Source organism: Astatotilapia calliptera, chromosome 17 (genome assembly GCF_964374335.1).
Source record: "Astatotilapia calliptera chromosome 17, fAstCal68.1, whole genome shotgun sequence".
NCBI lineage: Eukaryota > Metazoa > Chordata > Actinopteri > Cichliformes > Cichlidae > Astatotilapia > Astatotilapia calliptera.
The window spans coordinates 6,668,040-6,723,379 of NC_137438.1; the positions used below are offsets into that span (position 1 = coordinate 6,668,040).

The window sequence follows — 55,340 nt, forward strand, 5'->3', positions numbered from 1 at the left end:
TTAAATGTAAATGTTAAATGTTAAATGTAAATATTATATTTAAATGTAAATGTTAAATGTTAAATGTAAATATTATATATAAATCTAAATGTTAAATGTTAAATCTAAATGTTATATATAAATCTAAATGTTAAATCTAAATATTATATATAAATCTAAATGTTAAATGTTAAATCTAAATGTTATATATAAATCTAAATGTTAAATGTTAAATCTAAATGTTATATATAAATCTAAATGTTAAATGTTAAATCTAAATGTTATATATAAATCTAAATGTTAAATGTTAAATCTAAATATTATATATAAATCTAAATGTTAAATGTTAAATCTAAATGTTATATATAAATCTAAATGTTAAATGTTAAATCTAAATGTTATATATAAATCTAAATGTTAAATGTTAAATCTAAATGTTACGGAAAACTAAATATTTAGCTAATATGCAAATTTATTGTACGGGTCAACGGAAATACCAAAATAAAAGCTTCAAGAAAACCTCCCGCGCTAAAGTGTGCCGGTCGCGGTCAGGTTCTGTGTTTGCGCTCCTCTTACGGTCACTTTTGACTGCCATGAGCTGCTTCGACTATTCCCTACCAGCATGTTCAGCGATTTAGCTGAAAACATTGGAAGAGCCGTTTTGTCGGCCATCCAACGATTCAGCGGTAATGCACCCTCGACCTCACAAACGCCGCAGCACTTGGTAAGTTTATTGTATAGCATTTTGGACGGGTTGATAGCAGTGTTAGCAAAACTAGCAAAGCTAAATTACTTAGCTAGTCCTCAATTATTTCTCTCAGTCAGAACATGGTATGAAATGTTTAGGTGGAAACTAGCAAGCTAACTTCCTGTTAAAGCAATGTTAACAGTTTTTGATATTCACGCTGTTGTTATTTTAAATAAATATGTAGGCCAATAAGTACAAAATCCAGAGAGCTACACAACATGGGATGGTTCATTTACAAAGAAGTGGACAATTTTACAGAGCTTCATTAACTCTTCCAGTCACATATCCTGAAAAGGTTGAGTTAAATTGATTGTCCCCGGTGAATGGGAGGTGTCTGTTTACCTCGGAGATTGAGTGGCAGTCCACAGAGAAAAACGTTGGTCAGATCTGTCTTCATCTAATCCCAGCTAACTGAATTTTGTGTTTCTTCAGTGTTTGGCGGCATGATGTCGAGGATGTGCCGCTTCCCAACCACTGATGGGAACCACCTACGAGTGCTGGAGCAGATGGCTGAGAGTGTCCTGTCTCTAAACGTTCCCAGACAGCCTTAGATGTAAACTGGGATGGTTTGCATCAAAGAGTGAAGTTGCAGGAAGGACAGTGAGCACCTTCAAGTCAAGGGCCGTGGTCTTCAGCAAAGAAAGAGCAGAGTCCTGTCTGCAGGTCAGGGATGACTCGCTGCATCAAATGGAGAATTTTGGTACCTCAAGGTCTTATTATTGGCTTCCTGTTAAATCCAGAATTGAATTCAAAATCCTGCTCCTCACATACAAGGTCTTAAATAATCAGGCCCCATCTTATCTTAATGACCTTGTAGTACCATATCACCCTATTAGAGCACTTCGCTCTCGCTCTGCAGGCCTAATTGTTGTTCCTAGAGTATTTAAAAGTAGAATGGGAGGCAGAGCCTTCAGTTTTCAGGCCCCTCTTCTGTGGAACCAGCTTCCAGTTTGGATTCGGGAGACAGACACTATCTCTACTTTCAAGATCAGGCTTAAAACTTTCCTTTTTGCTAAAGCATATAGTTAGGGCTGGACCAGGTGATCCTGAATCCTCCCTTAGTTATGCTGCAATAGACGTAGGCTGCCGGGGGATTCCCATGATGCATTGAGTTTTTCCTTTCCAGTCACCTTTCTCACTCACTATGTATTAATAGACCTCTCTGCATTGAATCATATCTGTTATTAACCTCTGTCTCTCTTCCACAGCATGTCTTTTATCCTGTCTTCCTTCTCTGACCCCAACCGGTCGCAGCAGATGGCCGCCCCTCCCTGAGCCTGGTTCTGCCGGAGGTTTCTTCCTGTTAAAAGGGAGTTTTTCCTTCCCACTGTCGCCAAAGTGCTCATAGGGGGTCATATGATTGTTGGGTTTTTCTCTGTAGCGCCTTGAGGCGACTTTTGTTGTGATTTGGCGCTATATAAATAAAATTGAATTGAATTGAATTATTCACAAATGAAGGGAGAACAGAGCGGGAGGTTGACAGACAGATTGGGGCTCTGTTGTTTTGAAGTAAGAGTTAAGCATAAAAGTGAAGCTGTTGATTTATCTGTCAATCTACCTCCCCACCATCAACTATGGTCGTGAGCTTTAGATAGTGACAGAAAGAATGAGATGGCAGATATAAGTGACAAAATAACCCTTCTCTGAAGGGTAGGCAGCCTTTGCCTTTGTGATAGGATGAAGAGTTCAGTCATTGGGGAGGCATTTGGATTAGAGACACTGCTCCTTCACATCGAAAGGAGGCAGCTGATGTGATTCTGGCATGTGATTTGGATGCCTTCTGGACACCACCTGCATGAGGTGTTTTAGGCATGTCCTGGAGGTAGGAGGCCCCAGGGCAAACTGAGGGCTCGGTGGAGAGATTACATTTCACAGTTGGCTTGGAAATAATTCAGTTTTCCCCCAGATGAGCTGGAAGAGGTGGCTGGCAAAAGGGAGGTCTAAGTTTCTCTCCTTAGATTGACCAAACCCATGACTTTGAACGTGGATATATAGGACAGGGAGGATAAATAAAAGGATGTTACATTAAACCAGTGGTTTCCAAACCTTTTTTTTTTTTTTTTTTTTTGCTAGGCCCCTGTTTGTTTTACAAGAAAATCTTCGCAGCCCCCCGGCACAAACACATTCTCAAACCACACACAGCCATTTATTGTTTTCAAACTCCACTGCAGTTTCTTTCACACCTCAAACCTTTAAAAAACCAAAAGCAAACAAATAAAAGTAAACTACAATAAATTAAAGGTTGGAACAAAATAAACTAATACCATCTTTATTTTAAGCGTAGTTGTTTCATTCCCCGTTTGTAAGAATAATTTTTCAAAACATGCCTCTCTGTGCAAAGTGGGTTTAAAAACATAAAACGTGATTTGGACAGGGGAAATGGGTTTTGGTTTAGACACAAATACATATGATTTTAAAAAAATCTTCTTGTGATCACACATACTTCTTTTTGTGCCTCTAAAACATCCTCGTTTGTCTTTCCAGAACAGACATATGATGTCGTAACTGTCGGAGCACCGGCCTCTCACTGCCAGGGTTTCTAAAAATGGCGTTCTGAGGAAGCTCATCCAGAAGTTTGAGGAAGCAAAGAAACAGTAAGTTGAGAGTAAAGTCGGGCGTCACATTAGGGCTGGGCGATATGGCCTAAAATCCATATCGCTGTATAATTTGAAGCACGTGCGGTAATGATATATATCGGGAAATATTCTTTTCTTCTGTATAACATATTTTCCACACTATATGGCACACTTAATTAATTTTCTCAAAAATCGAAAGAGTGCCTATGTATGAATTCTGTTTGTGCTTACTGACCTCGAACCGATTTTGGCGTGCAGACATCTGTTAAAAAATGTTTTAGTACTACTTTGGTAAGCTGCACTGCTTGATGGATTGTCAGAGCATTACGGCTGCCGTAGTGAGGAGCTTCATGGAGTAATCTGGGTCCAAAACTCCGTGGGCTTCAGCTCCCAAAGTCGGATGAACACTGAGAGTTAAAAACGGTCTAAATTCTTTCATCTTTAATAAAATCATCAACCTTGCTGCTTTACCAGATGTAACAATTAAGTTTAACATCCATGCATCAATGAAAACAGAATTTATTAAATTTAACGGAGTTACAAGTTAACAGGAAGTTAGCTTGCTAGTTTCCACCTAAACATTTCATACCATGTTCTGACTGAGAGATTTTTTAAACTAATTAAAACGTACAGCTCTGCTACCACTTCCAACATAAATGAAGACAGAAAAGTAAACAGCAGTGGCGTTTGCAGGGTTACTGAAGTTGGACTACCTGGTATATAATGTTGTGCTACGTGATTGCTAGCGACACAGGTTTGTTAGCATAACATTAGCACAGTGAAGCTGGAGGATGAACGCCAGCTTCACTTTTTTCCACTTGATAAAAGTTAACGTGAGGGATTCTGGTGGTTAGGGACAAATGCAATGGCATAGCGATGACCTCTGCTCCTGTTTTGGGTTTTTATATTTTGCTTTATTCGTCTTGTGATTTGTATTTAAACAGTCGTTTTTGGTCATCTTGTTTCTTCAATTTCTGCATTAATACTTCAGTTCCCATTTTATGGCTTCCTCTTAATTTTGCTTTTGTTACTTTTCCAATCAGCGTAAATGAGGAGGAATGGTGAGTCCTTGCACTGCTTTGCTTGTTTTCATTTGACTGAACTAACTTCATTAGAGTTATTTGATATTGTATTTTGCACTATCCTACTGTATATTACTGTAATAGTAGTATTCTTATTGTATATATGGTATATCTTATTCCTCTGTTCCTCTGTCTCTCTTGCTGCATTGAGTATGTGTATGACTAAAGAATTTCCCTCGGGATAAATAAAGTTCTTCTTATCTTATCCTTAAGATTTGTACAACAAAGTATTTTCAGTTTTAAGCTGGAAGAATGGGGTTTTGCACAGCTTATCATGTTAATGCAAGGAAAAAAGGGCACGTAGCGCATCGGTGATGTGTTCACTAATATAGAACTAAAATGTGTGTTACCTTAAAATGAGCAAATCCTTTGTCACAAAGTTGTATATGAATACTGCTCATTGTATAAATTCAGTCATTTTAAAGTCTATCAAAAACAAGTCAAATCCTGACAATATTAATGAGACGTTTCTAAAATTCTTCTACACAGATGGTCTGAATTTGTGAAGCGAGTGGTATCGCTCTCCGTCCCCGGCAGTCGGCTCCTCCTTGTTTTTTCTAAGCCACGATTAGGCTCGTTGAGAGCAGGCATGTGCATGCAGACAGTGTTTGTTTTTACATCTGGTGGGTAACGTCCCTCCCTATATTTTTGGAACAGTACCTCTGAAGCTTGATTTAGATTTCTGCAGGAAATTTACGTTCTAACTTCAGATGTAACACCTCTTAACACTAAACCGGTCCATTCCACACTGTTGTTTCCAGTTACAGCGTATATTTCCTGCTGAAGCATATTTCAGGCATAAGACAGAAACATTACAAAAATATACACCTGCAGGCCACTCTATTGTCTTTATTTGACTAAATGCACTAAATTGCTGCCACAAGCTTTTGAACACATGTACCTAATAAAGTGGCTGGTGAGTGTAAGAGTATCCTCAGTCCCAGCTTGGATAAAGACGTGTCTGTGTGTCTTTGTTCCCTGCAGTAGTGCCCTCTCCAGCTCAGTCATCATCCACATACCCCAGGACACTGTCCGAGCCAAAGAGATCATCGCCCACGTCAACACGCAGAAGACTCAGGTCAGCTATTATGCAGAGGCTATCTCAAGCTGCCAAAGACCAATCGCTCGCCAGTCTGGCTGACAAGGTACTAAAAGTGTTTGACGTTACGTGGGGACGCTTCATATTTCATTCATACCCTCTTCCTTTCAGACCCGTCAGCTGGTGACAGTGTGCGGCTGCAAGCTGCTAGCTTCAGCTATTTAGGCCCTGAACGCAGTACGGGGCGAGTACATCGCAACCAAAGCTTCTCCTTCCGCTGAGTCTGAACAAGTAGTGCTCTGCAATGACCAGGATACGCTGAGAGCAAAGTACAGCGGTCACAACAGCCAGTCGTCACTGCACGTGGACTGGCACGAAGAGGAGTGGGTGAGTTGATCAGCAGTTATTGGCTGTTTTCTGATTCCAGATTTTTTATTTCTTTAGCATGAGAACAGACAAGCTTAGTTTCTTGGCACACATTGTGGATACAGCTTAATATCTTAACTAGACTCTGAACTCTGTTTTTCTTTTCTTGTTGCTTCTTCTTCTTCTTGAGTCATCCCTCTCATGTTGATTTCCAGCTCAGGTCACTCCTTACTTTTAAGAAGTTGGAGGATTCGTGAGCAGATTTTTCCTTCACCATATCAGCCGACTTTATTCTAGAGAAAATACTCTTAAATGACTCTTCTTTAAAAAGTGTTCAGTGTTTTATGTCTGGTCCGTGTGTCATCTTTGTCTTTACAATGTTGCAGCAATACTGTAGTAATGATATGATATGATATACCTTTATTAGTCCCACAAGGGGAAATTTAAATGTTGGTTTAGTGTAAGCTCAGCTTTTTAACTAATGTAAGAAGTGTTATGACTGACTCGTTTTTAATACCTAAATCTGGCCTCAGTGCACAAACCTAAATGAATCGGTACATATGAAAACGCCCAAGTCACAAGCTGTGTTCAAGGACATGGATAAAACAAAAAGGTTCAAATTTGTGCACAAAAACCCCACAAATCAGTGTCACTGTTTTAAAATCTGCTGCGAGACCGCTCTAAATGTCAGCTTTTTCTTTACGTAAAGACTGGGGTCTGTAACATATCAGCTCGTTTCTTATTTATTAAAGAACATGCCTGACACCAGGCTTTTGAGTTAACGGCTCCATTAGATCTCTGCAAGTATTTTTAAGTATTTTTAGGTTCTTTCCAGCAGGATTTGTGGCTAGTTCTGGAGCTTGACCCTAAAAGATTTCAGTGTGTCGGTGCTTCTGCTTTCCCTGTTGTCCTTCTGTTCCGTCTTTTTTTCTGTTTCTGTCAAATTTAAAAACAACTGCACTCTGAAATACACACTCTTTGCAAGATGTTGTCTAAACTAGTGGTTGGAAGGCATATTTGTGTTTGGTCTCTGATGGTTTATTTACACTTTTTGCAGGCCACGCCCACGGACTACAGAGCCACGATGAGCAACAAAGCCAAGAAGTCTATGGACTTCCTGCTGATGCAGGACACCGCCCCGACGATAGCCACGGACGTGTCACTGCAGTACCGCCTCGACATCGTCTTCTGCCAAACGGTCACCTACACATATTTTAATTATTGAATGTCTGAGCTGATGCGTTTATCCTGCAGTGACTCAGAGTGAAGGAGAAGGCCAAGAAGAAGTGTAAATATCATAAAAGCAAGGAGTTCAGAGCTCTACGACTTAGTGTCTTTATGGTATTTATGTGTGTAATGGAGACCAGGGGTTCCATTACCCTTACTTGTATTTTTATTAATTGACTGACTGATTTGTATTTAAAAACCATAATGAAGAAAAACACACACTGGTTGATTGTGATCTTTATTAGGTTTTTTGGGTTGTTATTTAAGTGACTCGTGAAAGGTGAAGAGACAGGGGGACTGGCCATCCTACCTGTGTCAGGAAAAGAACCCGTGTTAGAGCTGTTCACATTTAAACATTTGTCTGTAACCTAAATTAGTTGTATATGTAAAAAGAGAAGTGTTAACAGTACTCACTTTGTAAAGAGTAAAAGCAGCTCAATCACCTGCTTATGAGCTCCTGGAGCAAACCAATGTGCCAGGCTAGGGGAGTGTGTGTTGGAGTGATTTTGTTAAAAGTTGTCATTATTGTGCTTGGACCTTGTCTTGAACTGTATGTTCAGATATTTTTCTGTTCCTCCCCCACATGTAGGATGTTGGGGATGTTACTAGCTATAGTTTTCAACTGCAGGCCCAATCTATGTAAGATTCTGGTTTCCTTATTTGGTAAGGAATGTTCACTTCCTGCCCTTTACAGTATGGGCTCACCATGTAAATGGTGGACTGTTAAAGAGGTTAAGCCATATACGAGGTTGAGGGGAGATGCCCTTTTATGACTAGAGATGCGGTTAAAACGTTTGTAACCAGGAAGTCACGTATACACACACACACACACACAGTGCCTTAGCTTTTACCACACAACATATGGGGTTTACAATGGGCGGTTGTGTAACTGTTTTCATTCAATAAAAGGCTGGAGTTGGAGTTGTCTGAGTTTGGGTGTAGAGCTTGCAACTCTGAGAATCTGACCAGGCTTCCCCTGCACAAGTAAAAACCAATCGAACTCTGATTGTCTTACTTTGTTCTGAGTCAGCGAGGGCTGAAACCTAACTGTGTGGTTAAGGTGTTTTAATGCAGCGGTCCCCAACCGCCGGGCCACGGACCGTCGTTTGGTCGAGAGATGAGGCTCGGGTGTGAAATGTATGGTTTTCAGAGTTTTTATCGTTATTTTGTTATCGTTTTTATCGTTAACTCTGTTTTCCTGGGTCTTTCACGTGTGTTATGAATAAATCTTTTTTTCCGGTACCGGTACTAGTTTTATTTTGTTGTATTTATCTGTGACACCTTAAAGGCCGGTCCATAAAAATATTGTCGGGCATAAACCGGTCCGTGGCGCAAAAAAGGTTGGGGACCGCTGTTTTAATGTATATAGAAGAGACTGAAGTTTATATGTTAATGAATTATTTATAGGACTTGTTCCAAATCTTCATATGTCTATGATGTGCTATATCAGCCCATTCTCACTCCCGAGGCGTAACATGTCGACGTTTTGTCACGTCCCGCAGCGTTCCTGAGGAACGCGAAAGGAGACCTTCGGCGTTCTTATTGTACGCGGCGGGCTATGGCTGGAATCCAGTGCAATGACGCTCCCGCGGTAATAGACGTTCCAGCCCTGTATTCCAGCCCTAAACCTAACCTTATCCCTAGCCCTGACCATAACCTTATTCCTGACCTTAACCAGGACTTTAATGATGTTAAATAGCGTGTTTCTAAGCGATTTGAAGAAAAAGAGCAAACATGTGTAGATTCAGTCCAGACGGTTCTCATATTTCCTCTTTTTTCCGAGGTCGTCATTTAGGAACGTGGTGGGTAGCCAAAAACGTAATATGGTGACGATTTGTCACCTAGCGTAAAATGTTACGCTTTGGGAGTGAGAACGTGTTGGTTATATTGTAGTGGTTTTCTTATGGGGAGGGTTTTGTTTTCCTTTGGTTTGCTGACCCCCAGACTTGGTCTATTCCAGATGCTCACCTGAATCAGGTAGAGTATAACAGGAAGCCATTTGCTTTTCAGAAGGGTTGGATTCTTTGCTGTATCACCATGTGTTCTCATTAATAAAGTACATTTTACTCCAGTCTCGTGCTATTTTAGTGGAAGTGACCCATGACCGTCGGCCAAAACTGACAATATGACTATTAAAAGTCTGAGTAATACTGTAATTTTCTGCTGCTCATTCCTGTGCAACATCCCATTTGGCCTCCCGTCATATTTCTTTTCAAGATTTTCTTATTTAATCACTAGTGTACATATATTTATATTTATAGATACATATATATTTAGTCATCTTTTCTCTTTTACCACGTCTCTCTAATATTTTGCTCTTTACTATTTTTCTATTTTTTATTTTATTATATTTTATTATATTTCTACTGTACCATGCTGCTGAGTGACTGCTGCTCGTCAAACACATTTCATTGCAATGTTGACCCTGTGCTAACTTGCATATGACAAATAAAACTGAAAACAGTAAAGGCAAAGGGAACACATCAAGTAAGGATTTCACACTCCCACTCACAACGGCACTTTCAAAGCATAAAGCCAAATATTTCAAAATTTCATTTTGAGGCATTTTAAAAATGAATGTGTTTGAGTTTCATTGCTCCAAAGCAATGTTTTCATATAAGCAAGACAACAACCAGTTTGCAACCATGTAAGTACAGTCCTCTATTGTAAACAGACGTGTTGGCAATCTGTCTGCGTTTATAAATTAGACAACAGTTATTTGCAGATCTTCATCAATCTGCCTGAGAGTGATTGCAGTCGGTCTGAGTTGGACTGCAACTGTTTTGAGTCAGGTTGCCTCCAAGGAGGCAGTTTATTATTTTCCTTTCCTAGTTGGAGAGATGGCTGTTGTTTTGTTTTTACTGTAGTGTGCTGGGCCATTAATGGCTCAGGGGCTGCAGCGTATCCGCGCCAACACCTAAGGCCAACGTGGAATCACCGGTCAGACTAACATAAAGAAAAAATCTGTTAAATTACACATTTGTATTCATTAAGTCACAGACAATGAAAACAAGCAGAAATCAAGATGTAATATTTTTATAATTTTATTGATGTTAAATTAAAGTCCCAGCTTAGTTATGTTGTCAGTGCAAGTCACTTCAATCTGTATAGCACCAAAGGAAACAATGGTGTTTTCAAGGTGCTTCACACTGTAAGGTAACAACTTACAGTATTAAAAAGAAAACCCCAAAAGAACAAACCCCTCTGAGCAAGCACGAGGCGACAGTGGGAAGGAAAAACTCCCTTTTAAGAGGAAGAAACCTTCGACAGAACCAGGCTCAGGGCGGGGTGGCCATCTGCCGCGACCATTCCTGGGGATTTCAAAAATGACTTGATCTGATCTAAATGTAAAACTAGCTAATTTAAAGTGTCCAGTGAGTTTTAGAAAATATCTTGCTGTTGATATCACGATGTCACTATAAAGGGGAAACTTTGTTTCCTCCCTTAAACCTCCCAAAAAATGCACGCACCGATGAGAAGCACTTAGATATGCAACTTGGTTCTGTGAATATCTTTCTTTTGAAAGTTTTAACAATATCTTCATCAAGATCTTGGACGTTTAATTGCCAGAATGTCACAATAACCGCTGCATGCTTCCATCTTTTACAGAGGGATTTGAAAACCCTCTCGCTGAGTTTCTTGAACTTCTCTGGGGGGATTTTGTCGTATTCTTCCCTGATTTCAGTCCAGATTTTCATGGTAAGCCGGTTGGAGATAGCTTCAGCATTTTCAATGCTGAAGACTGTGCCTGATTTTTTTGCAACCTGGGAAATCAGTCCTTCCACAAAGCTTTCCACTGAAAGTCTGCATCTTTCTTTCTTTTCATATGATTCCAGTCTATCGATAATTGTTACTGCCAACAGGTGTTCTTGGAATACTGAAGTAGTTATGATATTAAACATTGGTTGTCCCATTAAATTCATTGAATCCTCCTCCCCACTCCTCCCCAATGATATTAGTGACAATTTATGTAATTTGTCACAAATATCAGTGAAAATGGCATTAGCAATGCAGTCAAAATAATTCTGCACTTTTCGGTCTAAATGCAAATCCATCCACTTGAATTTGTCCAAGAGTAGATCCAACAAACGTTTTTGGTGAGAATGAGGGCACTTTAAAAGTTTACCAAGCTTTGAAAGCACAGCCTGAATTAATGTCTCTAACAAGGTGTTTTCAGGTGGCTCACAGTCTACAGAAGATCTGTGATTCTGTATCTTTTTATATGACTCCGTTTGACTTATGTTTGTTAACGGTGGGATGCTGGCTTCATGTTCAACACAGGATTTCTGCTGCTGGGGATCTGGAATTGGATTGTTTTCTGCTTTTGCAGCACTGTGTTGGTCAGCATTTTGACAGCGTTCTTCTGTGTTAGCTGTTTCTTGGCTGTTAGCATCTATATTCTGTGCTGTATCAAACTCCTGCTCAGCAGAATCGTCCAAAAATTTCACAGGTGACAAAAACGTTTTGCCAGTGGTGGTGTGGACAGAACAGTTTTGATGTACAGGGGAGTTCTGGGAAGACCTCAGTGGTGATACTGCTCCTGACTGTTCACACAGGTCCATTACGTCCTCTACAAAACCTGCAAGCCGCTTAGCGGTGGAGCAATCCGGATAGCCTGAGGTAAGCTCTTCCCACTGCTTGTACGAAAAATCACTGAACAAGTTATTCAAGAGGGATACTAAAGCATGTACTGTAGAATTATCCCGATTGGTCTGAACTGTTTCATCATTTGTCATTGTGTTACAGTTTGAGCTTGCCATTTCACTTTTTTGTTTTTTATGCCTAAAATGTTGTTTTGTGTTAAACTCCGTGTTTGAACGTTTAAAGCGCTGCTGTCCCGCTGTATGAATGCGTTTCAACTGAACAGCCAGGTCTATATATAAGGTCGGTTTCTTTGTAACGTCACCAGTCAAAGGACTGGCCCGGCTCGTCATAACGAAAGGGGGCGGGACAAATCTGTTGCTTAGCAACTGAAAAAAAGGCACACCGCGCTGAATGCTACATCCGTCCTGCGACGGTACACCGCCTCCGCACCACCGATTAAACATGAAGTGTGGATGTTAGAAGATCCCAAATATGGTGAGCTACTGGAAAATTACTCACGTTTTTGTTCTTGAGAGTGAGCGATAATAAGCGACATTTTATTGAGAAATTACAGTAGTCTGTCTGTTTCTCTTCATAGCTCTTTTCAAAACACGGTTACCTTTGGTTTGTTTGGCTCGCAGCTTAAAACGTAGTTTCAGTGTTTTTGCCTTCTGTGATTAATTCTGGTTTGCCTGCTTTATATGGAGCTCAAACCAAGGCAAAATTGAAGTATCAGTATTTAAATGTAAATAGACTCAAACTAGGAGTGGATCAAAGGGGGTCCTTTCAGGTGCCAAATCTCCACTGCTAACATTTTATGCATGTTTAGCTTAATTGTAGAAAAGGTGCTTGTAATAATGTTTGGGTGAATAGGTGAATGAGGCATGTTGTATAAAGCGCTTTTTAATGCACGAGCAAAATACAAAAACCCTATATAAAAAGCAGTCAGTTTACCATTTATGTATTTGTTCCATTGAACGCTTCTGTGAAAATCAATTTGATACTTGTTCAAATAAAAAATTTGAATCGATTAGTTGTTTTCTCAACATTTATTAATCGACTATATGCAGAAAACTGTGACACTGTGGAACCCTTATTTTAAAGACCTCGTAGTTTGATAGTTTGCTCCCTGACCGTGGTTCTGCCAGAGGGTGCTTCCTGTTAAAAGTGAGTTGTTCCTTCCCACTGTATTGAGGTTTTTTCTTTTTAATTGTAGACTTTCTACCTTACAATCTATACCACCTCGAGGAGAATGTTGTTGTGATTCAGCTCTGCATAAATACAATTAAATCGAATTAAGTGGGTTCAGCTAATTTGTGAAATAAATGTGAGTGACACGGTAAGTAATAGCCTGCATGTAACTCATTGTAAGAAGAGCAATATCGCCCCCTCCTGGTTCAACTTTTTTTTCTTTGCAGTAATCTTTCCAATAATAATACATATGCACTAACCTCATGCTTGCTGTTAACAATAGCCTAAAGACATAAAATCAAGTTTAGTTTTTTCTTTAAGTTTATGTTTTTTATATGGTTGGCATTTATTTTGTTTCTTTTTAATAATTATATTGATTCTATTGATTGTTTGCCAAGCACTGAGGTCTCTGCTTAGACTGTGCTACTGGGATCACTGATTTAAAAATGAGGCAAAAGCACCAAAGTTGTGCTCAAAAACAGTACAGTGAGCTACAACCTGTTGCTGTAGTAATTCTAACACACTTATTGTTTTTAAATACATACATGTTTAGTTTTTTTAAACCTAATTATATAATTTTTTTTGCAAAAGTGTCACCTAAACACCCAAATATACGTAATTCAAAACTTACTTTAATTATTACCCATTTGGCTGGTAACATGGACCCAGTCTGATGGATAGTTACTGAACAGATAGTCTTTTCTTTAAAGGCTGCAGTCAAAGCAAATCATTGTAAAAACAAGACAAGTCAATAAAAAACAAGTAATAACTATAATATTAAACTACAATAGAGAGAAAATCCAGTAAATATAATTATATTATGTAAAAAAATATACAAATATTTACCTCTAATTTAAAAAGACATTACAAGGGTACTAGTTTCATTTTAATCTAAACATAATCTAAATTGACACTAAATCAGTTTAAATATTACAGCTGAAGGTGATTTTAATAAATGTACTGCTGCTTGACTTTGTTTTACTACTGCAGTATAATTTATCATGTACAAAAGCTCCAAATGTTGTTTCTCTGACTTAATGTTCTGATGACGTTTGTGTTATTTTGCAGGAAATAGTCAGGACCCAGATGAACCTGTGCTGGAATTCAGTGTGGGTGAGTAATATGAGCATTTATGAAGGCTGCCCATGACCCGTAATTAAATTTAGCGTCATTAGTCTTGTTTTGTCTCTCAGTGCAGGTATGTAATGTGACAAAACCTCTAATGATCTGATATGTTTGGGATGGATGGGCTGTGAATTATATAGTGAATTGTCTTATTTTGTCGCTCTGTGCAGGCTAGGGCCTATTATATGCTGTAGCCTGAAGGCAGCTGAGTTGCAGAGGATGGAGTGATCACTGGCTTTCTACTTACAGGGTGGTGGGTCTCAGAGGACAATTGCTACCCCTGTTGAAGTGAACAACGTGTGGAGTGCAACTGGCTTTGTGGCATAGCTGGCTCTGGCCTTGGACTGTGTGTTTTTACTTTGTACCTAAATGGGACACTGGACTTTTAACTATTATTCATTGTGTTTATAAATAAAATTTTAGAATTTTATTGACTGTCATCTTTTTGCCCACGGCGGAGACGGTTGGTCAGACCTAGAATCTCTTTATGTGTGTGTGTGTGTGTGTGTAACATCAGCAGGGTTTTGCATAAAAGAGTGTGAGCAGGTCAAAAGGTCAATTCATTTATTGTAGTTTTATGGCAGCACCTTCTAGTGGCCTTGAAGCAAACAGTCTCCTAACTAAGCCATGGCATCTCCGGTCTCTCCTACTTTTGTGTGCTGTGCTGGAGGAGCAGCATTGGATCTAGTGATACTGAGTAAGCTGATTAGGACCGGCCTGGAGAAATGTGGTTTGCATGAAGTATCAGGAGAAAAACAACCTTGTATTGTAAAATAATAATACACGAATAATAAATACTTTTCATGACATTCAGATTTCTGGACTCACGAGTTCATAGAACATTAATGTTACGAAACATTGAGATAAGTCTTAAAACTACATTGTATACTTATTATTTATTTACTTTAATCAGATTTGACTGGTATTTTTAAACATTAAGTTTTTGTTCCTTCAACTATTGTATTTAAGCTTATGACTCACTCACAGTATGTTTATATAACTGTCTAAAAAACAGTGAGGATGTGGCCGCAGTGGCTGAGAAGCAAGAAGTTTGCTTTTTCTTTTTTTTTTCTTTTTTTTTAAATTGGGAAGCATAAATGAACATACCAGAAAACCCTGCACGAAGGAGCCATATTTGTTTTTTGTGTGTGCATAAGATGAAGCTTTAGTATTATTACACATATGATAATGGTGTTAGCATGCAACACACAAACTCAAGTGGTGTTGCCAAGATAGTTGCTGACTGGCAAGAAACTTCTAGAAGAAATCTGGTGACAGTCCAAAGCACAAATGAACATGTTTAATACTCGTGCAAGACCCTGTGGGAAGGTGCCAGATTGCTGTATTTTGTGTGAATCAGGAAAAGTGCACGGTGATGACTAAAGCTTATAAAACATCTCTCTCCTTATGTGTGCATATATGAGAAAGAAAATTCTGCCAAAGCAACTTTAGCTTCTTGCAAGCATCAGTACACAAAGGATGCTAACACAAAGCTAGCCAAGAACCAAGAGTGATTTTAAAGTTGAACGTATGCCGACCCCAGCAGCCAAAGGGAGCTCAGGGGAGAGCTTCTTGGGGTCCAGTGATGTGTCCTGAAGAGACGACATGAGCTCTCCCTCCTGTAGGCCCACCCCAGCAGTAGGTGCTGTCTGTCTCATTCCGAGTTAACTGCTACTCCTCTACATCTAAACGAGCCAGTTGAGGAGGTTCAGGCATCTGACAAGGGTGCCTCTTGAGCGCCTCCTGGGTGAGATGTTCCAGGCATGTCCCACCAGGACAGACAGGACACACCCAGGACATGTTGGGGAGATCACAGCACTCAGCAGAGAATGCCTCAGTGTCCCCCAAATAATGGAGGAGCTGGCTCGGGAGAGTAAGGTCTGGGTCTTCTCTGCTTATGCTACTGCCACCGAAACTAGACACCAGGTAAGCTCAGAAAAATGAACAACCTGTTTAAATAAAGGTTAATTTAAAAAAAATGTTTGTCATTAGCTAGTCTGTGTACATGTACTTCTTCTCCAGTGTTGAAAATGTTAAACTCACAACCTGCACATTTTCTGGTTGCATCATCAAATAAATACCCCCAAAAGTAGTCTGAGTACTTTTACACTGGTTTTATGCTGCGATATTTTCAAAGTCTTTCACTGAACACATTCAGTCACACATTGTTCATAATTTATTGGAAGTTTATTGTTTAATGTCCTGTCTAAATAACTTCAGTCACCATTTGTATTCATTAATGAATAACTGACTTCTAATATTAAAAGAAATAGAAACTGTTGTGCTGTTGTTCACGTAGAAGGGCCTGCTTCTGGATGTCCAGACTTTGTGCGTCAGTGGGAAGGTCAGGGTACAGGGTTCGAACCTCCTCATGAGATGTCGTATCTGCTGGATAAAAGCAAGCTACATCACATCAGGGATTGTCCTAGAGCTGCCCTACAGTAACAATCAACTGACTAATATATGAAATACTTGCAGTAGCACAATAATAAACACAAAGCAAAAAAATGTTTAGTGAAGATAAAAAAAACCCCCATCAAAGTTTTAGTTTGGATAAAGGGAGACAGAGCACCAATCTAAACAAGTCTAAACCATCTACAAAGTGATTGTAGGAGGAAACAACCTTGACTTCCTTTACATAGCTTAGTACTGAGAATAAAAGAAAAGCATGATTAGAATTATTTGTGCTTCTTCTTCTTTCGGCTGCTCCCTTTAGAGGTCGCTACAGTGGATCATCCGCCTCCATCTCTCTATTTCTAGCATCCTCCTCAGTCACACCAACCCCCTGCATGTCCACCTTCACTACATCCACAAATCCAGCACCACAGTTACTCTCTTCGCACCTTATCATAGCCTTCACTCCTACCCTCTCTATGCCTCCCGTCTCCATCCTCTTCAGAGTTGCCTCGCTTCCTTCTCTAATTCAATTTTCAACCAAAGTACTCCTTCTCTCGTCTCAACACACATTCTTCACATTAGCACATTTCCATCTCTATACTTGGTTACTCTCTTCCAGGACAATTTATGTGCCTTGGCATTCATTAAAAATCATTTTCTCCTTAGTGTCCAGCCTCACATACAACTCACTACAAGCCTTTTCCTGTGCCAGTGACACCTCTCTCTTTGCTGTGCACCTAGCCTTTTAGTACTCCTTCCTTCAGCTCCCTGACTATCCCACTCTTTCTTTGCCAGTCTCTTCCTTGAATACATTCCTGAATCTGTTATTATTTGTGCAATGAAAATTAAATCAAGAAAGATTTTGCTTTTACAGTCTCACTGCAGGTTGATACATTATAAGCACGCCTGTGGTTCACATGAGCATTAAAAGCTTGTATTACTCCCTGATGTTTTGCCTGTTAGCATGTGCAGCAGCTGGAGAAGGACTCCTAGCTGAAGACAGGACAGCTTCTCGATGTGCAGATTGGTCGTCTTCTACGCAGAAGCAAAGGAGAAAAACCCCAAATTAAACAGAACAACTACTTCTAATTACAAACAGACGTCTCTCTAAAACCGTGGCAGCAGTTCACCATGTCAAATGCTTTCTTGTCGTGCACAGTGACTATAACAATTAGCCCCACTGGCTGCACTGTCCTGCAGTGACATAAGTTAATTCAGCATTGCTATAAAACAATGAGGCTATTACGTTTGACCTGTACTTGCAGAATACATTCCAAAGCTTTTGTTCCCTAAAGCATTCGTCCTTCTTTGTGAGCAGTTTGTGTCAAAAGAAAAGCCCAGAAACAGGCACCAGTCCTCTCCTTCCTTTCCGCATTTGGGTCTGAATATTGATTATATCTGTTCTAAGGACATTTTTATTTCTGACCATTATTGTGTCTTTTTTAATATGTCTTTTTATGAGCCTATGTCTCCTGTTCATCGGACAGTTATTTCCCGCACTTTAGACTCCTCCACAGCACAGAAGTTCTCTGATGTTTTTAATTTAACATTATCCCCACAAAACGATGTTGATTTTTCTATAGATCTATTCAATTATCATTGTCTTTCGATCTTAGATGAAATCTGTCCGATTAAAATGAGACCTGTGCCTGTTTCCAAGTCTGTACCCTGGTTAAATGACAACATTCGTCTTATAAAACGTAATTGTCGTAAAGCCGAGCGGTTATGGAGGAAAACGCACTTAAATGTTCATCTCCTCTATTTAAAGGATCTTTTAGCCTCCTTTAACAATGCTATTAGAGTTGCGAGGGCTGCTTACTTTTCTCAGTTGGTTGCAAGGAGCAGAGGTAATCCTAAAGTTTTATTTGATACTATTACTAATATTATTACTCCTGCTCCACCTGCTGCTATTATTTCTTCTGTTGAAGATTGTGAAACTTTTCTTGCTTTCTTTTTAGAAAAAATTAGCAACATAAGGAAAAACCTGTCTTTTTCAGCGTCTGCGCTGTCTGTTCCCACGCCAGCTCGGCCTGTTGTTTTAGAAGGTTTTTCACCTGTTTCACTACCAGAGCTGGGAAAAATAGTTAGTGCAACAAAATTATCCTCTTGCTCTCTTGATTTTTTACCTGCATCATTATTTAAAAATGTCTTTTACTCTACTGGTCCCTGTATTCTTACTATAATTAATACCTCCTTGGCCTCGGGCATAGTCCCTGCCTATTTTAAAACTGCTGTTATACATCCCTTGTTAAAAAAGCCTATGCTGGACCCATCTCTCACTAGCAATTATAGACCGATCTCAAAAATTCCGTTAATTGCTAAGATTCTAGAGAAGATCGTGGCTAAGCAGCTTACAGCAGTTTTAGATAAATATAGTATTTTCGACAAATTTCAATCTGGCTTTCGTAAAGTTCATTCCACTGAAACAGCCCTTCTTAGAGTTTCTAATGACATTTTGTTACAAAGCGATGCAGGTAAATGTTCTGTTCTCTTAATGTTGGATCTTACGGCGGCCTTTGATACTGTTGACCACTATATTTTACTTAACAGGCTGAAACACTGGGTTGGTGTCTCTGGGACTGCATTGAAATGGTTCTCCTCGTATCTCTCTGAACGATATTCTTCTGTGGCAGTTTCTAAGTATAGATCATCTTCTGCGTCCCTGTCTTTTGGTGTGCCACAAGGCTCTGTGCTAGGGCCATTACTGTTTTTAGTTTATTTACTCCCTCTTCAGCACATTTTGAGCCCTTTTGAGGATATTTGTTACCATTGTTATGCAGACGATATACAACTCTATATATCTTTTAAACCGGAAGAGGCTTCTAAGCTGCGGCTTTTAAATGTGTGCTTGGAAACCATTAAAGGCTGGATGGCTGAAAACTTCCTCCAACTAAATGAAAGTAAAACCGAAGTCCTCTTATGTGCCCCAGATAGACATATACCCAGTATAATAAATGCTCTTGGTCCTCTTTCAACGTTTGTAAAACCATCTGTCAGAAACTTAGGGATTATCCTTGATCCTGCTCTTACGTTAGATAGTCATGTTAAATCTCTTGTTCGGTCTTGCTTTTATCATTTAAGAAATATTTCTAAATTGAGCTCTATTATATCCTATACCGAACTGGAGATTGTTATTCATGCTTTTATCTCTTCACGACTGGACTATTGCAATTCCCTGTTTACTTGTTTAAATAAAGGTTCTTTGGAGCGTCTGCAGATCGTTCAGAATGCTGCAGCAAGACTTTTGACGAAAGCTTCTAAATTTTCACATATAACACCGTTGCTCATGCAGTTACATTGGCTTCCTGTTGAATTTAGAGTCCAGTTTAAGATTTTGGTTTTAACTTTCAAGGCTCTTCAACAACAAGCACCACCATATATCATTGAACTTTTACAGCCCTATGCCCCTAGTAGGTCTCTGAGGTCGAGTAGTCAGGGCCTACTTGTCATTCAGTATACGAGACTGAAAACTAGGGGTGATAGAGCTTTTGCTACTGTGGCCGCCAGACTGTGGAATTCCCTTCCTCAGGACTTACGATCCGCTGATTCATTGATTACTTTTAAAAAACAGCTAAAAACACATCTTTTTAAAACTGCCTTTTGCTAACTTTGTTTGTATTTTGTCTTTTTAATCTGTTATATCTTGTAAAGCACTTTGTGATCTCTATCTAGAAATGTGCTATATAAATAAAATTTTACTTACTTACTTACTTACTAGTTCAAAGGCATTTCTCAGATGATTTGCTGTAAACTTGAATACAAGTGTAGCACGGAGGCGGAAAGTCTGATTTTATTATTATCTTTCTTTCCACAGGTGATTTGTGTTTTTTTAAAAAGGAAGGAAACCTTCCTCAAAACGGGCAGAGCAGTGGATCCGCCAAGGGAAAGCACACAATTTAAACTGGAAGATTAAAAATATAATTTATTATATTTAAATAGTTAAAAATGTAAGATAAATTAAAACAACCTTGGCCAAGGGATAACACAATAAAAATCAATAAAACACAACTTTAAAAGTCCAGTGGAATCCACCACAGCATAAAAGTCCCAGGGAGTTAAGAAATCCAGCGAAGTAAAAGGGAAACCCAGCGGAGTCCTCTCCTTCCTTTCCGCATTCGCGTCTTGATATGCTAGAGAAAGGGAGGAGCGGCAGTCACTATTCTTCCGGCAGTTTTTATTCAATAAAAGGGGATAAGTCAAAGACTTACCCCGGGTGGGCAGAGCTCTCAACTCCGCCCGCCGCTTCTTAAAAACTGCAAAGCCACACAGCCGTCCCGTGCCTTCCGCTGGTGCTGTCTCCGCTCTCCCCGCTGGTACTGTCACTCTCTGCACTGGTGCCCTGTGCGCTGGTACTGTCCGTTCTTTCCTAACGCCCAGCTCCACCAGCCCCTTCGGCTTGCAGGTGCCGCCTGGCACCACTTACTCCTGGCCGTCATTCTAGCCTCTCCGTCGAACCGCTTCCTTTGGTCTGCCAGGCCCTCTTATTGGCCTCTCTGGGATCTCTCGCAGGTGTGAACAGTTTATTATCAGGTAGGGGCGGAGTCTTTCCAGGACAAGTCATCAAATAAATACCATTAAAACATGCAGTAAAACTCATAAAAATAAACCAGTGTACAATATTAAAATATTAAAAAGGTAAAACGCAGCAAAACATGCATAATAAAACCCTAAATAACTTGTCCCGTTTCACCCCGTGACACAAGCACAGATGAATTGTCACGGGTGTGGAACGGACTCAGGCGCAGACTGAAGTAGCACAGTTCAACGACACTTTATTAATCACACTGGTGCACTATATACACGTGAAGGGGGGGGAAACACCAGGGTCCCGGGGATCGATAGGCTGGGGAGACACACTTCTTCGCACTCGCTCTGCTCCTCGTCCAAACAGTCTCCACACAAGCAGCTCAGCTCACTCTCCTGCTCACGGGGTCCAGGGGTCACAAAAGGGCTGATCCAGGTAAACCTGTTTACACAGACGAGGGTAAGTTGAAGGCAAACACGGGAACAGTAGAATCGCAAGGAAGCCAGGCAATACTAACGAGAGTTACTCAATATTCCAGCGACGAATAGCTCAGAGCCCCAGCCTTAAGAGCCAGAGAACTGCAATTCACTCGATCAGCTGCAGGTGCGTGGGCCAAGGGCAGGAGCCCAATCAGAGCTCCGCCCAGGCAGACAGGTAGGAGAGACAGAGCGAGAGAAAAACAACAAACAGTTGTGGCCACACTGGGCTGGCCGGGGAGGCACAGGGACCATGACACACGGGATGCTCACAGTGAAAGAAAGCTGGCCCGCACTCCAACCCAAGGAAAGTTTATTCAAACAAGGCTGTAATATGAATGAGCACTGTTTTATGCAGTTCTTCTATCACCAGCATGTTCACCTCCATAGATGTCGATGTTGATACGGTTAATTTTCTGACCGCTCTCTAACATTTTTCTGTTAACATTCCTTGGAAAAGCTTGAAGTTAATCTTGCATGGAATACAGTAGTAAAAATCTGAGTGCTGGTGTACTCGCACAAGTAAGTGTGCGCCTCTATTTATACCCATCAACCTCTCTATTCACACACATCATTTTTCATTTGAGATTCTTCTGTAGGCCTATGTGCTTTTCCTCATTTGTTTGTCTTGGCCAGTTTGTGTAACCAGGAGCATTTCTGCATACCTAACACAGGTTTTGGGGTTGAGAGAACTTTCCAGAGGTTTTTCATGACATTAAGACCAATGTTTTTCCTGCACATTAAACTCTTAGGTGGCCCTCCAGATAGTTTTTTTTTTTTACTGACCAGCTTAAGGGGAAAAATACGGTTCTGGAGGGAATCACGATTTAGTTCTTCTTTGTATTGCAGTGTGTTCTAATAGCATTACCCTTCATGAATTGGTTTAGATGGCGAGGCACTTTTTGCTCGCTGTAATCATTCCTCTCATTCATAACAGTAATCAAGAGCTGTTTGTTTTGACTGTTTGAAAACAGGCACGAAACACTGGGAACCAGTCATTTTAAATTAGATTCTTCTTTTTTTCGAAGACCGCAACGCAGGTGATATTGCCTCATGAGCTCATACACATAAATCTGAGGGGGAAACCCTCTGGCATCATACAGCCATGATGAAAAGAGAAATTAGGTGTCACAACAGTGGCAACCACAAAATAACTTGTGAAACCAGGCTCTGAATATGTGTGTCTGAAAACACGGAGTTTGTTTTACCGCGTTTCTTTTTCACACAGCAGCATGTTTTATTTAATATCTGGCTCTGAGGTAGTACAGTAAGTGTTGTTTGATTTATGTCATCGTTCTTGGGCTGTGTAGTACAATTTTCTTGATTTTCTTCATTCATGGTCTTGTTCGTACATACATATATACATATACACACACACACATATATATGTATATGTATATGTGTGTGCGTGTGTGTATCAGGTATAATAAATCTGTTAAATTACACATTTGTATTCATTAAGTCACAGACAATGAAAACAAGCAGAAATCAAGATGTAATATTTTTATAATTTTATTGATGTTAAATTAAAGTCCCAGCTTAGTTATGTTGTCAGTGCAAGTCACTTCAATCTGTATAGCACCAAAGGAAACAATGGTGTTTTCAAAGTGCTTCACACTGTAAGGTAACAACTTACAGTATTAAAAAGAAAACCCCAAAAGAACAAACCCCTCTGAGCAAGCACGAGGCGACAGTGGGAAGGAAAAACTCCCTTTTAAGAGGAAGAAACCTTCGACAGAACCAGGCTCAGGGCGGGGTGGCCATCTGCCGCGACCATTCCTGGGGATTTCAAAAATGACTTGATCTGATCTAAATGTAAAACTAGCTAATTTAAAGTGTCCAGTGAGTTTTAGAAAATATCTTGCTGTTGATATCACGATGTCACTATAAAGGGGAAACTTTGTTTCCTCCCTTAAACCTCCCAAAAAATGCACGCACCGATGAGAAGCACTTAGATATGCAACTTGGTTCTGTGAATATCTTTCTTTTGAAAGTTTTAACAATATCTTCATCAAGATCTTGGACAATAACCGCTGCATGCTTCCATCTTTTACAGAGGGATTTGAAAACCCTCTCGCTGAGTTTCTTGAACTTCTCTGGGGGGATTTTGTCGTATTCTTCCCTGATTTCAGTCCAGATTTTCATGGTAAGCCGGTTGGAGATAGCTTCAGCATTTTCAATGCTGAAGACTGTGCCTGATTTTTTTGCAACCCGGGAAATCAGTCCTTCCACAAAGCTTTCCACTGAAAGTCTGCATCTTTCTTTCTTTTCATATGATTCCAGTCTATCGATAATTGTTACTGCCAACAGGTGTTCTTGGAATACTGAAGTAGTTATGATATTAAACATTGGTTGTCCCATTAAATTCATTGAATCCTCCTCCCCACTCCTCCCCAATGATATTAGTGACACTTTATGTAATTTGTCACAAATATCAGTGAAAATGGCATTAGCAATGCAGTCAAAATAATTCTGCACTTTTCGGTCTAAATGCAAATCCATCCCCTTGAATTTGTCCAAGAGTAGATCCAACAAACGTTTTTGGTGAGAATGAGGGCACTTTAAAAGTTTACCAAGCTTTGAAAGCACAGCCTGAATTAATGTCTCTAACCACCTTTCAAAGTCTAAGGTGTTTTCAGGTGGCTCACAGTCTACAGAAGATCTGTGATTCTGTATCTTTTTATATGACTCCGTTTGACTTATGTTTGTTAACGGTGGGATGCTGGCTTCATGTTCAACACAGGATTTCTGCTGCTGGGGATCTGGAATTGGATTGTTTTCTGCTTTTGCAGCACTGTGTTGGTCAGCATTTTGACAGCGTTCTTCTGTGTTAGCTGTTTCTTGGCTGTTAGCATCTATATTCTGTGCTGTATCAAACTCCTGCTCAGCAGAATCGTCCAAAAATTTCACAGGTGACAAAAACGTTTTGCCAGTGGTGGTGTGGACAGAACAGTTGTGATGTACAGGGGAGTTCTGGGAAGACCTCAGTGGTGATACTGCTCCTGACTGTTCACACAGGTCCATTACGTCCTCTACAAAACCTGCAAGCCGCTTAGTGGTGGAGCAATCCGGATAGCCTGAGGTAAGCTCTTCCCACTGCTTGTACGAAAAATCACTGAACAAGTTATTCAAGAGGGATACTAAAGCATGTACTGTAGAATTATCCCGATTGGTCTGAACTGTTTCATCATTTGTCATTGTGTTACAGTTTGAGCTTGCCATTTCACTTTTTTGTTTTTTATGCCTAAAATGTTGTTTTGTGTTAAACTCCGTGTTTGAACGTTTAAAGCGCTGCTGTCCCGCTGTATGAATGCGTTTCAACTGAACAGCCAGGTCTATATATAAGGTCGGTTTCTTTGTAACGTCACCAGTCAAAGGACTGGCCCGGCTCGTCATAACGAAAGGGGGCGGGACAAATCTGTTGCTTAGCAACTGAAAAAAAGGCACACCGCGCTGAATGCTACATCCGTCCTGCGACGGTACACCGCCTCCGCACCACCGTTTAAACATGAAGTGTGGATGTTAGAAGATCCCAAATATGGTGAGCTACTGGAAAATTACTCACGTTTTTGTTCTTGAGAGTGAGCGATAATAAGCGACATTTTATTGAGAAATTACAGTAGTCTGTCTGTTTCTCTTCATAGCTCTTTTCAAAACACGGTTACCTTTGGTTTGTTTGGCTCGCAGCTTAAAACGTAGTTTCAGTGTTTTTTCGCCTTCTGTGATTAATTCTGGTTTGCCTGCTTTATATGGAGCTCAAACCAAGGCAAAATTGAAGTATCAGTATTTAAATGTAAATAGACTCAAACTAGGAGTGGATCAAAGGGGGTCCTTTCAGGTGCCAAATCTCCACTGCTAACATTTTATGCATGTTTAGCTTAATTGTAGAAAAGGTGCTTGTAATAATGTTTGGGTGAATAGGTGAATGAGGCATGTTGTATAAAGCGCTTTTTAATGCACGAGCAAAATACAAAAACCCTATATAAAAAGCAGTCAGTTTACCATTTATGTATTTGTTCCATTGAACGCTTCTGTGAAAATCAATTTGATACTTGTTCAAATAAAAAATTTGAATCGATTAGTTGTTTTCTCAACATTTATTAATCGACTATATGCAGAAAACTGTGACACTGTGGAACCCTTATTTTAAAGACCTCGTAGTTTGATAGTTTGCTCCCTGACCGTGGTTCTGCCAGAGGGTGCTTCCTGTTAAAAGTGAGTTGTTCCTTCCCACTGTATTGAGGTTTTTTCTTTTTAATTGTAGACTTTCTACCTTACAATCTATACCACCTCGAGGAGAATGTTGTTGTGATTCAGCTCTGCATAAATACAATTAAATCGAATTAAGTGGGTTCAGCTAATTTGTGAAATAAATGTGAGTGACACGGTAAGTAATAGCCTGCATGTAACTCATTGTAAGAAGAGCAATATCGCCCCCTCCTGGTTCAACTTTTTTTTCTTTGCAGTAATCTTTCCAATAATAATACATATGCACTAACCTCATGCTTGCTGTTAACAATAGCCTAAAGACATAAAATCAAGTTTAGTTTTTTCTTTAAGTTTATGTTTTTTATATGGTTGGCATTTATTTTGTTTCTTTTTAATAATTATATTGATTCTATTGATTGTTTGCCAAGCACTGAGGTCTCTGCTTAGACTGTGCTACTGGGATCACTGATTTAAAAATGAGGCAAAAGCACCAAAGTTGTGCTCAAAAACAGTACAGTGAGCTACAACCTGTTGCTGTAGTAATTCTAACACACTTATTGTTTTTAAATACATACATGTTTAGTTTTTTTAAACCTAATTATATAATTTTTTTTTTTTGCAAAAGTGTCACCTAAACACCCAAATATACGTAATTCAAAACTTACTTTAATTATTACCCATTTGGCTGGTAACATGGACCCAGTCTGATGGATAGTTACTGAACAGATAGTCTTTTCTTTAAAGGCTGCAGTCAAAGCAAATCATTGTAAAAACAAGACAAGTCAATAAAAAACAAGTAATAGCTATAATACTAAACTACAATAGAGAGAAAATCCAGTAAATATAATTATATTATGTAAAAAAATATACAAATATTTACCTCTAATTTAAAAAGACATTACAAGGGTACTAGTTTCATTTTAATCTAAACATAATCTAAATTGACACTAAATCAGTTTAAATATTACAGCTGAAGGTGATTTTAATAAATGTACTGCTGCTTGACTTTGTTTTACTACTGCAGTATAATTTATCATGTACAAAAGCTCCAAATGTTGTTTCTCTGACTTAATGTTCTGATGACGTTTGTGTTATTTTGCAGGAAATAGTCAGGACCCAGATGAACCTGTGCTGGAATTCAGTGTGGGTGAGTAATATGAGCATTTATGAAGGCTGTCCATGACCCGTAATTAAATTTAGCGTCATTAGTCTTATTTTGTCTCTCAGTGCAGGTATGTAATGTGACAAAACCTCTAATGATCTGATATGTTTGGGATGGATGGGCTGTGAATTATATAGTGAATTGTCTTATTTTGTCGCTCTGTGCAGGCTTTCTACTTACAGGGTGGTGGTTCTCAGAGGACAATTGCTACCCCTGTTGAAGTGAACAACGTGTGGAGTGCAACTGGCTTTGTGGCATAGCTGGCTCTGGCCTTGGACTGTGTGTTTTTACTTTGTACCTAAATGGGACACTGGACTTTTAACTATTATTCATTGTGTTTATAAATAAAATTTTAGAATTTTATTGACTGTCATCTTTTTGCCCACGGCGGAGACGGTTGGTCAGACCTAGAATCTCTTTATGTGTGTGTGTGTGTAACATCAGCAGGGTTTCGCATAAAAGAGTGTGAGCAGGTCAAAAGGTCAATTCATTTATTGTAGTTTTATGGCAGCACCTTCTAGTGGCCTTGAAGCAAACAGTCTCCTAACTAAGCCATGGCATCTCCGGTCTCTCCTACTTTTGTGTGCTGTGCTGGAGGAGCAGCATTGGATCTAGTGATACTGAGTAAGCTGATTAGGACCGGCCTGGAGAAATGTGGTTTGCATGAAGTATCAGGAGAAAAACAACCTTGTATTGTAAAATAATAATACACGAATAATAAATACTTTTCATGACATTCAGATTTCTGGACTCACGAGTTCATAGAACATTAATGTTACGAAACATTGAGATAAGTCTTAAAACTACATTGTATACTTATTATTTATTTACTTTAATCAGATTTGACTGGTATTTTTAAACATTAAGTTTTTGTTCCTTCAACTATTGTATTTAAGCTTATGACTCACTCACAGTATGTTTATATAACTGTCTAAAAAACAGTGAGGATGTGGCCGCAGTGGCTGAGAAGCAAGAAGTTTGCTTTTTCTTTTTTTTTTCTTTTTTTTAAATTGGGAAGCATAAATGAACATACCAGAAAACCCTGCACGAAGGAGCCATATTTGTTTTTTGTGTGTGCATAAGATGAAGCTTTAGTATTATTACACATATGATAATGGTGTTAGCATGCAACACACAAACTCAAGTGGTGTTGCCAAGATAGTTGCTGACTGGCAAGAAACTTCTAGAAGAAATCTGGTGACAGTCCAAAGCACAAATGAACATGTTTAATACTCGTGCAAGACCCTGTGGGAAGGTGCCAGATTGCTGTATTTTGTGTGAATCAGGAAAAGTGCACGGTGATGACTAAAGCTTATAAAACATCTCTCTCCTTATGTGTGCATATATGAGAAAGAAAATTCTGCCAAAGCAACTTTAGCTTCTTGCAAGCATCAGTACACAAAGGATGCTAACACAAAGCTAGCCAAGAACCAAGAGTGATTTTAAAGTTGAACGTATGCCGACCCCAGCAGCCAAAGGGAGCTCAGGGGAGAGCTTCTTGGGGTCCAGTGATGTGTCCTGAAGAGACGACATGAGCTCTCCCTCCTGTAGGCCCACCCCAGCAGTAGGTGCTGTCTGTCTCATTCCGAGTTAACTGCTACTCCTCTACATCTAAACGAGCCAGTTGAGGAGGTTCAGGCATCTGACAAGGGTGCCTCTTGAGCGCCTCCTGGGTGAGATGTTCCAGGCATGTCCCACCAGGACAGACAGGACACACCCAGGACATGTTGGGGAGATCACAGCACTCAGCAGAGAATGCCTCAGTGTCCCCCAAATAATGGAGGAGCTGGCTCGGGAGAGTAAGGTCTGGGTCTTCTCTGCTTATGCTACTGCCACCGAAACTAGACACCAGGTAAGCTCAGAAAAATGAACAACCTGTTTAAATAAAGGTTAATTTAAAAAAAATGTTTGTCATTAGCTAGTCTGTGTACATGTACTTCTTCTCCAGTGTTGAAAATGTTAAACTCACAACCTGCACATTTTCTGGTTGCATCATCAAATAAATACCCCCAAAAGTAGTCTGAGTACTTTTACACTGGTTTTATGCTGCGATATTTTCAAAGTCTTTCACTGAACACATTCAGTCACACATTGTTCATAATTTATTGGAAGTTTATTGTTTAATGTCCTGTCTAAATAACTTCAGTCACCATTTGTATTCATTAATGAATAACTGACTTCTAATATTAAAAGAAATAGAAACTGTTGTGCTGTTGTTCACGTAGAAGGGCCTGCTTCTGGATGTCCAGACTTTGTGCGTCAGTGGGAAGGTCAGGGTACAGGGTTCGAACCTCCTCATGAGATGTCGTATCTGCTGGATAAAAGCAAGCTACATCACATCAGGGATTGTCCTAGAGCTGCCCTACAGTAACAATCAACTGACTAATATATGAAATACTTGCAGTAGCACAATAATAAACACAAAGCAAAAAAATGTTTAGTGAAGATAAAAAAAACCCCCATCAAAGTTTTAGTTTGGATAAAGGGAGACAGAGCACCAATCTAAACAAGTCTAAACCATCTACAAAGTGATTATAGGAGGAAACAACCTTGACTTCCTTTACATAGCTTAGTACTGAGAATAAAAGAAAAGCATGATTAGAATTATTTGTGCTTCTTCTTCTTTCGGCTGCTCCCTTTAGAGGTCGCTACAGTGGATCATCCGCCTCCATCTCTCTATTTCTACCATCCTCCTCAGTCACACCAACCCCCTGCATGTCCACCTTCACTGCATCCACAAATCCAGCACCACAGTTACTCTCTTCGCACCTTATCATAGCCTTCACTCCTACCCTCTCTATGCCTCCCGTCTCCATCCTCTTCAGAGTTGCCTCGCTTCCTTCTCTAATTCAATTTTCATCCAAAGTACTCCTTCTCTCTTCTCAACACACATTCTTCACATTAGCACATTTCCATCTCTATACTTGGTTACTCTCTTCCAGGACAATTTATGTGCCTTGCCATTCATTAAAAATCATTTTCTCCTTAGTGTCCAGCCTAGGGTTGCCAACCGTCCCTTAAAATACGGAATCGTCCCGTATTTCGAAACAAAAGTACACGTCCCGTATTGAGCTAATAAGGGACGCACTTTGTCCCGTAATACAGTGAGAATCAAAAGTAGTCTATAAATGTTAATGGAATTAACGCTTTGTTGGAAAACATAATTCCCAGCCCCTCTCCTGCTTTGTGACCAATGAGCTGACAGCACACTTATGACAATTCGAGTATGACAATTCAGATTACCGCTCATCTCATTGGTCGAGGAAAGGTCGCTTACGGAGAAAATACCGGAAGACAACAGATGACCACAACAACAAGCATGGCCAACAGGGAAACAAACGCTGACACTGCGGTGCAAGTCTCGGACGACAGTACACCTAAAGCTGGGCAAACACTGTGCGATTTTTTCAGTCACGTTATTCAGCTCCTGCTCAAACTGCACGATTGACTCGCAGGGGTTAGACGTTGGTAGGTCACGATGCAGGTCTCACACTATACCGCCCGATGCTCTGATGCGACCTGAGTGCTCACACTGTGCCTCCATAAAATGAAGGTTATAACAGAAAATCTGTCGCTCTCCCTCTCTCTCTCTGTCTTTCACTCACACAGACACACACACCACCACCATCAACTTTGCTAAATTGCTAATGAAAAACATTGATCAGGCAGCTGTGATTGAGCAGCAATGTAAATCCAACTATTTTCACGGTTGTTGTGGTCGTGATCATTTTGTGAGGCCACATTGGAAAGCTCATCCGAGCCTTTTCGAAGTTCTACAAGTAGTGCCTCCATCGCTTGTGTCCAGATCACACGCTGCACTGATGTGCTGCTCAGTCTTTTTCACCGACGTTTACGTGTTTGCGCGTGAGCAGTGTGAGCGCCTGTGGTGACACCTTCACGAGCGATTGATGATCGGGAGCTGGTCGTGAGGTGTTAATTGCTTCTCGTTACCCCACGTATACTACACGATGCACGATGAAGGCCAAAATCGGGCCGATCACTCAAAAATCGGCTCAAAATGGGCCAAAAACCGCACAGTGTAAGCCCAGCGTTAGGGCAGCAATGTTTGTTCCCCTCAGAGAAAGGGAAGAATGGGAAAAGGAAAACACCTGGCTGGAAAAAGTTAATATGGGCATGTGCAATGAATATCAGCGCTATGTGGCCAGAAGTGTGATAATATAATTTATTTTGTGTAATAAACAACTGCAAGGATAGATGATTACAACAAATAGATGACTAATACATAAAAGTAATACATAGATGAATAATGATGATGAGTTAAGATGCGTAATCATGGGAACAAGCGGGTTTACAAACAGGAGCAGCTGATTAGCATTAGAAAAGCTGAAATAATACCTCAGCTGAAGCCAATTGTACTAAATGCACTAAATGTGCACTGTTACAAGAATATTTTTCTTTCTATTGTTTTCTATTATTTTAAGTTAAGCAGGACAGAGTTCTTTTAAAGAAAGATTTACTTATATTCTCAAAAGTTAAGCATGACAGGCTTCTGTTTAAGAAAGAGACCTGTTTTACTGTGTTAATGTTGTCATTTTGAGCTAAAAATAAATGGCTAAATGATCATTTGTTTGACATGAGTTCATATCACAAAGAATAGAATATGCATGTACTTAAATCAACTTCAAGTCAAATGGTTAAAAAAATAATTTCACACACAAAAAAAGAGCTAGAAAATTCACCACACTGGGAAGGGTGAAGACAACTGGGTCGCCCGGCCCTGGCCACGAGGTGTCCCTTATTTATTTTTCAGGGAGTTGGCAACCCTAGTCCAGCCTCACATACAACTCACTACAAGCCTTTTCCTGTGCCAGTGACACCTCTCTTTGCTGTGCACCTAGCCTTTTAGTACTCCTTCCTTCAGCTCCCTGACTATCCCACTCTTTCTTTGCCAGTCTCTTCCTTGAATACATTCCTGAATCTGTTATTATTTGTGCACTGAAAATTAAATCAAGAAAGATTTTGCTTTTACAGTCTCACTGCAGGTTGATACATTATAAGCACGCCTGTGGTTCACATAAGCATTAAAAGCTTGTATTACTCCCTGATGTTTTGCCTGTTAGCATGTGCAGCAGCTGGAGAAGGACTCCTAGCTGAAGACAGGACAGCTTCTCGATGTGCAGATTGGTCGTCTTCTACGCAGAAGCAAAGGAGAAAAACCCCAAATTAAACAGAACAACTACTTCTAATTACAAACAGACGTCTCTCTAAAACCGTGGCAGCAGTTCACCATGTCAAATGCTTTCTTGTCGTGCACAGTGACTATAACAATTAGCCCCACTGGCTGCACTGTCCTGCAGTGACATAAGTTAATTCAGCATTGCTATAAAACAATGAGGCTATTACGTTTGACCTGTACTTGCAGAATACATTCCAAAGCTTTTGTTCCCTAAAGCATTCGTCCTTCTTTGTGAGCAGTTTGTGTCAAAAGAAAAGCCCAGAAACAGGCACCAGTTCAAAGGCATTTCTCAGATGATTTGCTGTAAACTTGAATACAAGCACAGATGAATTGTCACGGGTGTGGAACGGACTCAGGCGCAGACTGAAGTAGCACAGTTCAACGACACTTTATTAATCACACTGGTGCACTATATACACGTGAAGGGGGGGGAAACACCAGGGTCCCGGGGATCGATAGGCTGGGGAGACACACTTCTTCGCACTCGCTCTGCTCCTCGTCCAAACAGTCTCCACACAAGCAGCTCAGCTCACTCTCCTGCTCACGGGGTCCAGGGGTCACAAAAGGGCTGATCCAGGTAAACCTGTTTACACAGACGAGGGTAAGTTGAAGGCAAACATGGGAACAGTAGAATCGCAAGGAAGCCAGGCAATACTAACGAGAGTTACTCAATATTCCAGCGACGAATAGCTCAGAGCCCCAGCCTTAAGAGCCAGAGAACTGCAATTCACTCGATCAGCTGCAGGTGCGTGGGCCAAGGGCAGGAGCCCAATCAGAGCTCCGCCCAGGCAGACAGGTAGGAGAGACAGAGCGAGGGAGAAACAACAAACAGTTGTGGCCACACTGGGCTGGCCGGGGAGGCACAGGGACCATGACACACGGGATGCTCACAGTGAAAGAAAGCTGGCCTGCACTCCAACCCAAGGAAAGTTTATTCAAACAAGGCTGTAATATGAATGAGCACTGTTTTATGCAGTTCTTCTATCACCAGCATGTTCACCTCCATAGATGTCGATGTTGATACGGTTAATTTTCTGACCGCTCTCTAACATTTTTCTGTTAACATTCCTTGGAAAAGCTTGAAGTTAATCTTGCATGGAATACAGTAGTAAAAATCTGAGTGCTGGTGTACTCGCACAAGTAAGTGTGCGCCTCTATTTATACCCATCAACCTCTCTATTCACACACATCATTTTTCATTTGAGATTCTTCTGTAGGCCTATGTGCTTTTCCTTATTTGTTTGTCTTGGCCAGTTTGTGTAACCAGGAGCATTTCTGCATACCTAACACAGGTTTTGGGGTTGAGAGAACTTTCCAGAGGTTTTTCATGACATTAAGACCAATGTTTTTCCTGCACATTAAACTCTTAGGTGGCCCTCCAGATAGTTTTTTTTTTTTTTACTGACCAGCTTAAGGGGAAAAATACGTTTCTGGAGGGAATCACGATTTAGTTCATCTTTGTATTGCAGTGTGTTCTAATAGCATTACCCTTCATGAATTGGTTTAGATGGCGAGGCACTTTTTGCTCGCTGTAATCATTCCTCTCATTCATAACAGTAATCAAGAGCTGTTTGTTTTGACTGTTTGAAAACAGGCACGAAACACTGGGAACCAGTCATTTTAAATAAATGGTTTTCAGAGTTTTTATCGTTATTTTGTTATCGTTTTTATCGTTAACTCTGTTTTCCTGGGTCTTTCACGTGTGTTATGAATAAATCTTGTTTTTTTCCGGTACCGGTACTAGTTTTATTTTGTTGTATTTATCTGTGACACCTTAAAGGCCGGTCCATGAAAATATTGTCGGGCATAAACCGGTCCGTGGCGCAAAAAAGGTTGGGGACCGCTGTTTTAATGTATATAGAAGAGACTGAAGTTTATATGTTATGGAATTATTTATAGGACTTGTTCCAAATCTTCATATGTCTATGATGTGCTATATCAGCCCATTCTCACTCCCGAGGTGTAACATGTCGACGTTTTGTCACGTCCCGCAGCGTTCCTGAGGAACGCGAAAGGAGACCTTCGGCGTTCTTATGGTACGCGGCGGGCTATGGCTGGAATCCAGTGCAATGACGCTCCCGCGGTAATAGACGTTCCAGCCCTGTATTCCAGCCCTAAACCTAACCTTATCCCTAGCCCTGACCATAACCTTATTCCTGACCTTAACCAGGACTTTAATGATGTTAAATAGCGTGTTTCTAAGCGATTTGAAGAAAAAGATGATTCTTCTTTTTTTCGAAGACCGCAACGCAGGTGATATTGCCTCATGAGCTCATACACATAAATCTGAGGGGGAAACCCTCTGGCATCATACAGCCATGATGAAAAGAGAAATTAGGTGTCACAACAGTGGCAACCACAAAATAACTTGTGAAACCAGGCTCTGAATATGTGTGTCTGAAAACACGGAGTTTGTTTTACCGCGTTTCTTTTTCACACAGCAGCATGTTTTATTTAATATCTGGCTCTGAGGTAGTACAGTAAGTGTTGTTTGATTTATGTCATCGTTCTTGGGCTGTGTAGTACAATTTTCTTGATTTTCTTCATTCATGGTCTTGTTCGTACATACATATATACATATACACACATACACATACATATATATATGTATATGTATATGTGTGTGTGTGTGTGTGTATCAGGTATAATAAATTGGCTTTGGCTTCAACAGGGCAAAAAAGCAAAAACCTGCACTTTGCAGTTGTTTTTACTGCACTACAAACATCTTTAAGTACATTTAAAAAGAACAAAGAAAATACATACATTTCATAATCTGTAAAGAATGCATGCAAAGGGCATTTTTCTTCTAGTCACCTCCACATGATCACCATCTGTCTCTTCTTTCTCTCTCTCGTATTCTTTTATCCTACCTACACTGCCTACCAGGACCTCACTTCATCCGCCTCGACGCTCCCATGAACAACATAACCACCTCCGTGGGCCAGACGGCCGAGCTTTTGTGTCGTGTCTCCGGAAACCCACCACCCACTGTGCGCTGGCTTAAGAACGACGCTCCTGTGGTACAGGAGCCGCGGCGGGTCTCCTACAGGTCCATGCTGTTTGGATCACGCCTCCGCATCCTGGACACTACTGACACGGGATACTTCCAGTGTGTGGCCACCAACATCCAGGGCTCTGTTTCCACTACGGGCGTGCTGTTTGTCAAGTTCGGTGAGAAGACTTTGTTACCAGTAGCATCTAAGCATCTGTGCATCTCAAACTGATAAAACAGCCAAACTTTTAAAAACTTACTGCCGTCCATTTCCCCCCCACCTATTTCTATTTCTTTTCCTAGAGATCTGGCTCCTCATAGCAGCACTCATCTCAGCTGATTCTTCTTGTAGCTGGCAGCTTGCACAGAGAAAAATCTGGAAACAATATTGTTTATCCTGTAGTAAAAAAATCCCCTTGTCTTCTTTTCCAGATCCAGATCCGCTCCCTACGTCTCTGCCAAAAGAGCCCACGTAAGTCGCTTTTCCTCTAACCATTTTTCTCTCTGTCAGTCTATTCATTACCACAATACAAGGGACAGCTTCAGATAAGTTCGTTTGTGAGCAGATCCCACAGACAACTTGCAGATTATGAGAGAATTGCATTTTACATATTGCTGGAACTTTAAAACTAAAGAAAGACCTGCTCGTGCATGTGTCACAAGCACCTCATCGGTTTAGGTTAGTAAAACATGCAACTTGCAGGTCTTATGAACCAAAAAGATAATATACACTGTAATTTTGTTTAATATTTACTCTGATAATTATTTTAACTAAAGACACATATTAGTGTATGGAGCATTCCTACTTCATACTGAAGTCTGCACATGCAGTTTTGAAAGTGGAAAACACAGCGATGATTTGTTTGTCCAGCTACAGCAATTCAATGCTGGTTTGCAAAGAGCTACCCTAAGACGTCCTATAAAGCATATTCATTGAGTAATCACTCACTTTATAACATGGCCTGGTCTGTAATTTTCCATTTTATTGGTACAGGTCTCATGGGGAACTAAATGAATATTTAATATGAGCCTTTAAAGCTCAGATCTCTCTTGTTCTAGAAAGCTTTTCCACCCAACTGTAGACACGCACATGGTCCATATTTGAATATTTCAGTCCACGGTTTGGAATGTGGACTGTTGGGCCGTCACACACACACACACACACACACACACACACACACACACACACACACACACACACACACACACACACACACACACACACACTTGCGCGCAGAGTTTGGGGCCCAAAGCAGACACTGACGCACACAGTGCTTTGTCTCTATATAGCATCTAATACACTGATGCTCATATTGGAGAAAGTGGGTTACTTCACTTACACACACAACAACTTTAATGAGCAAACAGGGTTTGGTTCATAATGTTAACAAATGCGAAACCTGTGCCATTCATTCAGTTTTAGAGGAAAACGAATAAAAATCATCCAGATCCATAACAGAATGCCCACAGTGCATCACTCCACCAAGTTTCATGAAATTGGACCTGCTGTTTTTTTGTGTTGACAGACAAAATGCATTGAAAGCATTGATCTGATTTCTAGTCTATAATTAAGTTAGAAAGACGAAGTTTGACAACCTCCCCCCTCAGTATATACATCAATAACAATAGTGTTTGACAACTATTAGAATAGTGAAGGAAATCTCTGTCCGTAGATAGAGCTTTTCCTCCTAAGGCATGGGCACCAATAAGCAGAGTTCATCCTTTAACATATAACAAAATTAAAATATTCTCATGCATGATCAACGGGCAATCACGGTACCGGCCGGAGTACCGGGAGTAGTTTGGAAGAACAAGAAGACACGGAGACTGTTCTAGGTTGTCATCCCAAACCAACTCAAAGGTTTATTAAGTATACAACAGCTTATATAGAGGAAAAAGGTTCGTGTGTCAGCAGATTCTCAGTTCAAACCGGTACAGACCAAATAAGGAAACATCTTCCTGCCTTGTGAGCAGAGAAGTATCCTTTGTGTAGTTTATCAGTTCAGCTACAATTTATGATCATTCCAGCAAAATACACTCCTAGACATAGAATACAGAGTTCTTTCATTAGTGAATTCTGAAACAAACCACCTGGCCTTTAACGAGCCTTTTTCTAAGAGATAAAGAAGGGAGGATGGGAGTAAGGAAGTGGTCTCGTCTCTGTGGTATTTTCGACCTTGGGGTACCAGCCTGTGAGTCTTACACATCAATTCTTGGGTCAGAGAGAAAGAGAAAAACAACTAGTAAATGGGCCTTATTAAGTAACAGTTTTCCTGTATAATATCACTATAAAACAATATCCTGTAAATGCTACCATGGTATCAAAATATCACAACAAATAGTTTCCAAAGGTAGCTGCATAATCAGAGCCCACCTTCACTAACTTCTGATTACAGTCATTCTGCCCTGTAAGTGGGCCTTAAAATTTGACAGAAACAGCTGAGTTCAGAAAAGAGCAGATCCAGGAGTATAAAGCGAGAATGAATTCTGTCTTCTGGTGACCTTGGTCGATTACTTGAACTCTCCCTTAAATAATGCTGTCTAAAAAGACTTGCATATTTTGTAAGTGGTTTTTGTTAAATGATACTTTAAAGTCACCTAATTCGATACCAGCAGCAAACGCACCCACAATGCCAATCCTCTAATATGAACATGCAAATAAAATTAAAGGAGGCCTTAAGTGGCAAATAAAAACCAAGTTCTACAAAATTCTTTTAGACAGCATCAAAATACGTTCCATAAAACATTTTCATGTTCTTGGCACTCTAACGCTGCCCAAATCAAAATTTTCTTTGTGTCTGGCATGCTTCCTTCGTTTTGTTTTAACGTCTCCCCGGTTATTGGATAAAACCTCTATGAATTTTTTTCAGTTCGTTTGATTCTTGCAGGATCAAAAGAGACGAAGCTGGATGATTTTCCCCAATGACATTATGGCGAGGCTCGCTGCCATGTTCCATGCGGCGTCCTGTGAATCAAAACTGCTGGCACAAAACGCATGTCAGACACTTAGTATATCCAGTCACACGCTGGCATGAGCGCGGCCTCATGCACGGCCTCGTGCACACGCGCCCCGCTCCCTCTTAAAACATCTGTTTCTGCCGTTTCTTTTTGTTTACATGTTTTTTTGGTGTCTTCCTGTGCAGCCAAATTACAGCTTTCACAGATGATGCAGTTGGTTCACAAAAGAATCACAATGCACTTTCTCAAGGGAAACATTAATAAAAAGAAGAAATTTCAAAGAGACTTTTGGCTTCGCAGTACGGTCGTGCTGGAAATAAACTGAAATGGAAAATTGAATGAGATTTCAAGTAGGAGGAAGTGATTTTAGCCTCCTTCTGCTACATACTGAAATTCACTCACCAGCCACTTCATTAGATACACCTTACTAGAGTTTGATCGGACTCTCTTTTGCTTTCAGAACTGCTTTAATTTTTGATGAGCAAAGTATGGTCGATTATACGATGCTGTCACGTCAATATGGACAAAAATGGGAGGAGGAATGTTTCCATGGCCTTCCTGAAACTATGCTATGAGGGGAAAACTAAGGCAGGCTGAGATATTTAAACAATACTTAATTGGTGGTACCCAATTTGTGCCAAGAAAAACCAGAACACCACCAGCAGTTTGAACCATTAGTACAAGGCAGGATAGAAAATTCTGACCATGCAGTGTGAGTGTTGTATTGGATTTGTACCTATTTTGGATTTTGCACGTGTTTTGGATTTTGCATGTGTTTTGGATTTTGTAGATGTTTTGGATTTTGTACCTGTCTCGGTGTTTGCACGTGTCTTGGATTTTGTACGTGTTTTGGATTTTGTACGTGTTGAGGAGTTTGTGCGTGCTATTTGGAATTTGTAAGTGTTTTGGAGTTTGTACGTGCTTTGTCTCTAGGGGCCACCGTAGAGGGATCAGGCCGTGGAAGGTCGAACAGACGGACACCGTCCCCCCTGCGCAGCGATCACACAACCTACGGCCCGTTTTCCAGGAGGGGCAGACATGGAGATGAGGGAGACTTTTTCCGCCCGCGGCAGCGAAAATGGAACGGAGAGCCACGGATCGTGGACCGCCACGCTTCCCACCAGAGAAAACGACCCGAACGGGACCGGGAACCAACTCGGCATAAACGGTATGCCAATTCCTCCCGAACGGTCCGGACCGAACCTCCAAAGAAGAAAATACAGTCAGATGATCCTGACTTCTCAGTAAAGGTTCGCATTATTTATAAACTCATTAAGATAGTGCACCATTTAAAGAATGTTTCGGGGGACATTCCTCCTCCCTCTCTGAACAGAATAACTAATAATTTAATGACTGTTATTAAGCCAGCTATCCCCAATAGAGAAGTGCAGACTCTAATTGAGGGCAATGCTAAGAACTGGGCTCGCACAACTATCATAACCCTTCGTAACCATTATAATGAATGTATGGAGGAGATAGTTAAGACTCTTTTTGAGTTTCCTGAACAGTACTGGAGAGGCCCGTTCGAGATAGCGGCTTCCTGGGCCAAAAGGAATCTGGGCCGCCGTCTGCAGCCTGAATCTTTGGTGCAAGCTGAGGCTGTCATTGTGGCGAAGCTGGCAGATGTGCAGACACCTATTGGGTCGACGGAACCACATCATCAGCCACAAGCACATGAAGAGGTGAGACGGAAGCATCACAATCAGCTTCTCTGCACACACAACCCACAGCACTGCAGGCCACTACTGGCCGGACCGTTTCTGTCACAGCACAAGTCCATGCTCCACCCACAACTTACACCGCACCCAAAACTACGACTGCTACGACGTCTGACCCGATTGGAGGTGAACAGCCACTCTTCAGTAGGACGGAGGAGGGAAGAGACGGCGATCTGAGACCTGCCACTCCCCCTGTACATCTACAGGAAGTGAGATTTATTGCTAATTAACTTCAAACTCTATCATCAAACTGAGAGCAGCGTCATCTCCCAAAGTTGTGAAAATTATGTCTAGATGTAAACTTTTTTTTATTTTATTTTACTGTTATGTTGATTTTGGCGATGATAGTTGAAAGACATGGTGGAGTATAAAGTTTGTAGCTGGTTAGTTGATTAGCAAGCTTCATCTCTAAGCAGTGCAGTGCAATGAACAGATACAGTTACCTTGTAATTACTGCAAAGTAACCAACAAGGGAAGTCTGTGAGGACTAGTGGTCATTAGAGAAACTGCAGCTATTAGCCCCAAATGTTGTGTTGTGATTCATCTCCTTAGGTTTATGAAATAAACTAAATCTAGAACTACAAAACGAGAAAACAGCCACGACTCAAAACCAGAACCGAAGTTAAACACGTTTAAAATGGAGCACCGAAAGCAGGAATCAGTGGCCTCTGCAAAACTTCTGGGCTTTCCTTTGTAGCCCTTTTACTGGTGCATTGTTTTGATGACAGTATGACCTGAAGCAGCTTTCTGTCTTTTGTTTTTTTTCTCCTTATTTTGTCAGGATGGAGGAAAAATTTCGCACTTGCATCGTAACTGGTCTGCCTGTCCAGGAGTACAGTTGTTGGATTTGCATGTGTGCAAACACTGCGCTCATGATCAAGAAATCAGCAAATATAACTGCTGCCCGCTGTGCCACACTCCTATACTGTAAAAGGAGAACAAAAGATGAGAAAATATAAGTTATTTTCATAGAAAACAGAGAAATGTTAAATCATTTTAACTACTTTCAGGCTTAAAGTTTAAAGTTAAAGTTCCTGAACAGGCAGCTACAGAGGAGCTACCAAAACAAGATTCACCCTAATCTTTGACTTTTACTATAAGAAGTGTAAAATACTTAGGTTCTTTGTATCTGTTTTCACGTAAATAAATAATTCTGTTAATAAAACAGCTTAAACTTTTTCTTTGTTCAGCCGGGAGGAGACGCCAATGCTGAACCATGTTGAAGAGATTATCTCTTGGCTGGGCCGGTGTCTTCACAGAAGAGCAGGAGAAGCTGGCCGGGGAATGGGAAGTGTGGGCATCTCCTGTGTTAAACTGCTGACTTCATGACCTGGAAGAGCTGGAAAAGAGAGCGACAAGCTCTTCACCTGCGTGAGTATGAGGACGTGATCCCTCCTGTGGACATCTATTCTCTGCTTGCTGTCTGCTCTGCAGCCAACCGCGCCTTTGGCACCTGCTCACAGGCCTTTATTAAGCTGGAATCCCTGGAGAGTCTTGATCCTGAACAGCAGCAGGCCTATGAGGATCTGGCCTTGGAGATCTTTACAAAGCACAGCCCAAAGGACAGTCGCATGATCGAGTGGAACGCATCATCAGAGGGCCGGGGCCCAATCAAGTGACTCCGAGAGACCAGAGGGTGAGGAGATTCCCCACAGCACTTCATGGGGCTTCTTCTGAGGGGGCATCTTCCCCCGCCATTCAGCTACAACGGTGCATGGAGGCGACAGACCTCATACAGGGGGAACCCACCCCCCAGAAGACCAACACAGCTTTAGTTGGACAAATTCAAATAAAGGAGACTCCTCTCTGCCCCCTCCTTTTATAGCTTTTGGCTCCTCCCCACTGCATAGCATCCAAAGTGCCGGATATATGTGACTTTCCGTTTTTCCTTTTTTCCACTGCTTTCTTTTGCTTAACACTATCCATTTCCTTTCCTTTCTCCTTTCCTACCCTTACTTTGCCTTCTGTTTCCTTTTGGTCCTAATTCCTGCTTCCTTTCCTTTGGCTTACATACCCTCCTTTCCTAATTATACACATGACCTTCATTTTTGTTTATTTCTTTGTGTCTATGGCCGTTATTTTGAGTTTTACTTGGGGTTCCTTTCACTGGGGTTAAGGGAAATCAAGTTGGGAGTCCGGTCCCCGAAGGCGTCCCGGGCGTCAAGGTCCCCCATAGCATGCCCCAAGAGGCTGTGATCGTCCAACGGATTGGTATGATGTCCCTATCCCGTTTCCAAAAATTACCCGTAAGTAGGTTATTATTATAATTATTATTATTTTTTTGTTGTTTTGTGTTTTAATAATGTGTTTCTGTGTCATTGGGCCGTCGCGACGTTTCGGCCGGTCATAGGCCTTCCTCAGGCTGGCCCAACGTGTCTGTGTGTGTTTTTTGTGTGCCTCCCTTGGCTTTTATAGTGTGCTGTCTCCTCCCACTCTTGGGTTTTCCGTTTCATTATTTTTCTGTTTAATATTCTTAATGTTTTGTCCTGTCCTTTCTTTGGCTTTCTTTGTTTTTATTATTGTAATGGCACCCCCTTCTTTAGTTTCCTTTCCAGTATTTTTCTTACGTTTTTTTTTATATATTTTTATGGCACCCCCTTCCTATTTGTCCTTTCCTTTTGTTTTTACGTGACTTTATGATTTTATTCCTTTCTTTGTAACCATCCTGTCCCACCTTCCTTTGTCCTTGTTATGTTCTCCTCTGTAACCTTTTGTGTGATGCCCAATTGTTTTGTGTCCTCCAAGTCCTCCTTTGATTTTTCTGTCCCAATTACGTGTTTCTTGTCTTGGCTTTTAGTGTTATGTCCAATTGTTTTGTATCCTCCAAATCCTCCTTTTATTTATTTTTTTTATTTTTATTTTTTTATTTTTTGTCCTAATTATATGTATGTCTTTATTGATTTTAGTATTGTGTCCAATTGTTTTGTGTCCTCCAAGTCCTCCTTTTATTGTTTTGTCCTAATTACGTGTTTGTCTTATTGACCTTTGTATTATGTCCAATTGTTTTGTGTCCTCCAATTCCTCCTTTTATTGTTTTGTCCTAATTATGTGTTTGTCTTTATTGATTTTTGTATAATGTCCAATTGTTTATATTCAGATTGTATGTGGTTAGGGTCAGGATGTGTTGTGTCCAATTGTTTTTGTATGTCCTATGTGGTTAGGGTTAGGATTGGTGAGGGGGTCGGGATACCCCCAGTCCAGTGGTCAAAGAACCTCCTGAGGGAGCCCTCAGGGAACCCCGCGCTACCCAAGCGGGCGGACAGGCGGCACTGGCCGGTTAGGGGAAATCAAGTTGGGAGTCCGGTCCCCGAAGGGGGCCGGGCTCCAATGCACTGTCCATACCTGTTCCCATCCCGGGCGTCAAGGTCCCCCATAGCATGCCCCAAGAGGCTGTGATCGTCCAACGGATTGGTATGATGTCCCTATCCCGTTTCCAAAAATTACCCGTAAGTAGGTTATTATTATAATTATTATTATTTTTTTGTTGTTTTGTGTTTTAATAATGTGTTTCTGTGTCATTGGGCCGTCGCGACGTTTCGGCCGGTTATAGGCCTTCCTCAGGCTGGCCCAACGTGTCTGTGTGTGTTTTTTGTGTGCCTCCCTTGGCTTTTATAGTGTGCTGTCTCCTCCCACTCTTGGGTTTTCCGTTTCATTATTTTTCTGTTTAATATTCTTAATGTTTTGTCCTGTCTTTTCTTTGGCTTTCTTTGTTTTTATTATTTTAATGGCACCCCCTTCTTTAGTTTCCTTTCCAGTATTTGTCTTACGTTTTTTTGATATATTTATGGCACCCCCTTCCTATTTGTCCTTTCCTTTGGTTTTTACGTGACTTTATGATTTTATTCCTCTCTGTGTAACCATCCTGTCCCACATTCCTTTGTCTTTGTTATATCCTCCTCTGTGATTTTTTTGTGTGATGGCCAATTGTTTTGTGTCCTCCAAGTCCTCCTTTTATTTTTCTGTCCCGATTATGTGTTTCTCATTTTGGCTTTAGTGTTATGTCCAATTGTTTTGTATCCTCCAAATCCTCCTTTTATTTTTTTGTCCTAATTATATGTATGTCTTTATTGACTTTTGTGTTTTGTCCAATTGTTTTGTGTCCTCCAAGTCCTCCTTTTATTGTTTTGTCCTAATTACGTGTTTGTCTTATTGACCTTTGTATTATGTCCAATTGTTTTGTGTCCTCCAAATCCTCCTTTTATTTTTTTGTCCTAATTACGTGTTTGTCTTATTGACCTTTGTATTATGTCCAATTGTTTTGTGTCCTCCAAGTCCTCCTTTTATTGTTTTGTCCTAATTACGTGTTTGTCTTATTGACCTTTGTATTATGTCCAATTGTTTTGTGTCCTCCAATTCCTCCTTTTATTGTTTTGTCCTAATTACGTGTTTGTCTTATTGACCTTTGTATTATGTCCAATTGTTTTGTGTCCTCCAAGTCCTCCTTTTATTGTTTTGTCCTAATTACGTGTTTGTCTTATTGACCTTTGTATTATGTCCAATTGTTTTGTGTCCTCCAATTCCTCCTTTTATTGTTTTGTCCTAATTACGTGTTTGTCTTATTGACCTTTGTATTATGTCCAATTGTTTTGTGTCCTCCAAGTCCTCCTTTTATTGTTTTGTCCTAATTACGTGTTTGTCTTATTGACCTTTGTATTATGTCCAATTGTTTTGTGTCCTCCAATTCCTCCTTTTATTGTTTTGTCCTAATTACGTGTTTGTCTTATTGACCTTTGTATTATGTCCAATTGTTTTGTGTCCTCCAAGTCCTCCTTTTATTGTTTTGTCCTAATTACGTGTTTGTCTTATTGACCTTTGTATTATGTCCAATTGTTTTGTGTCCTCCAATTCCTCCTTTTATTGTTTTGTCCTAATTACGTGTTTGTCTTATTGACCTTTGTATTATGTCCAATTGTTTTGTGTCCTCCAAGTCCTCCTTTTATTGTTTTGTCCTAATTACGTGTTTGTCTTATTGACCTTTGTATTATGTCCAATTGTTTTGTGTCCTCCAATTCCTCCTTTTATTGTTTTGTCCTAATTATGTGTTTGTCTTTTTTGACTTTTGTATAATGTATAATGTTGACTTTTGTATAATGTCCAATTGTTTTTATTCAGATTGTACGTGGTTAGGGTCAGGATGTGTTGTGTCCAATTGTTTTTGTATGTCCCGTGTGGTTAGGGTTAGGATTGGTGAGGGGGTCGGGATACCCCCAGCCCAGTGGCCAAAGACCCTCCTGAGGCAGCCGTCAGGGAACCCTACGCTACCCAAGCGGGCGGACAGGCGGCGCTGGCCGGTTAGGGGAAATCAAGTTGGGAGTCCGGTCCCCGAAGGTGCTTGCTAGTGATGTGCGATACCACTGATTTCCCATCCGATTTAGGGTTGCCAACCGTCCCTTAAAATACGGAATCGTCCCGTATTTCGAAACAAAAGTACACGTCCCGTATTGAGCTAATAAGGGACGCACTTTGTCCCGTAATACAGTGAGAATCAAAAGTAGTCTATAACTTTTAATGGAATTCATGCTTTGTTTGAAAACATAATTCCCAGCCCCTCTCCTGCTTTGTGACCAATGAGCTGACAGCACACTTATGACAATTCGAGTATGACAATTCAGATTACCGCTCATCTCATTGGTCAAGGAAAGGTCGCTTACGGAGAAAATACCGGAAGACAACAGATGACCACAACAAGAAGCATGGCCAACAGGGAAACAAACGCCGACACTGCAGTGCAAGTCTCGGACGACAGTACACCTAAAGCTGGGCAAACACTGTGCGATTTTTTTCAGTCACGTTATTCAGCTCCTGCTCAAACTGCACGATTGACTCGCAGGGGTTAGACGTTGGTAGGTCACGATGCAGGTCTCACACTATACGGCCCGATGCTCTGATGCGACCTGAGTGCTCACACTGTGCCTCCATAAAATGAAGGTTATAACAGAAAATCTGTCGCTCGCTCTCTCTCTCTCCGTCTTTCACTCACACAGACACGCACACCACCACCATCAACTTTGCTAAATTGCTAATGAAAAACATTGATCGGGCAGCTGTGATTGAGCAGCAGTGTAGATCCAACTATTTTCACGGTTGTTGTGTCGTGATAATTTCTGAGGCCACATCGAAAAGGCTCGGATGAGCTTTCCAAAGTTCTACAAGTTGTACCTCCATCGCTTGTGTCCAGATCACACGCTGCACTGCCGTGTTGCGGCGTCTTTTTCGCCGACATTTGTGTTTGCGCGTGAGCAGTGTGACAAACTGCGGTGACACCCTCCCGACCAAGCGATTGATGATCGGGAGCTGGTCGTGAGGTGTTAATCGCGTCTCGTTACCCCACGTATACTACACGATACACGACGCACGATGAAGGCCAAAATCGGGCCGATCGCCAAAACGGTCGCACGACTCAAAAATCGGCTCAAAATGGGCCAAAAATCGCACAGTGTAAGCCCAGCATTACACTCACACAGACACACACACCACCACCATCAACTTTGCTAAATTGCTAATGAAAAACATTGATCGGGCAGCTGTGACTGAGCAGCAATGTAAATCCAACTATTTTCACGGTTGTGTGCCTCCATCGCTTGTGTCCAGATCACACGCTGCACAGCCGTGCTGCTCCATCTTTTACACCAACGTTTACGTGTTTGCGCGCGAGCAGTGTGAGCGGCTGTGGTGAGACCCTCACGAGCGATTGATGATCGGGAGTTGGTCGTGAGGTGTTAATCACTTCTCGTTACCCCACGTATACTACACGATGCACGATGAAGGCCAAAATCGGTCCGATCACTCAAAAATCGGCTCAAAATGGGCCTAAAACCGCACAGTGTAAGCCCAGCATTAGAGCAGCAATGTTTGTTCAGAGAAAGGGAAAAATGGGAAAAGGAAAACACCTGGCTGGAAAAAGTTAATATGGGCATGTGCAGTGAATATCAGTGCTATGTGGCCAGAAGTGTGATAATATAATTTATTTTGTGTAATAAACAACTGTAAGGATAGATGATTACAACAAATAGATGACTAATACATAAAAGTAATACATAGATGAATAATGATGATGAGTTATGATGCGTAATCATGGGAACAAGCGGGTTTACAAACAGGAGCAGCTGATTAGCATTAAGCCAATTGTACTAAATGCACTAAATGTGCACTGTTACAAGAATGTTTTTCTTTCTATTGTTTTCTATTATTTTAAGTTAAGCTGGACAGAGTTCTTTTAAAGAAAGATTTACTTATATTCTCAAAAGTTAAGCATGACAGGCTTCTGTTTAAGAAGGAGACCTGTTTTATTGTGTTAATGTTGTCATTTTGAGCTAAAAATAAATGGCTAAATGATCATTTGTTTCACATGTGTTCATATCACAAAGAATACACATCTACTTAAATCAAATTCAAGTCAAATGGTTAAAAAAATAATTTCACACACAAAAAAAGAGCTAGAAAATTCACCACACTGGGAAGGGTGAAGACAACTGGGTCGCCCGGCCCTGGCCACGAGGTGTCCCTTATTTATTTTTCAGGGAGTTGGCAACCCTAATCCGATACCAAGTAATATTCAAGGTGGTATCAACGATACTGATCCGATACTTTGTACAAAAACGGATTTTATTTATTGTATCTCAAATTATAGCGTCATAATGATTACAGGACATCAGATTACTTGTTCTTATCACTTAATAATGCAGAGTTCATCATATAGAAATAAAAAACCTGAAGTTGTGGCTATTTGAACACCTTGCCTGCCTGCAGCACTAAAGGACTCCGTGAGAGACGTCTGTCTCGCCCTAGCAGCACCTGTCCCTCTCCTCCTCTTCAGTCTCAACATACGCTCCTCATATTCTGTCATATGATTTACTCTGAGGTGTTTGACAAGGTTAGTGATGTTGCCACAACCATACATGCCAACCCTCCTGATTTTTCCGGGAGAATCCCACCTTTCTCCAGATTTTCCACCCGGACAACAAAATTGAAAAACCATATCGCAGAATTCATAGCGCAGCCCAGCCAATTCCAGTCTCCAACAATGACGGCAGCTGCTTAGTTTTAATATTACTCTTGTTTCTCTTTCTGGGTCGCAAAAACTTTTAACATATTTTCAGGTGAGAATGTAGCTGTGTGAACTTCAAATATCTGAGCCGACCGACACATCGTCTTCAAACCCCCGCGGTCTTTCACCACTCGGGTTAAACATGATATATAAGTCACTTTGATAACCTAAAAATGTTCTTGTTTGGCTTTTTCAGTGTTTTATTTGTTTGTGAGTAAATCGGTTTGGCTGAGATTAAAGTTATTAGATTAAATTAAATGTAACTTTATTAATCCCTCGGGTGGGTTCCTCCGGGGTTTTCCCACAGCTGAATAAACGTCAAACAGAAAACTGATTAAACAGAAGTGTGAGACGGTCGAGAGTTTACGTCAGCGCCCGGTTATATTTTAGACAGCAAGGAGCAGACGGCAGTTTGACTCCACCGAGGGAGCTCGTGACGTACTACCCGGCTTTCTTTAGACCGCGAAGGCTGGGTCCTCAGGTGGAAGCAGCCTCTGAATTTGGACACCCCCGCTGTTTCCGGGCCGGCCAATAATAACGGTGACATTTAACGTATTTTATCCGATAAATAAACACTGTAAAATGTATTTATAAACCTGAGCTTCCTCCTGCACTTGTGTCAAATATGGACACGTCTTTGTCCTCATGAAAGTTTGCCTTCACTCAGACTCATGCCCTGGTGTTCCTACCATGCCAAAATATAGAAAACTGTCAGGTAATGAGTTGGAATAAAGTTGAATAAAAACTTGAAACACAGAGATGGATGATATTTTATACTTGTTGCTTTATAAACAGTCAAAGCAATCGGGGTCATTTTTGAGCCCAGAGGACAACAGATGTGATTATTTGCTGCCAGTTAAAAGCTTGAAGTAGTTTAAAAACAGCTTTCTAAATTAACTTTGACATAAACCCGTCTGTGATCATCTGTTAAAGCAACCGACTCTGGTTGTGAAACGATCCTCACGATAACTGATGATTTATTTTATTTTTTACCCAAAAACAAAGAAAAAATTAATTTTTATGAGGTTTTTATCAGATTTAAATTTGAAATGGAATAAAAAAAATGTTTAAAAATGTTTGAATTAAGTTGTAATTAAAAGTGGGGGAAAATCCACTTCATATTAATTAACAACAGTAATAACACCTCTATGTGAGTGCACTATCATGACATCAAGAACACTGGACAAGCTGTACTGTCTTCAGTAGACAAGTTGGGAAATTGCAACGTTGGAAGACGATGTCAGAAAATATGAGTCCTCCTGCTACTGTTATTGTTATTTTTAGGGGTGTTTTGATGAAATTTAAGGATGCTTTAAAAAGCCCCCAAAAATGCACTAAACCCAACCAAGTGGGAGAACAAGTGCAATAGTGATGGTGGAACCACCATCAAAGCATACAACTATTGATCTGCTGCTCCCCCTCCTTCCGACCAGCTCTTGAGCCTCCTTCCTCCTGAAAGAGAAGCAATCTCTTTGCATGAAGTTTCCCCTTGTGGGACTAATAAAGGTATATCAAAATCAATCAAAACCTACCAAATTTGTCAAATTTTATTTACTCACCGCAGGAATCATACAACCATCTTTTTGTTTCTCGTTGTTGAAATAAAGGCCAAAACACAACCTCAATCGGGATTTTTTTCTCAAGTATTTTTATTAATGTTTAGGCATAAAAAAAAAAGATTTTTGAACTTCATTTTTTTAAAAACCCACTTTAACCATCCACTTAGGTGGACAAATGATGTGTATGGAGTGACACATCAGTGTCCAATGTAGTGGTTTATGTGCAAGTATACCATCAACACTGGCACAAATACAAGAAAACAGCCTTTGAGTTGCTGTGCACTATAGTGACCATTATGTGTCAAAGAGTTAAGTGATGCCTTTTGGGCTAACCAATGCATCAACAGTCTGTCAAGTTTCAGTAAATGATATACTGAAGCACTTTTTGAATTCAACTATGTATCTAGATGGCATAGTTTTCTCCAGAGACCTCCAACAATGCATCGAAGACAGAAGTAAGGAAAGTGTTACAGCATTTATTGGAAAATATGCTTCATGTGAAGGCAGAAAATGATGAATTCCATGTTACGTGTCTGTCCGGGGCTATATTCTAGACCGCAGACGGACCAAGAGTGACCTGGTGGCTGATAAATCTCCGGTCTGCAGATGAGTTTCCTCTCCATAACCGCCTTGGCTAACATGTGTGATGTAGAGGAGATGGTGTTTGAAAAGTAATAACATATTAATACATTAGCAAGGAAAGTGCAAATGATGACAAAAAGGGGAAAGCAGCTCTGACAATGTTCGGACTGATAAAGAAGCAAATTGATCAAGTGCAGGCTCAGGAGCGCTTTCAAATCATTATCTGTGAGAATGTCTGAATCTAATACGTTTCACAGGCTGCTTTGTCAACACTCCACCTGCATTTTTCAGGTGACTTCTAAATCCAAGGAAGTCAGCAGCCATGTAAATTACTCACAGCTGACTCAGGATTCTTTTGAGGGCAATTTTGGTGACACCCAGCACGTTAACGTCATGGTCCAGGGAAGTGTTGTGCTTCTGGTCCTTTTGGCCTGTGTTGGGCAAAGTCGGCCACCAGCGCTGGCCCAGCCTCACCTGCAAGCCATCGGCAGCAATCCTGCTTTTAAGGCCACTCCATCCACTCTTCACCAGAGACATGACTGAGGAGACAGACTGGCCAAAACACATGGACACAAGACTGACTTTACAGGGAGATGCTGAGGGAAAGACACAGAGACAAGACAGAGACATGAAAGGGACCAAAAAACAACCAAGACCACCTAAACTAGATGTACTGATAAACTCACCACAAGACACTTAACTAGGAAACACAAGTAGACAGTAAACAATAAATATAATATAATATATATTATATTTATATATAGAATAAACACCAGTCAAAAATCCATAAACACAAAAACACTGTATCAACGACCCAAGTACTTCAAGCCAAAGGTCATAAAAGGGGGCTAAGCAAATCACTTCAAGACCCCAGCTGTGACGCTTAGTACAGTCAAAAGTCCACCAGGAACTGATCTTGATGAAATAACAATTAAGCTGCATTTTTTTCTGCTTGTTTTAAATCATTTTCGTTAATTGCATTTACTTTCGCTTTTTAAGTTCTTATTTTCATGGCTATGTAATTACCAAACAAGTGCTCATGTTGTAACGTGCAATGGAGGTGAAGCCAGCCGCGGAGGTGTGCAGGTGGATAGCGAATGAGCAACAGCTTCTGACTTTCCAAAAAGTACTCATTTATTTACAATATCAAAAATAAAAGTGCCTGACAATGGAGGAGAAAGATGGCGGAATAAGCGGTTGTACAATCTGCGGGTCTGATTAAGAAACGTGATTTTGATGTCCTAAAAAATACTTTACTGACAAACTGTTACTCCAAAAGGAAGTAGAACGCAAGCGAAACCCCCTGGAAGTTACTTTGACAGACCTTCAGGCAGATACAAAGATAAACTTAGAGCGATAAAAATGGCTAACCCCAAGCTAACAGGTAGCCTTTCCGACCACGATTACAACCTTGCTGCTATGCAAGAAGCATGTGAGGACGAAGATATAGAAGAGATGGAACTTCAGAAAGAGATCGGAAGACCCATAGGTGACCACACCCCGTTACCAAGTCCCAATCCCAAAAAAATGAAAAGCAAAACTACTGAGAAGCAGGTGAGCATCGAGAATGTGTATGAAATTTTACTTGGCTTCACAAAGAGATGCGAGGAAAGGTTTGATTCGCTTGAAAAGAAGTTGGAAGCCTTCGAACAACGCATTGAAGTAAATACACAGGCGACCCAAAAAAACAGAGAGGAAATTGACAAGCTGAAGACGAAGGTGGAGTCGCTGATGAAGGAAAACAAAGAATTAAAGGAGAGCTGTCTGGAGAGTGCACGTTACCGCAGAAGATGGGACCTCAGAATTTTGGGTCTGACAGAGAAGGACAACGAGAATACACGTGAAACAGTGATCGGCATTCTAACAAGAGTGGTTCCTGTATCAGTGGAAAAACTGCAGCTCATGGTTGATACAGTACACCGATTGGGGAAGAAAGACAATGCAGTGAGCAACAAGGTGCCAAGACCAATCATCATACAGTTCGGCATGAGGACGGCAAGGGATGAAGTATGGAGGAAATCCAAAGAGGCCAGGGTCTGCAAAGAACTGAACATAAAATTTAAAGAGGACTTCTCCAAAGAAGACCGTGAAGCTCGGATCAAGCTGTGGCCCAAGGTGCAGGAAGCTCGAAACAACGGCAAAAGAGCATTCCTAAAGGAGGGTTATGCAATAATAGACGGTAAAAGGATCGATCTGTGAGATGCACTTGAAGAAGTCACTACAAGTTAACCAAAAAATGTGGGTATGTATGTGTGTATATAAATGTTTATATATACATATCTGTTGAAAATACACAAATAAAAACTAGGAGAGGGTCAAAAAGCAAAGTCGTAGTTAAATGTGAGCTATGCAGAGCTGAAATTGCCGCATATATAAAGGGGTAGTACTGTGATAGGGTCGGAGTACTGTTATGATTACATAGGTAGGACACTAGGCTTATTCCTGCTTCAAGCACTTTTTTTTCTTCTAGTAAGTGCCAAGGAAGCCGTTACTGTTCTTGTTTTGTATTTTGTTCTTGCGTTTTTGTTTTTTGTTTTTTCTTTATCTTATAGATGACTGTTCTATTAAGTTCCTTAAATGTTCGAGGCTTAAAAAACAATGTCAAACGTAAGGCCATGTTTTTATTCTGCAAGGAAATTAAGGCAAACATTTTGTTTTTACAAGAAACACATTCTGGTAAGGAAGAGGAAACATTTTGGAAACATCAATGGGGAGATAGTATTCTTTATTCACATGGTACTACTCACTCAGCAGGAGTAATGATCTTATTCAACAAATTTGCAGGGAGAGTTATTGATCATAAAAGCGACGGAATGGGGCATTGGATCATGGTGTTGGTAGAAGTCTGTGAACAGAAAATTATTCTTATTAACGTGTATGGATACAACAACAGGTCTCTAAATAGAAATATGATGTCTAACTTAAGTAAATTAATTGCAAATTGGAGTACTACATATGGTTCTACCCAGGTAATAACTGGAGGCGATTTTAACCTGGCTCCTAACTCATGGCTTGACAGACAACCACAAAGAGGAAATCAACCAGAACACGATAGCATTATTTGTGACTTTTGTGCGACAACTAATATGATCGATTATTGGAGGATGACAAACCCAAATACGAAGAAATATACTTGGTTTAGTCCATCAAATAAAAACGTATGTTCAAGATTAGATTATTGGCTTGTCTCCCAAACAGTATCATCACATGTTACGAAATGTGAGACCCAGTCAACCCCACTTACTGATCATTGTCTGATAAGTCTCTTATTATCTCTACGTAAACAACAAAGATCTGAAAACATATGGAAATTTAACAATAGTTTATTGCAAAACGAAGACTTTTGTAAACAAGTTAAAAAACTTAAATCAGAAATTAACTATATGAGCATGACTAATGTCAGTAAATGGGAATGGTTTAAATATAGTGTGAAACAATTAGCTATAGAAACGGGAAAGAAAGTGTCTGCCTTACGCGTACGTGAACAGAAAAATCTAATTGAACAAATTCATTTATTATGTGGTAAACCCTGTATGACTGCGGAAGAGTCAGAACGCTTACAATCTTTACAAAATAAGCTAGATGAGGTGTACTTGATTAAAGCTAAAGGAGCATATGTAAGGTCTAGAGCCAAGTGGATTGAGCATGGAGAAAAGAATTCATCTTATTTCTATAGTCTAGAGAAGCGTAGACAAAAAAAGAAAAAAATAACTAAATTGAGTAAGGATGGCACTATAATTGAGGAACCAAACATAATAAGTGAGGAAATTAACATGTTCTATAGTAATCTGTATAAATCAAGAACTGAAAAAGAAAATCCAGATATCTTTTTTGATATGATTAAAGACCAGGTAAGAAAATTGGAAGAGGATGATAAAACATGGTTAGAAGAAGATTTGAATATATCCGAATTAGATACAGCTCTAAAACAAATGAAAAATGGAAAATCGCCTGGAATTGATGGTCTAACGATTGAATTTTATAAAACCTTTTGGCAAGACATTAAAGATTTGTTATTTAATGGCTTTTTGGATTGTTTAAAAAATGAAGAACTATCCCCAACAATGAAAACAGGATTAATAACCTTATTACCCAAACCAAACAAAGATCTACAAATGCTAGACAATTGGAGACCCATAACACTTTTATGTAACGACTACAAATTATTAGCCTTAGTATATGCAAATAGGCTTAAAAGCGTCTTAACCAAATTGATTGATGAGTGCCAATCAGCATTTATTAAAGGAAGGCAGATTCATAATAACATAAGATTAATATTAGATATGATTGACTATCGATCCTTTATTAATTCAGAAAGTTTAATACTATTTATTGACTTTTTTAAAGCATTTGATTCAATAGACCATAATTTTTTATTTAGATCTTTAGAACTTTTTGGATTTGGAAACAAATTTTGCAAAATGATCAAACTGTTCTACAAGCAAATTTATTGTTATGTTTCGCTCAATCCAGGCATAACATCTAGGATAGACATATTCTGTGGAATTCGACAGGGTTGCCCAATTTCTCCAAAATTATTTATTCTTTGCACTCAATTAATGGCTTACCTCATTGTGAACCATTCAGACATCGAAGGAATAAACATTTTTGATATTGAACTGAAAATAAGTCAGTTTGCAGATGACACAGTAATATTTTTAAAGGATAAATCAATACTCGAGAAAGCATTGAATGTCATTTCAATTTTTTCTAAAGCTTCAGGCTTGTGTCTGAACCTAAAGAAGTGTGAACTTTTGCCACTTTATGATTGTTTGGAAAATAGCATGAGGACGATTCCAGTGAAAAATGAAGTCAAGTATCTAGGCATCTATTTAAACAAAGACATCAACACTAGAGAATCTAAAAACCTAAAAGACAAAATTGATGGCATGTCCAAAACACTAAATCATTGGTTGATGAGAGATATTACAATTTTTGGACGCAATCTATTATCTAAATCAGAGGGCGTCTCAAAGATGGTTTATCCAGCATACTCACTATACATTACCCCGAAAAGTATTAAAAAGGCTAACTCTATAATCTATCAATTCATTTGGCGCAATAAAACACATTACATTAAAAAATCACAACTTGTCAAAGATTATGCCAAAGGTGGTATAAAGTCAATTGATTTTCAATCAATGGTTGGAGTATTTAAAATAAACTGGATAAAAGCCTTCCTCTTAAAACCTGATTCCATATGGTTCCATATCCCAAAAAATATTTTCAAAAAGGTGGGAGGGTTGGATTTTCTCCTGAAATGTGATTTTGATATATTGAAGTTGCCTGTGAAACTGTCAGAATATCATAAGCAGGTCTTGTCTTATTGGAAGATGGTGTTTGCCCATAACTTTTCACCACATTGCTCCACCTTGTGGAATAACAGAACAATTACAATTAATAAGAAGTCGTTGTTTATTAAAGAGTGGTATGAAAAAAACATAATCTTTATAACAGACTTACTTGATGAAAGGGGTCAGTTTCTCTCAATGGGTGTTTTTAATGCTAAGTTTAACATCCAGTGTTCCCTTAGAGAATATGACAAGGTTTGTAAGGCAATCCCCTTACCTCTGTTGAGTTTGATTCAAGGTTATTTGTATT

At 40.1% G+C, this 55,340-nt stretch overlaps 5 long non-coding RNA genes across 17 annotated transcripts; 3 read left to right on the forward strand and 2 right to left on the reverse strand.

The window, feature by feature from the left end:
* The first annotated feature begins 425 nt into the window (after positions 1-425).
* LOC113009644 (uncharacterized) lies at positions 426-9,088 on the forward strand. Of its 13 annotated transcripts, none has more exons than XR_013902582.1 (8): positions 427-703; positions 1,160-1,427; positions 1,936-3,321; positions 4,347-4,364; positions 4,875-5,008; positions 5,370-5,530; positions 5,596-5,811; positions 6,848-9,088. It is a non-coding gene; the product is annotated as an uncharacterized LOC113009644 (long non-coding RNA). The 13 variants fall into 13 exon arrangements; XR_013902580.1 differs by having other exon boundaries at positions 1,160-1,390; XR_013902585.1 differs by having other exon boundaries at positions 1,160-1,390; positions 5,370-5,463.
* Positions 9,089-11,643: 2,555 nt separating this feature from the next.
* LOC113008951 (uncharacterized) lies at positions 11,644-14,347 on the forward strand. Its single transcript, XR_003270097.2, has 3 exons — positions 11,644-12,096; positions 13,861-13,905; positions 14,167-14,347. It is a non-coding gene; the product is annotated as an uncharacterized LOC113008951 (long non-coding RNA).
* A 660-nt stretch (positions 14,348-15,007) lies between these two features.
* Positions 15,008-17,651, reverse strand: LOC113008953 (uncharacterized). Its single transcript, XR_013902589.1, has 2 exons — positions 17,271-17,651; positions 15,008-16,302 (listed from the first exon to the last, which is right to left on the reverse strand). It is a non-coding gene; the product is annotated as an uncharacterized LOC113008953 (long non-coding RNA).
* A 6,727-nt stretch (positions 17,652-24,378) lies between these two features.
* On the forward strand, positions 24,379-27,049 carry LOC113008952 (uncharacterized). Its single transcript, XR_003270098.2, has 3 exons — positions 24,379-24,856; positions 26,627-26,671; positions 26,854-27,049. It is a non-coding gene; the product is annotated as an uncharacterized LOC113008952 (long non-coding RNA).
* Positions 27,050-28,780: 1,731 nt separating this feature from the next.
* On the reverse strand, positions 28,781-32,109 carry LOC113008949 (uncharacterized). The gene is made up of 2 exons (XR_013902608.1): positions 31,761-32,109; positions 28,781-28,997 (listed from the first exon to the last, which is right to left on the reverse strand). It is a non-coding gene; the product is annotated as an uncharacterized LOC113008949 (long non-coding RNA).
* Between the last annotated feature and the right edge of the window lie 23,231 nt (positions 32,110-55,340).